Source organism: Pelophylax lessonae (assembly GCF_965119305.1).
Source record: "Pelophylax lessonae genome assembly, chromosome: 9".
In the NCBI taxonomy this organism is placed as follows: domain Eukaryota; kingdom Metazoa; phylum Chordata; class Amphibia; order Anura; family Ranidae; genus Pelophylax; species Pelophylax lessonae.
In genome coordinates this window covers 232,664,232-232,736,320 of record NC_138776.1, presented here as the reverse complement: position 1 = coordinate 232,736,320, position 72,089 = coordinate 232,664,232, and the positions used below count along the sequence as shown (strand labels likewise).

The window sequence follows — 72,089 nt, the reverse complement described above, 5'->3', positions numbered from 1 at the left end:
TGCCAGACCATTATTCTTGATCTTTAACCACTTCAATACCGGGCACTTTCACGCCCTTCCTGCCCAGGCCAATTTTCCCCTTTTAGCGCTGTTGCATTTTGAATGACAATTGCGCGGTCATGCAACACTGTACCTACACCAAATTTATGTCATTTTCCCCCCACAAATAGAGCTTTCTTTTGGTGGTATTTGATCACCTCTGGGTTTTTTTCTTTTTGCTAAACACATAAAAAAAGACCGAAAAGTTTGAAAAAAAAATGTTTTTGTTTATGTTATACAATTTTGTAAATAAATAAGTTTTCCTGCACTGATGAGTACTGATGAGACTGCACTGACAGGCATTGATGAGGAGGCACTGATGGGGTGGCACTGATGGGGTGGCATTGATAGGCGGCACTGATAGGCACTGATATGTGGCACTGATAGGTAGCACTGATTTGCAGCATTGGTGGGCACTGATAGGCGGCACTGCTGGGCACTGATAGGCGGCATTGATGGGCACTGATAGGCGGCACTGATGGGCACTGATAGGTGGCACTGATGGGCACTAATGGGCACTGATAGGCGGCACTGGTGGGCACTGATGGGCACTGATAGGCGGCACTTATCGGCACGGACGGGCAGCACTGATTGGCACTAATGGGCACTGATAGGCAGCACTGGTGGGCAATAATGGGCAGTGGTGGACGACACTGATAGATGGCATTGATGGGCACTGGTGGGCAGCACTGATAGAGAGGGCACTGGCGGGCAGCACTGATAGGGAGGGCACTGGCGGGCAGCACTGATGGGGAGGGTAATGGGGGGCTCCCTGAGCCCTGATTGCCATCCCTGGGATCATGGTGGGCATCCCTGGGGTCATGGGTGGGCATCACTGGTGGTTCTAGTGGCACCCCCCGAGGGTCTGCACTGGTAATCAATGATCTGATTACCAGTGCCGACCCCCCCCCTGTCAGGGGAGCCACCGATCGGCGCTCCTTTACTCGTGCCTGTCAGGCACGAACTAAGGAAAGCCGATCAATGGCTCTTCCTGTTTACTATGTGACCAGCCGTGATTGGACATGGCTGGTCACATGGTAAAGAGCCTATGTCAGATCGGATCTACCGAGATCGGAGATGCAGGGTGTCAGGCTGACACCTCGCATCACCGATCGCCGCTCTGCGCGACCCCGGGTATGGTGCCAGCTGATTGGAAAAAAGCCAATGTGGTACCAATATTTAAAAAAGTGCAGAGATATATCCCGGGTAACTATAGGCCAGTCAGCCTAACATCAGTAGTCTGCAAGATTTTGGATTTAAGTGACCATATACAAGACTTTACTAATGAAAACGTTATTATTAGTAGTAATCAGCATGGATTCATGAAAAATCGTTCTTGCCAAACCAATCTATTAACCTTCTATGATGAAGTGAGCTGCCACCTAGATAAAGGTAAGCCTGTGGATGTGGTGTATCTGGACTTTGCAAAGGCCTTTGACACCGTTCCCCACAAACGCTTACTGTTCAAACTAAGGTAGGTAGGTATGGACCATAAGGTGAGTACCTGGATAGAGAACTGGCTCCAGGGGAGAGTGCAAAGGGTGGTGATTAATGGGGAGTACTCGGATTGGGCGGGTGTGGAAAGTGGGGTCCCCCAGGGTTCTGTCCTGGGACAAATCCTGTTTATTTTATTCATAAATGATCTAGAGGAGGGGATATCTAGTACAATCTCAGTATTTGTGGATGATACTAAACTAAGCATGCCAATATCTTCTATGCAGGATCTGGAAACCTCACAAGCAGACCTGAACAAAATAATGGGGTGGGCAACTACATGGCAGATGAGGTTTAATGTTGAAAAATGTAAAGTAATGCACTTGGGTGCCAGAAACCAGAAAGCAAGCTACTCACTAGGGGGGAACCTCTGGGTGAGTCTAGGATGGAAAAGGACCTGGGGGTACTGGTAGACAACAGGCTTGGCAGTGGCATGCAATGCCAAGCCGCTGCAAGCAAAGCCAACAGAATACTGGGATGCATAAAAAAGGGGATTCACTCCAAAAATGAAGAGATTATTCTCCCTCTCTACAAGACTCTGGTCCGGCCACATCTAGAGTATGCTGTCCAGTTCTGGGCACCGGTCCTCAGAAAGGATGTGCTGGAACTGGAGAGTCCAGAGAAGGGCAACAAAAATAATTAGGGGAGGACATCAGCTATGAGGAAAGACTACAAGCACTGAACTTATTCTCTCTGGAGAAGAGACGATTGAGGGGGGATATGATATCAATGTACAAATACTGTACTGGCGACCCTAGCATAAGGAACAAACTATTCAGAGAAAGGGAATACAGTAAGACACGTGGCCACTCACTAAAACTAGAGGAAAGGCGGTTTACCCTTAAAGTACGTAGGGGGTTCTTCACTGTAAGAGCAGTAAGGATGTGGAATTCTCTTTCACAAGCAGTTGTATCAGTAGGGAGCATCTATAGTTTCAAAAAACTATTAGATGGGCACCTTAAAGACCACAACATACAGGGGTATACAATGTACGGTTAACAGCAAACACACACACACATCATAGGTTGAACTGGATGGACGGATGTCTTTTTTCAACCTCACTATGTAACTATGTAAAATACAATCTTAGAAAAGTATACTGTTAAATAACACCCCACTTCAGTATGTGATATTGGGTGGCCACAGTTTTATCACACCAGTTCTACAAATAATTGGCAAGTAACTGTTGTCACTGTGTGTAGCACAGTTAACACAGCAAAATAGGCCACATTTTGCAGGACTAAAATACACTCTTAGAAAACTATAATGTTAAATAACACCCCCACTTCAATATGTGGTATTGGGGGGCCACTGGTTTATCACACCAGTTGTTAAAAAAATTGGCCAGTGAGTTTGGCACTGTGTGTATCAGAATTAACACAGCAAAAGAGGCAATATTGTTGCAGGACACAAATACGCTTATGAAAGTATACTCAGATAACACCCCACTTCAATATGTGGTATTGGGGGGCCACTGGTCTATCACACCACTTGTTCAAAAAATTGGGCAGGGAGTTTGGCACTGTGTGTATCAGACTTAACACAGCAAAAGAGGCAATATTGTTGCAGGACACAAATACACTTGTAAAAGTATACTCAGATAACACCCCACTTCAATATGTGGTATTGGGGGGGCCATTGGTCTATCACACTAGCTATAATACATTAAAAGTGCTTTTGTCACTGTTTGCAGTATTGCTGTAGCAACGCTCAGTCACCACACCTGTCACAATGCTGCACAGTGCATAATAATACTACTAATCCACTATAATATGCTTTCTACAAAGTATATTATACCGTGGATTACCCCCCTCCCCCCAGAGCCGGTACAAGGGCGGGGCAGAAGGGACGGGTGCCCTGGGCGCTAACATTTATTGGAGAGAGGGGGGCGCCACTGCTGGACAACTTCTTTCACACACTGCTGACTGTGTGAGTGTAAATTATTGCTGGCCGCCAGCCGCTATCTGCCTGCAATGTGCCGAGTGTGCTCCTCCTGCACTCAGCACAGCCTGAATCCTTCTGTTCTACTTCTTCTTCTGTCAGGGGAGCGGAGAAAACACCCCCCCCCCCCCCCCCTGACAGGCGCTCAGTAGTCTGTCCCGGCTGTGACGTCAATGAGCACAGAGCGCTCTCCTCCTGCTTCAGCCACTACCTCGAGGAGCCGTGGAAGAGAGGAGAAAGTGAAAGTGAAAGTGAAAGCAGAAAAGCACATCCAGAGCCTGGCACTGTGTCTCTGCCTGTCTGCAGCAGCGTGAGTGAAGCCTGCCTGCCCTGGTGAAGAAGTGAACTATTCAGATGGAGGGAGGGGGGTCTGTCTGTCTGGCTGAGAGCAGGTAAGTGGGGGGCTGTCTCTCTGGCTCAGAGCAGGTAAACTCTTTAGATTAGTGGGGGGGGGGGGGGTCTGTCTGGCTGAGAACAGGTAAACTATTTAGATTAGTGGGGAGGGGGGAGTTCTGGCTGGGGGGGGGGGGGTCTGTCTGGCTGAGAGGAGGAGGTGAATAGGTGAACAATTTAGATTAGTGGGGGGGGGGGGGGGGGTGTTTGGCTGAGGGGGGGGGGTCTGTCTGGCTGAGAGCAGGTCAACTATTTTGATTAGTGGGGGGGGGTTCTGGCTGAGATGAGTTATCTAGTGGTGATGAGTCTCTGTTGTAATATGTAAAATCAACCTATATGGAGCAGGTGGTGGTGGTAAATTTCAAGATAAAGAGATATAAAGATAAAAATAGTAAATGTAAAATCTTATATGTGGCATATATACTACCAATATAAATGTAATGTACCTATGCTGCTGTGAAGCAGATGTGACCTAAGTGCAAAAAGTGCTAAGTGCAGCAGGTGTGGTCACCCAAAATATTTTTTGCAAAAAAGAGCACCTTAATATTTCCTTATGGACTTTGCACCACTCTAAGAGTTTTTGGACACTTTCTGCACTAATTTATGATTGCACGTTTCACCAATTGTTAGATTGGCATATATTTATGGTCGGATCTACATATATTTAGTTATATTTATTTTATATTGCTGTATTTGCTTATATTTATTTATACCGCTGGATTTACATATATTTATTGTTGGATTTGCATATATTTATTTATACTCACTTATATGCGGGGCATATATATTTTTATAACCCCGTACACAATTTGACACTCTATAGGTGGTACTGACATTCTGGACTCATATGTGCATCCGTACACTTTATAAACCATTTATTACTACGCATTGCACAATATCGCACTAGGCACTAATTATTACATTAATATATGTATTTTATAATTTTAGACTATTTTTGAGGCTGGCACTAAATTTATATACAACTACGGACACATATATACATTTTTTACTTTACAGATTTATTTTGGGTGATTACACCTGCTGCACTTAGCACTTTTTGCATTTTTTTACTTTAGACTCCGTTCACATGTCAGCGTATGGATCGCGGGCAGAACCGCCGCGGTTCCGCCCGCGATCCGGAGATTATTGCAAATCGCGGGACGCCTGTGCGTTGCCCGTTGATTTGCAATAGCCCCCCAAACGCTGAGCGATGTTGCCGCCATTTCCGCCTGCCGAATCGCGGTAACATCGCGCAAAAAAAATCGCGGGACGCAATACGCTCCAAAGAAGCTCTTGTACTTTTTTGGGCGTAATGCGTCCCGCGATTTTTTTTTGCGCGATGTTACCGCGATTCGGCAGGCGGAAATCGCGGCAACATCGCTCAGCGTTTGGGGGGGCTATTGCAAATCAACGGGCAACGCATAGGCGTCCCGCGGATTGCAATAATCTCCGGATCGCGGGCGGAACCGCGGTGGTTCTGCCCGCGATCCATACGCTGACATGTGAATGCAGCCTTACAGATTTATTTTGGGTGACCACACCTGCTGCACTTAGCACTTTTTGCACTTAGGTCACATCTGCTTCACAGTGGCATATGTACATAGGTACATTACATTTATATTGGTAGTATATATGCCACATTTAAGATTTTACATTTACTATTTTTATCTTTATATCTCTTTATCTTGAAATTTACCACCACCACCTGCTCCATATAGGTTGATTTTACATATTACAACAGAGACTCATCACCACTAGATAACTCATCTTATTTATTTGATCCACCTTCTATATCTGGCAGCGCCAATCACTTCCCCTTTTTTACAAATATATCTGATACATCCTTTTTTAGGGCTGTATTTTTTGAAGTGGGCTGCAGCCAAGTCTGTCTCTTAGTTTTATCCTAAGCGTGGATTTTTTGGGGTTTTTATTCTGTCTGAGATGAGGTCAGCTATTTAGATTAGGGTTGGAAGGGGGGGGGGGGGGCTCTGTCGGGCTGAGAGCAGGTCAACTATTATTTAGATTGGGGGGGGGGGGGTCTAGCTGAGAGGAGGAGGTTAACCAATTGTATTTAATTTGTATTGTTTTAAGTATTTTCTTGTTTTGAAACTACATTGATTCTTATATTACACCCACGACAGGGACGGGATTGGGGACTGGGGGGGCGCAGTTTGCCATCTTCGCCCTGGGCACCAAATGACCTTGTCCCAGCCCTGCCTCCCCCCCCCCCCCCATATAGTGCACTGCACAGCAATACCAAAAAAATTGCAGCCCTTTAAATGACGTTTGTGGACATTAACAGAGCGATTTGTGTCACTGCTGCCGATCTCTAACTGCCCCTAAAGCACCGACTGGATACCTGTCCCTAACCTGAAAAGATACTGTAGTAGACCTATACGGAAATACCAGCCCTGAAAAGGTCTTTTGTGGATCTTAACAGAGCTATTTATGTCTGCGAATCTCTCCCTCATGAGCACAGCAGACCTCTCCCTACACTGACAAAAAGCAGAAAGTGAAATGGCCGACAGCTCACGTCTATTTATAGGGTAGGGGGCATGTCCATGTGCTGAAATGTTTCAATTGGCTGTTCCGTTCCACCTGATGGCTGTGTCATGGGTCAAAGTTCTCCCCAATGTAAACTAATATGGCCGCCGCGAACAACGCCGTGTGTTCGCAAAATTGACGGGTAGCGAACAAGCAAAATTTGCCGCGAACCGACCGTTGGGCAAACCGCAAGGCCATCTCTATTGATCACATCTGAGTTTTTTATTTTTTTGCTATATAAACAAAAAAAGACCGACAATTTTGAAAAAAAAAAAAAAACAATATTTTTTTACTTTCTGCTATTAAACATATCTAAGAAAAAAAAATAAAATTTCTTCACAAATTAAGGCCACTATGTAATTTGCTACACACTTTTTTATTTAAAAAATCGCCCTAAGTATACAGTGTCTCACAAAAGTGAGAACACATTTTTGTAAATACTTTGTATTTTATTCTATCTTTTCATGTGACAACACTGAAGAAATTACACTTTGCTACAATGTAAAGTAGTGAATGTACAGCTTGTATAACAGTGTAAATTTGCTGTCCCCTCAAAATAACTCAGCACATAGTCATTAATGTCTAAACTGCTGGCAACAAAAGTGAGGACACCCTTAAGTGAAAATGTCCAAATTGGGCCCAATTAGCCATTTTCCCTCCCCAATGTCATGTGACCCATTAGTGTTACAAGATCTCTTTTCCCTCCCCAATGTCATGTGACCCATTAGTGTTAAATTTGGTGTTATCGCTCTCACTCTCTACTACTGGTCACTGGAAGTTCAACATGGCACCTCATGGCAAAGAACTCTCTGAGGATCTGAAAAAAAGAATTGTTGCTCTACATAAAGATGGTCTAGGCTCTAAAAAGATTGCCAAGACCCTGAAACTGAGCTGCAGCACGGTGACCAAGACCATACAGTGGTTTAACAGGATAGGTTCCACTCAGAACAGGCCTCGCCATGGTCGACCAAAGGAGTTGAGTGCACGTGTTCTGCGTCATATCCAGAGGTTGTCTTTGGGAAATAGACGTATGAGTGCTGCCAGCCTTGCTGCAGAGGTTGAATGGGTGAAGGGTCAGCCTGTCAGTGTTTAGACCATACGCCGCACACTGCATCAAATTGGTCTCTATGGCTGTCGTCCCCAGAAGGAAGCCTCATCTAAAGATGATGCACAAGAAAGCCTGCAAACAGTTTGCTGAAGACAAGCAGACTAAGGACATGGATTACTGGAACCATGTCCTGTGGTCTGATGAGACCAAGATAAACTTATTTGGTTCAGATGGCATCAAGCGTGTGTGGCGGCAACCAGGTGAGGAGTACAAAGAAAAATGTGTCTTGTCTACGGTCAAGAATAGTGGTGGGAGTGTCATGGTCTGAATTGCTGGCACTGGCGATCTACAGTTCATTGAGGGAACCATGAATGCCAACATGTACTGTGACACAGGGCTGTCTTTTCCAATGGGCATGCCCGGCGGTTGCCCGGGGGCCCCACTTGCCAAGGGACCCCACACACATGGTGGCAATTACTGTCAACAGGCCAGAATCCAGATTACTTAGTTTACCTGGTGGTCTAGGGCCCCCCCTCGTTGTCCACCGGGCCCTGCCACCCCCCGTTGTTGTCCGCCGGTGGCTCGAGTCTGCACCCCACACTGGTTGCTAAGGCCAGGCCGATTGGCATCTAGCAACCAGTGACGTCACGTTCTGAGAGCAGAGCAGACCCATGATGCACAGCGGAGGAGGATCCTCCTTGTCGGCTCGCCCTCCTCTACGCGCCTAGAAGACTGGCTCCGCCTCCACCCAACTTCTCCCTTCATGTGCAGCCGTTGTGAAAGGTAAGGCAGCCAGCCCAGCTGCCAGGCTGCTTGATTTTCCTTTTTTCTTTCACTCTCTCTCTCTCCATCGACACAAGAGACAACTACCTGGAGGATATACCGGAGGATATACCTTACTATATATTGGTCCCTGTAATATGTATATAGTAAGGTATATCCTCCAGGTAGTAGTTGTACTCTCTTGTAGTATATAGTGTTCCCTGTAATGTGTATATAGTCTATATACATATTACAGGGAACACTATATACTACAAGAGAGTACAACTACTACCTGGAGTATATACCTTACTATATACATATTACAGTTACCAATATATACTACAAGAGAGTAAAACTAACTACCTGGAGGATATATCTTACTATATACATATTACAGGGACCAATATATACTACAAGAGAGTAAAACTAACTACCTGGAGGATATATCTTACTATATACATATTACAGGGACCAATATATACTACAAGAGAGTAAAACTAACTACCTGGAGGATATATCTTACTATATACATATTACAGGGACCAATATATACTACAAGAGAGTACAACTACCTGGAGGATATACCTTACTATATACATATTACAGGGAACACTATATACTACAAGAGACTATATACTATAGATACTATATATATATATATATATATATAGATACTATATACTACAAGAGACCTTTGCGATCCTGGAAGTTCACCCACTGGTGTCAGTAGTTTTTATTTTTTGGTATTTTAATTGTATTATTTGTTATCATTTTATTTTATTTTTTTTTTACAATGTGACTGACTATGACTCTGTCCATTCAGAAAAGGAAGAAGCTGGTAAATTACATATTTACTGACCCCTTCCTGGTTCTGTATTGTGACACATCCCCTGCAGGAGAGGGGAGAGAGGAAGATGGCAGCACAGTGGGGGGAGCACACAGGGGCCCAGAGACAGCAGAACACAAGTGAACTGGATAGGAGGAGTGGCAGGGGCAGCATACAGAGGAACCAATCTCCTCCATTTTCCTCCTGCAGCTACAGGAGGAAAAAGGAGGATACTGATTTCTCTACATCTTGCCCCCGCCGTGCCCTCCTATCTAGGCCAGGTGTACAGGGGAGCCACACAGGCCCCCTGGAGCATGGGGCCCAGTTGCAATTGCAACCCCTGCAACCCCTGTAGTTACTCCCCTGCCGGTGTCACTAAAGGTCATTTTAAACACTAAATTTTAAGGTATTTTAGCTTTTAATTGTTTTTAATAAACAGTAATAAAGGATGTACTTGTGGGAACAGTGTACTCCCACAGGTTTAGTCATGTATTTCCCCCCCAATTAAGAATATATCGGTCCCGGCAGGATTGACAAGCTAGCGGAAAAAGAGACCATAAAGGATATTATTTCCCATGTGGAGATATAGTCCGCTCTATTTGCAATCCCGCTGTAGGTTCTGACATGTAATCTTAAAGCATTTGCATCTAATAAACTTTAACAAATGGGATCCATAAGAGTGGTTTCCGGAGTACTCTGTTGCTGACACCGGAAGTTGCGTGGTTTCCCTTTGCATAAAAGGACGGATGTGACGGCGTGCGAACAACTCCTATCTCTGAAGACATCCAATTGGAGGAAACGCGTCAGCAAGGAGGCGTGCCGTCACTACGTCGCTCGGAGTCCGAGCTGCAGCCGGACACGAGCATCACAGAAATTTCCTCACTGCTTAAATTGAATGTTTCATGCGATATCAAGCCATCCACATGTAAGTGCATTCGTATATAATAAATGCTTTAAAAAGGGTAATACACTATTAGTCATTATTGCCTTACATGTCCATGTTGGAGAGGATGATATAAACCCTGCTGAACCCTGTCAACTGACCGCATTGATTTATTTGGAAAGAGGCAGTTGGATCATCCCCATGATTTTGCAGAGTGCTGTTTATATACCGTTCTGGTAAGAGGCCATCTTGGCTATTGCATGCACGGTGAAGAGCACTATTACTTTTGTGTGGTCACAAGAAATCAGCTTTTTGAAACATTTCATAATTTGCACTTACTTCATATCCGTCCGGTAAGGAGGAATTTCACCAGGTGGAGGGATTTCAAAATCACTATTTGAACCTATCACCATTTGTCATCTTTATTTCGTATCACCTGAATATATAATTTGAAGAGTTTCATCACTTTGAATTTGGGACTTTATGATTATAATGATTTTGGCCACATTGATTTATGTACATTGATTTGTTCACATTTATTTGTATTTAGTGCACCACCCATATTTACACTATCCTTAAATACTTACCTGAGCCTCATCTCAGTCCAGCAATGTGTATGAGAGCAGTAGCTTTCTCTGTCCTTTTTGGACAGAGGCAGATGCTATTGGCTTCTGCTGCTGTCAATTACAGCCAGTGAGAAGAGAGCGGGGGTTGGAGCCAAGCCTTGGTCTGTCTTTTATGGGACACACAGAGCCAAGCACGCACAAATGCCCCCATAGCAAGGGATGGAGGCATTCAGCAGAAGTGTGGGGCCTAGAGCATCAGTGAGGGACTTAAAGCAGTAGTATCCCCTAAAAAAACAACAAAACTGCAGGACAATGGCATAATGTGCTAGTATGCATCGCATACTAGCACATTATGAAATACTTACCTTAGAACGAAGCCCCCACACGGTCGTCCGGACACCGCAGAGGGCGCTGTCATGTTCCCTTGGCGAGTCTTCCGGGTTTGGCGGCTCCGGCGCTGTGAGTGGCCGGAGCCACGATGAAGTCACTCCCGCGCATGCACGGAGCTAGCAAGGAGCTCTGAAGGTCCGCCGCTGGCTGCATACAGGGTGAAATCTCCTAACCGTGCAGGTTTAGGAGATAGTAATTTTACCTACAGGTAAGCCTTATTATAGGCTTACCTGTAGGTAAAAGTTAAAAAGCAGAGTATACTACCGCTTTAAGGATTGGGGCTACTCTGTGCAAAATCATTGCACAGAGCAGGTAAGTCTGACATGTTTGTTATTATTAAAAAAAGATTGCAGAGAGGCTTATTTACATGCAGCTAATTTCACATACAGTATATACGTATGGAGGAAAAAGTAGCAGTGCGTGCTATACGCCGATATAAAAAAAAAAGTCCAGGAAGCAGCGCCGAGAGGTAGAAGGGGGCGGGCAGCGCCGAGGAGAAGGGAGGATGCGCTGTCATCGGAAGTCCCGCCTCCTATGCCGACGTCAATCATAGGCGCCGGGACTTCCGATGACAGCGCGTCCCTCCTTCTCCTCGGCGCCACCCACCCCCTTCTACCTCTCGGCGCTGCTTTCTGGACAAGTGATTTGTATAGTGGCACTGGCGCTGGCGAGGCTGCAATTATGGGCGCTGGCAAGGCTGCAATTATGGGCACTGGCGAGGCTGCATGTATGGGCACTGGCGAGGCTGCATGTATGGGCACTGGCGCTAGCGAGGCTGCAATTATGGGCACTGGTGAGGCTGCAATTATGGGCTCTGGCGAGGCTGCATGTATGGGCACTGCACTGGTGAGGCTGCATGTATGGGCACTGCGCTGGTGAGGCTACATGTATGGGCACTGCGCTGGCGAGGCTGCAATTATGGGTACTGGCGCTGGCGAGGCTGCATGTATGGGCACTGGCGAGGCTGCATGAATGGGCACTGGGGAGGCTGCATGTATGGGCATTGGCGAGGCTGCATGAATGGGCACTGGGGAGGCTGCATGTATGGGCACTGCACTGGCGAGGCTGCATTTGAGGACACTGCACTGATGAGGCCACATTCATGGGCACTGGTAAGACTACATTTCATTTTTAAAAAGTTCAAAGCTGTTTATTTTAAATTTCAGCTTTTTTCCTGAAATTTCTGCCCTAAAATGTAGGTGCGTGTTATACGCCAGTAAATACGGTACTAAGAAAAAAATATATATCAAGCTTATATTTTTTATTAAAGAGGTTGTAAACCCTCTCTTGGAACTTGCACCTATAGGTAAGTCTTTAATAAGGCCTACCTATAGGTACTGTAAATATCTCCTAAACTTGCACCATTTAGGAGATATTTACTTCGAATGCAGCCGGTGACACCACCCGTGCCGTTCCTTTAGAGCCCTGTGGCGTGAACGGCGGGAGTGATGTAATCGCGCCTCTGGCCAATCCAGATTGCCGGAGGACGCGAACCAGGAAGCAGGGCGGCTGAACATGTCGCTGAGCGGGTGGCACTGCGGAGGCTTCGTTCTAAGGTATTTCATAATGAGCTACTATGCGATGCATACCAGCTCATTATGCCTTTGTCTTACAAGTTTTTTTTTTTTTTTTTTCATTTTTTTGGGGAGGGTTTACTTCCTCTTTAACCACTTGCCGTCTGCTCACTAGAGCGCTACTGCGGCAAAGTGGCTCTTGTAGGTCTGACGACGTAGACCTACGTCAGCAGACACTCCTCTGTGGCGCGCGCGCCGCCGGAGGCCCGCGCGCCGCCGGAGGCTCGCTCCTGCTGTATTCAGTCACAGCGGGAGTCGGGCCAGGGGAGGAGCAGCGGCGATCGCCGCTGCTCTTCCCCGATCGTTGGGGAATCGAGTCTGGAGATCCGCCCGCTTGTGTAAACAGAGCGGGCGGATCTCCTAAGTGACAGGCAGGGTCAGATTGCAGGGTTCAGCATAGCTGAACCTGCGATCTGTCCTTGTGTCACATAGTCACCTCCCCCCACACATGTCAGTAAGCACCAGGCATACATTAACCCCTCCCTCTCCAATATAATTAACCCCTTCCCTGCCAGTGTCATTTTTACAGTAATAGTGCATATTTATAGCACTGATTACTGTAGTAATGTCACTGGTACCCCCAAAAGTGTCAAAAATGTCAGTCAAGGGTCCGATCTGTCCGCCGCAATGTCGCAGTCCCGCCAAAAAAATCGCAGATCGCCGCCATTACTCGTTAAAAAAAAAACACCAAAAATGACAGAAATCTTTCCCTTAGTTAGCAATCGCAATAACTTTTGCGCAAACCAAAATACGCTTATTGCAATTTTTTTTTACCAAAAATATGTAGCAGAAAACAAATTGGCCTAAAATGATAAAAAATTTTGATTTTTACATTTTTTTGGGGGGAATTTCATATAAAAAATGTGAAAAATATTGTTATTTTTTTCAAAATTGTCGCTCTTTTTTTGTTTATAGCGCAAAAAGAAAAAATCGTACAGGTGATCAAATATCACCAAAAGAAAGCTCTGTTTGTGGGAAAAAAAAGGACGTAAATTTCGTTTGGGTACGGCGTTGCATGACCGCGCAATTGTCAGTTAACCACTTGCCGACCGCCGCACGACTATCTACGGCGGCGGTCAGCCCCTCACAGGCAAAGTGACGTAGGTCTACGTCGCTCGCCTGTGAGGGTTTAGGGAGCGAGCGCGCGCCGCCGGAGGCGCGCTCCCGCTCCCGCGTGGTCACGGACCCCCCCGCGCGTGTGACCGGCGGACCCGATCGCCGCCGGCCACTCTGCGATCGGCGGGGGAGAGGGAGAAAGTCAGGCGGCTTGTGTAAACAAGCTGCCTGTCATTCTCCTCTCTGTATGAGAGCTGATCACATGGATCTACTATGTAGATCCATTGATCACTCTGCATACAGTTGAAGCCACAGCCAATCACAGTTAGAATCACGCCCCTAGGGACACACACAGCCCCTCCCTCTCAAATAAAGTTAACCCCTTCACTACCAGTGTATTTTTACAGTAACAGTGCATATATATAGCACTGATTACTGTAGAAATGTCACTGGTAACCCCAAAAGTGTCAAAAATGTCAGTCAAGGGTCCGATCTTTCCGCCGCAATGTCGCAGTACCGCAAAAAAAATCGCAGATCGCCGCCATTACGCGTTAAAAAAAAAAACAACAAAAATGACAAAAATCTTTCCCTTTGTTAGTAAACGCAATAACTTTTGCGCAAACCAATCAAAATACGCTTTTTGCGATTTTTTTTACCAAACATAGGTAGCATAAAACAAATTGGCCGAAAATATTAAAAAATTTTGATTTTTACATTTTTTTTGGGGGGAATTTCATATAAAAAAAAGGGAAAAATATTGCTATTTTTGCAAAATTTACGCTCTTTTTTTGTTTATAGCGCGTGATCAAAAAATCGCACAGGTGATCAAATACCGACAAAAGAAAGCTCTGTTTGTGGGAAAAAAAGGACGCCAAATTCGTTTAGGTACAGCGTCGCACGACCGCGCAATTGTCCTTTAAAGTCACGCAGTGCCGAATCGCAAAATACCCTCTGGTCGTTTAGCAGCCAAATCCTCCGGGGCTTAAGTGGTTAAAGTCGCACAGCACCGAATCGCAAAAAGTGGCGCGGCCGTAAGACAGCAAAATCCTCCGGTGGTAAAGTGGTTAATAAACTCAAATTAGTGCATAACTGTCATCAGCTTGTAGATGAATAACAATGAGAACAAAAACAATGTATAACACATTTCATAGAGCCTGTGATGAATGTATTGTTGCCTGAGCTTGTACATTGTTTTACAAGATGTGAGACCAACATTGAAGTTTCTTCCCACCCTCCAGTGACATTGCACACACCTTCCTCCTCCTCCTCCTCCTCGATTACTGCTGCCTATGGGAGGATCTGGGTGTCAGCTAATGTGATCACGCCATCTGCTTTATAAGGAGGGTCTTGCTGTGCTGCCAGTACATTCACATTGTGACTGTGACCTTTTCCTTGCTGCAGACAGCCATACCTGCAAACAGTAAGTGCATGCTTAGCTGATCAATATATGCAAGCAATGAGTGATGATTGCATGTGTCTGTGCTTTATTGCTTGCACAAGCAGAAAAGGCAGGCCTTCTAATATTGTTGACGTTAGCAAAGTAATTTTACTGTGTGATGGCCTGTTACCTAAGAGATCCCTTTTGCTTCTGTATTATGCTAAAGTTATCTCTATGTGGTAGCATGTGTAGTGTTGTGTTTAGGGGCTTTTACTAAAACTTTACTGTATTTCCGAGGTGGGGAGTAGACCTGAACCTTAACTAAATGATATATGTGTGTATAAATTATTATTATTATTATTATTATTATTATTATTATTATTATTATTATTATTATTATAGTAGTAATTTTTGTCTATATGTATGTGCTGCAAATGCAATGCAATAATGGTTGTGTAACATGTGCAGCAATTAGAGAACCATGCCTCTAACTGTGTGCTGAATGTGGAACAGCTACTTGTAGACATTCAACAGGTCACACAATGGGGAATAATCCTATTAGCAAGGCATATTGCAACTGATCACAGGGCTGGACTGGGAATAAAATTCAGCCCTGGAAATAATTTCATAGCATGATTATACCAGCCCAACAGCATAATGTCATTTTCTTTTTCATAAAAGGGGGAAAACCATGCATTTTAAAGAACATTAAAAGTGTATTTTAGATCAGACCAATGTGGAAGCATATAGGGAGATATATAGCAAATTCTGGTTAAAAGTACAGGAGGTGGGCATGGGCTGTGAGTATGGTGCGGGGGCTGCAGGTATGGTGCAGGGGGCTGCGGGGGCTGCAGGTATGGTGCAGGGGGCTGCGGGGGCTGCAGGTATGGTGCAGGGGGCTGCGGGTATGGGTGCAGGTATGGTGCAGGGGGCTGCGGGTATGGGTGCAGGAGAGGCAGGGGGCTGCGGGTATGGGTGCAGGAGAGGCAGGGGGATGCAGGTATGGGTGCAGGAGAGGTAGGGGCAGGGCTGCCATCGGGGGGGACAGCCCATGCACTTGTAGGAGGGCCAGGCATCCTGAGGGGCCCAGCCGCCCAGGCCCAACCAACGAGATTGAGTTGTTGCTGCTGTAGTAACTAGAAATTGCTAAAACAGGACGGCCGCAGAGTAAGCCGATGCAGCTGAAGGGATGTCTCTTTGCTGGATTGTGCTGTCTCTTTGCTGAATATATAGGGCCATCTCTTTGTTGGGATGGGATGTATTTTTGCTGGATTGGGCTGTCTCTTTGCTGAATATATGGAGATGTCTCTTTGCTGGATTGGATTCATTTCATATATTAAGTTGTAAGAATGTTAAAATAAAAGTGGGCGCACTGAAGGATTGGGTGGGATGGCTAGTGGGTGGATTTGGTGGGACGGCCCTAGGGAATGTTGGTTGTCAGGCCTGGAGGGGCCCAGGCCTAAAGCTGTGTAAGGGGCCCCAAAGTATCTGATGGCTGCCCTGGGTAGGGGACTGCGGGTATGGGTGCAGGAGAGGCAGGGGACTGCGGGTATGGGTGCAGGAGAGGCAGGGGACTGCGGGTATGGGTGCAGGGGGCTGCGGGTATGGGTGCAGGAGAGGCAGGGGGCTGCAGAAGGGTCCCACTTAACCTTTGGTGAGGCGCCCTCCATTTAAAAATGGCACCATCATGCCACCATGTATGCGCTATCTGCTCGAGAATAGCCAAGCATGTACTGGCTTTTCCGAGCGGCGCATGCGCAGTGTACATGTTGGGCTGGCCACAGTCCTTTTTTATTTTTATTTTTTTAACAGGTGCCATTGATTTTCAGCCAGCCCCAGGGTAAGGGGACTTGCCGGCCTACTGGGAAATCTCCTGGTAACGCAGTAGGCCAGTTCGGCCCTGGTGCAATGCTCTGGCTTCTGCAGGTCTTTACAATAGTATGGACCTTTTTGGTTGCAGAGCTTGTGGAAGTGCAGTGATGTTGCTACACTTGTGATCCCTCAAGGCTTTCTGCGGTGGTGGAGCTATGCCAAATTCAAATCCTAGCAAGAGCCAGTAAGGAAATGCACCCTTTGTTGAATGGGGGGGGAGCGCTTGCAACGTGATGGTGGGGAGTTGCATTCTGTGACCAGGTTTTTGTGTTGCACCCTAAAAATAGTTTTACACTGGCCATGAAGACGGACTTGCCTTTTTAATGAAGGTGGAACTGCAACTGCAATCTGCTCACATATGTAATAAAAACATTTGTCATTCTGAAGCTTCTCTCCAACCACTATATCTCTCTTCTATCTCTATCTCTATCAACAGTGAGCAGCTAAACCTGCTGCCTGTTCGCTTTCTAGATACAACTGCACACATATACAGACACACACTCGCACCACTGCTTGCCTGCACATTTCTCCTCTCTTGATAAATACTCATGTATCTCTGCAGTGTCCTGTTATCTCTGCCCTCATCTAGCTCTGCAGCTGTCTTTTGGCTCTCTTATGACTCCCCCCCCCCCCCCCCCCCCTGCTGGCAAACTCTCACAAGCGTGAGAGCTGTACATGATGTCCTTAGCCTAGGCTAATTTCTGAACAAGAGGAAGTGGGCTATGTAAGGTATTTACTGGCAGAAAAAGTTTGCGATCCAAAGTTAAAATAAGGGCAGAAGATTTAATAGGTGGAAAGATGAAAAAATTACTCAAGGTCCGCTTTAAGTGGGAAAACTCAAATTTCCTATTAGGGAGACCTTTTAATGAATGAGCTCTGTATGTCTCTTCTGCAATAAGCTTCTTAACTTCCTGTTAGTGAGTCTCCAAAGATTGTACATCCAGCTACGCATGAAGATCAATGTACACTCCATCAATGCCTTGACGTTGTGATACAATAACTCCAGTGAGCATGTGTTTGGCTAAAGATGCTGAACCTGGAAGGAAATGTGGTGACCATGTTAATGGTGCTTGTGTATGTTGAGTTTTGGTTCGGCTTTTGAAGCCCAAACTTCAGGGATTTTATCTTTATTGTGCCAAGCTGGACCAATGGAAGCTTCCAATGTAAGTATACATATTCCATACTGAGGCTGAAAAATCACTGTAGTATTAGGTAGGGATGCACCGATCCGATGATTGGATATCGGCGCCGATATGGCAATTTTAGATTGATCGGGGGATCGGTAACATTGACCGATCCACTGGCCGATCCGGTTTTTGCTTGGTAACGGTTCAGCCATCCCTTATTTGGTGCAGTAGTAGTATGGGATGGGAGCCGCTACTTCCTGTATAGGTCCGGCTCACAGGCGGAGTGATATCAGATGCATTCCGCCTGTGAATGGAGGAGCCACACACATGAAGCAGCGGCTTTGCTCTGTACTGCAGCTGCTTGCTTTGTGTGTAGCTCTGGATCGGTTCCGGTATCAACGATTTCACAACGCCAGATATCGGTATCTGGTCCAAAAAAGTCAGATCGGTGCATCCCTAGTATTAGGCACTACTATAGTGACTGGCGCAGTCTTCAACTGCGCACTGCCTCCAGGGGGTCTTCATTCACATTGTTTTTTTTATCTGCAAAGCGTTCTTTGCTTAGACAACATGAACCGGAGGGGCCGTCGCATCACTCTCCACCTATCCAACCGCAGAATGCGTTTTTATTTATTCATTCATTGATTGAGGGGGGATATACTAGGCGTTCTGGAAATGGTGGTAGTGCCAGGCGTGTGCAGATGGAAGCTTCACACATGATCTGGACGACAACGCTGACTAACCTAGTGATTGTCCTTCCCCCTGGTGGCCCCTCTGGTATGAAAAATGTATGCCTATTGGTAAAAGCTGGACCAAAGTTAACTATGCAATAAAGATCCTACTTGGATTTCTTGAGAAATGTGACAGGTATGCAGATCCCTAAACTCGGTGACGTCAGAGTATAACCATATTGCATTGTTTATACATCTGCTGGTGTCACCATATTGAAGCCAGAATGGCTGAGGTATAACTAAATAAATAAATAAATATATATATATATATATATATATATATATATATATATATATATATATATATATATATATATATATATATATATATATATATATATATATATATATATATATATATATATATATATATATATATATATATATATATATATATATATATATATATATATATATATATAGTTTTCTGTAGCAGAGGAGCTATGACAGAGCAACACCTCAGGCACCAGGCTCACTATGCGTTTTATTGAGTTATAAAAGTATTCCCTTTTTGCTTTCTTGCCAAGTTTAAAAGATTTAGCCATTAGTTAAAGCCGCTTATACACTTTTTTTTTTTTTTTTTTTTTCTCGTTTTACATCGCACGTTGAACTAAAACGACCCAATTCCCCCCCCCCCCCAAACTAAACATTTGATGTTGGTGGGGGAATCTTTCCCACTAAGTTATTGTATTCTGACAGCGGGTAGCTTTCCCTGCTGTCAGAATACACTAATCGGTGCTGCTAGCTTTAGCTATTGGCGCTTCTCAACCTGGGAAAAACCCATTCAGCCGTACAGAAATCAATCAGTACAACCATCCTGCCCATACATGGATCAAAAGTCATAAAGGTCTGAGTTTTGTTCCATGTATGCCTGGCTTAACACTGATAGACAAATCTTTAAAACACAAGCCAGTGTCGGTGGCTTGTAATCCCCATCATGCCAGAACAGCATACCAATATAACAAACGCAACTGGAAAAACTGGTAGATCAAAGGCCCTTGTGTTTTTTTTTTTTTTTTTTTTTTTTTCACTTTTACTGTGAAATAAACTTTAACTTCCTGGTACCAAACTACCAAACATGAGCACTGTTAACCATTAATGGAACTTGCTTTGTTGTAAACACTCAAGCAGCAATCTAGTTATCATCTAACTCTGAGTTTACGTACCACTGTCCGCACCCAACCACCACAGGGGTGATGTTACCCAATAAAGCAGTCGCATCACTCTCCACCTATCCAACCGCAGAATGTGTTTTAGTCATTCATTGATTGGGGGGGGGGGGAGAAATACTAGGCGTTCTGGAAATGGGTGTTAGTGCCAGGCGTGGTGTGATCAACTTTAAGAGGTTGAGATCATATGATTTTTTTTTTTTTTCCATCCCTTTGATATCTAGGGACTTGCTGGTCACACCACAAGGCTGATGCCAGAGTCATGAAAGCAGAAAATCTGGTACTGCGGGCTGATTTGCTCAACTAGATTTAGGTCTGGCTCTTCTCAATGCTGTTCTTGCTATCTGCTCTGATTTCTGGCCAGTGTAAATACTGTAGTATGCATGGTGGTGCCCAGGGGTCAGTAGGATATAGGGTGGTGTCTAGGGGTCAGTAGGACACAGTGAGCAACTCGGGTGTCAGCAGGATCTTATCAATCGGATCTTAAAGAGGACCTGTCCTTTTCTACTGCAGCGTGGGAACGCTCTTTGGTGGAAGCCCTGATTGTTTCAGTAAGGGAAACTTTTTTTTTTTTTTTTTTTTTTTTTTTTTTTTTTTTTTTTTTGGGCAGATGAGCCCACACCGGCAGGGAAACGGGTGTCCTTTGGCTCCCGCAAAACCCAAAAATCGGGCAAGGTTTTCCCTTGTCCCGAGAATTTTCATGATATTGTTAATGAACAATAGCAGCACATCAAGCTTGTGCTAGTAGGGCCTAAGTGCTTTAAATGCAGTTATCCCTTTGCTGGGACGGTTTCGAACTGTTGGACGGTACCGCCTAAGGTGGATCATCCTGTATCCAGGTTGAACAAATCTACTATAGTGCCTGTGGAAGATTCCCCAGTGTTTACTGACCCAGTGGACAGGAGGGTGGAATCCTTTTCCCGCCACCTTCATGTGTTGGCGGGTTCAATCCTGAAACCAATTTTTGTGTCTGTTTTTTGGTATCGTAGACGGTTACGGAATGGGTAGGTTTTTAAGGGGAACCTAGATGCTGACTTAGTTTCCCCGGAGCTGATGGAACTTATGGACCAGATGGCCCAGGCCCTGGTGTTCCTGTGTGATGCGTCCTTAGATGTGGCTCCCCTGGTGGCCAGAGTGTCGGCTGTGGGAATTGCCATAAGACGCATGGTGTGGCTGAAAAGCTGGTCGGCAGACCAGGCTTCCAAGAAGGCCTTAACAGATCTCCCTTTCCTGGGCGAGCAATTTGGTGGCTCGCTGGATGAGTTGACCAAGGGTCTAACTGGTGGGAAGAGTACTCTTCCTAAAACCTCCAAAGGTAAGGTACCCCATAGTAAGCGGGGGGCCTTCTTTCATCGCTCATAGCTGGTTTTTCCCAAATCGTCTTTCAGGACAGCACCTGGAGAGAGCATAGCTCCACCAAACTTCCCAGGAAACACTGCAGTCACCACTTTAAAATCCAGCCCCTTCCACCATGGCCTCAGTTTGTAGTGTTTCCTCTGCCATGGTGGAAGTGTTGCAGGGGACAAGGGGTATGCTACACTCTCTCCAGGTGGGGAGAAGGTAATGGGCTTACCTGTATGCGTTTGTGTATGTTAAGAGCCAGCCAAACACCCACCCTGATGGTTGGGGGTTGTTCCGGTTCCTCTTCCACTTCTTCTAGCCTGGAGAGGGCTGAGGCTGCTGGCGGTTCTGCTTCAGAATACCAAGCAATGTGGAGCCTGGAGGTTTTCACTTGTGCTGGCTGGTGTGTGGCTTCCGGTTCCGACCGCTGGAACGCAAGAGGAATAGGCGGCCCCTGCTTGTGTATTTCCTGTCCTTGCAGCTGCAAGAGGGCTGGACACTCGCTGACACTCTGCAGCAATGGATACACGGGAACCAGCGGTGGTGGCAGGAGCCACGAATGCCAGCCAGAGCCCAGTATACAAGGCAGTGGCCTGACAATTACCCTGTGTCTAGGTTAGTTTTTCCCTCTCCTTACTTCTCTAGGGAGGGGGCCTACATCACACTCCAGTGTAGTCTAGGGAGAGTGATTTTAAGATGGTATAGTCTAGAGTGATTTAAGATAGTGTTGTGTGGACATGGAATTGTTTTCACAATCTTGTTCTAGGGTGGAGACCCTTCCTCCTCCATGGTTGTTTAAATGTCTTTCAGGCTAAAGCCGAAGAGAAAAAAAACAAAACCTACCCCCCCCCCCTCCAAAAATAAGTGTCCCTCTTGTAAAAGTACACTTGGGGACTCTTGGACCAAGCCTTTGTGTAAGGCCTGTATTGTGGATTTGGGCAAAGGGGAAACTTCCTCTGACTCTTTCTTCTACCCTGCCTAGGGAGCTTCCTGCTTCTTTTAGAATGAAACGTGTCCGCTAGTTCTATCTATCAGGTCCTTTTTGGATAAGTGTCCAGTAGCCTTAATGGGTGTTAATTCACCAGCTAGTCCTTGTCCCTCCTCTGCTCTGAGACAGTGATTCAGAGGAGTGGGGGGGGGGGGGGGGGTTGAAGGTAAGTGTCCCAGGGATCAGACTAGGGGGAGGAGAAAGAAGGGTCCTTGGATGTGGATGACCTTTTGAACTCAATGCTGCTTTCTCCCAGAGACAGGATACTGGAGACCATGGAGGTCTCAAAGCGGTAGAGGCAGAGCAGGTGTTCTGTTCTGACGATAATCAAACTGCCCCCCCCCCCCCCAAGACTCAATGATGGTTTTCCAACCATGGGAGGAAGGCTTCAAGCCTTTTTTCCAGTTTGTCCTTCTGGTGATCTTACAGGGCTACAGACTGGAATTATCATAAATCCTGACAAATTGTTTGTCACACAGGTTTCCAGAGATCAGGAGAAATCTCTCTGGCAATGACTTCCCTCCTACAAGAGCTTCATCAGCATGAGGTCCTCATTCCGGTTCCCGGAGGGGTGTTAGGACTGGGGTTCTATTCATACGTTTTCCTAGTCAGGAAACCTTCAGGAAAATTTTAGATTTTTGAATCTGAAGATATTTATACAGATCAGTTCGGTACAAGTTCCGAATGGATACAATTTTTTTTTTTTTTTTTTTTTTTTTCAGGGAGACTTCTGTCCTCAGGGTGCTTTGTTCCTGTAGCGCCAGCTTCACAAAAGTTCTTGAGGTTGGCGATCAGGGTAGGGGAGTGGGTGTCTCGCCTCCAATTCAGAGCCCTGCCTTCAGGCTATCCTCCCCCCCCCCCCAAGGATCTTCACAAAAATTATGCAGAAGCTTTCGCACCTCTGGACGATCTCCTATTTGCCAGCACAAAAGGGCTTTTGTGGAGGGCTCTTAAGAGGGCAGAGCCACCTGGAGGGTCTGGGTTGGCTTCTAAACAGAGAAGTCAAACCTGGTCCCTGCCCAGGTGATCACATTTTTGGGTTACGCCATCGACTCGGTTCCGGGAAATGTTTTTTTTTTTTTTTTCTCTCCCAGACGAGGATAGAAAAAAAATCCAGAATGCGGTGAAGAATGTTCAAACTCCCCGGTTTCGATCGGAGCGGCAATGTCTAGGCCTTCTCACGGCCTCAATCCCTGCAGTCCAATGGGCCTGCCTCTGTTCAAGGTGTCTCCAGCAGTCAATTTTGCAGAATTGGCACTATGGAGAGTCACTGGAAAAACAGATCTTAATCCTTGCCTGGGTCAAGAGAAAGTTATGGTGGCGAGAGGCAGAAAATCTGAACAGGGGGTCTGTTCTGGTCCTTTCCAACTGCAAAGAGATTGGCAACAGATGCAAGCTCACTTCGAAGGCCGGTTTGCTCAAGGGTCATGGACGAGCAGGGAAGCCAAGAGATCCTCCAATTGGAGGGAGCTGAGGGCTATCCTCTGGCTTTTAGCTTTCAGGAGGGTGATCCAGGGGCATTACATTCAGGTGTTGTCCAACAATTCCACAGCTGTGGCCTATGTTTCAAAACAAGGAGCAAGATTCTCCTGTCCTTAGCACTACAGATCCTGTCTTGGGCAGAAGTCAATTTGGTTTCCTGAACAGCTCTACACCTCAAGGGAAGCTTAAATCGGGTAGCAGACTTCCTAAGCAGAAGGCAAGTGATAGTCATAGTGGTGTTGGAATGCGGAGATCTTCCAGATGTTAGTGAACAGATGGGGAAAGCCGCAGGTGGAGCTATTTTTTTCTTCTCAGGCGAATGCAAAGGTATTGTGTTTTTTTTTTTTTTTTTTTTTTTTTTTTGTTCTCTAAACATTCGGGATCAAGCGGAGGGTCTGGATGCATTGCCCCAGCCCTGGACCTTCCGCTTGTGGTATGTTCCCCCCCCCCCCCTTTCCAGATGATCCCTCTGGTACTAAAGAAATTGCAGGAAGAGACCACAAAGCTGATTCTGGTGGCCCCCTCCTGGCCCAAGAGGACTTGGTTCTCGACCCTGCTGAATTTAGCGGCAGAGCCACATTGGTTGCTGCCCCTTCGAGAGGATCTGCTGAGCCAGGGTCCTCTATTTCATCCCAATATAGGTCCGCTCAGATTAGCAGCCTGGCTACTGAGGAGCAGATCCTGAAAAAAGGTTTATCAGACAGTTTAGTTTCCACTCTGCTACAGAGCAGGAAGAAAATCACTAGGGCGATTTATTAAATGCTTCAATTCCTGGTGCAGCTTAAAAAAAAAAAAAATTGTATCCCACGCAAGGTGTTTCCGTCCTTGACTTTCTCCATGAAGGAATGGAGATGGGGTTAGCAGCCAGTACCTTGAAGGTCCCGGTAGCTGCTTTATCTGTGTTTCTAGAGAGGCATTTCTCAGGAACATTCAATCGTTGGATTTGTCAGGGCGTTGGCCAGGCCCATATTTAAAACATTTCCCAAATGGGATTTGTCTGTGGTTCTTTAAGCACTGACTAAAACCTTTCGAACCTCCAGAAGAGGCTACAATTAGGGATTGGACATTAAATTATATAATCCTTGTATGTGCTGCACTCAAAATGTAAAGTCAGATTCCTCCCACTTATAAATTAAAGTGTAAGCACTTGAAAAAGTGCTGAGTGAATATACTGTAAACATCAAACGAATGTGATATGTATCATTCATCGCATAATGGGAAACCTAGATCTCCCAATGCATAAAAACTTGTACTATTCCTGAACAGGAAGTCATCCTTTTACATTTAAAGATGCTAGGTTAGTAAACAGAATAGAAAAGTGCATACTGTGCAAAAAAATATTAATGTGCAAGTCATCAAGGAGCTGAGTATCAATGTCCTATCCAATGTGGGGGTCACTGTACCTCTCAGTGAGTCTTGACCACCTCCACAATTTGGAGACGGCTCACACAAAAACAGTATAAATATTCCACCAAAATTAAAAACTTATATTAAGGTGCCATTGTAAAGTCCACTTAGTGAAGAAAAGGTGTCCAAAGAGTGGGAATGTTAATCTAGTGCGGCCGTCACTAAATGGCGGCCCGCGGTCCATTGGCGGCCCGCACGATGCTTTCACCCGGACCGCGAGGCCGCCTCCTTTATTCATTCAATGGTTTGCTGGGACTGCGGGTGTCCCAGCAACCAGTGACATACTGTGTGTGTGCTGCGGTTCCCGGCCGGTGTCCTGTCGGGGCGTGACGTCACGCGCACGACCCGCCCCCCGCTCCTGACTGCGGCTCCCATTCAGCCAGGCAGCGAGTTGGGGCGTGACATTATGTGCGCGCCCCGTCCCCCTGCTCGTGGCTTCTGGCTCGGCTCGGCTCCTGGCTCCAGGTATGTGGAGCACAAGGGGAGAAAGGAATGTGGTCATAGCTGCACTTAAAGCTGATGGGAGGTTTTTAAAGTGTGCAGATTGATGGGCATATTTTGTAGTGCTCATTAGAGTGCCCCATAAATAAAAATGTGCCCATCAGAGTGCCCCCAACATAAAATGTGCCCATCAGCATGCCCCTTATTTTATGTTAAGGGGCACTCTAATGGGCATATTTAATGTTAAGGGGCACTCTAATGGGCATATTTTATGTTAAGTGCAACGCTGATTTACACGTTTTTTGCCCATCAGAGTGCCCCCTAACATAAAATGTGCCCATCAGAGTGCCCCCTAACATAAAATGTGCCCATCAGAGTGCCCCTTATTTTATGTTACGGGTTACGCTGATGGGCCTATTTTATGCTAAGGGGCACTCTGATGGGCACATTTTCTGTTAGGGGGCACTCTGATGGGCACATTTTATGTTAGGGGGCACTCTGATGGGCACATTTTATGTTAGGGGCACTCTGATGGGCACATTTTATGTTAGGGGGCACTCTGATGGGCACATTTTATGCTACGGGGCACTCTGATGGGCATATTTTATGCTAAGGGGCACGCTGAGGGGCATATTTTATGTTAAGGGGCACTCTAATGGCCATATTTTATGTTAAGAGCAACGCTGATTTACACATTTTGTTTTGCCCATCTGAGTGCCCCCTAACATAAAATGTGTCCATCTGAGTGCCCCCTAACATAAAATGTGTCCATCTGAGTGCCCCATAACATAAAATGTGCCCATCAGCGTGTCCCTTATTTTGTTAAGGGTCACGCTGATGAGCAAATTTTATGCTAAGGGCACATTTTATGTTGGGGGGTACTCTGATGGGCACATTTTATGTTGGGGGGTACTCTGATGGGCACATTTTATGTTAGGGGGCACTCTGATGGGCACATTTTATGCTACGGGGCACTCTGATGGGCATATTTTATGCTAAGGGGCACGCTGAGGGGCATATTTTATGTTAAGGGGCACTCTAATGGCCATATTTTATGTTAAGAGCAACGCTGATTTACACATTTTGTTTTGCCCATCTGAGTGCCCCCTAACATAAAATGTGTCCATCTGAGTGCCCCCTAACATAAAATGTGTCCATCTGAGTGCCCCCTAACATAAAATGTGTCCATCTGAGTGCCCCATAACATAAAATGTGCCCATCAGCGTGTCCCTTATTTTATGTTAAGGGTCACGCTGATGAGCAAATTTTATGCTAAGGGCACATTTTATGTTGGGGGGTACTCTGATGGGCACATTTTATGTTGGGGGGTACTCTGATGGGCACATTTTATGTTAGGGGGTACTCTGATGGGCACATTTTATGTTAGGGGGCACTCTGATGGGCATATTTTATGTTAAGGGCAACGCTGATGGACACGTTTTTGTTTTGCCCATCTTTCTGAGTCATAGCAAAGACTTCAGATTCGGACCTCGGCCCAAAGAAAATTTTAGCAACCGGACCTCCTTGAATTTTAATTCATTACCCCTGATCTAGTGGATGTCCACCAAATACACCACTTGTAATACTGAAAGAGCAGGTAAATCTCCACCAGTGTAGCTGCCACCACAATACACAGGAGCGCTTGACGGAACATGTGGACTCCTTTGACACAGTCATGCAAGCAATAGGTTAAAGGTCTCGTAGAAAACGACCATCACAGATAACCTTCTCCTCTGGCAGACTTAATTTACTCAGATATGTGTCTGTTTTCCAGGACCCAGGTACTCGGAAAATAAGAGCTTCCACATGGTGTAATAACGCATGGATAAGTATATTTATTAAAAGTAGAAAACTTAGTGTAGAAGATGAATAAACGGCAATGCATAGTGATCACAATCAGTTGGTACAAGCGTCTCGAAAGACTTCAGGCCAGAAGTCTTTGGAGACGAAACATACGTCGGGTTAAGGGTTAGTGAACCTACCACCTTATTGCGCTTGTACCAGCATAAATAGGTGAAATCAATACATGTAATTCAACCAACAAATTCATATGCGATTTAAATAAAGTCCAAAATAATCCCTAAATCGGTTAGATTGCAAAAGCAGAATTAAGTTTACTTTTTTGGAGGGGGAACTAAAATAAAAATGTGTGTAATTGGTGGTGCGCTATATCTGAAATATGTGCAAAAATGCAAACGAATAATGTGCAACCTCGAATATATACAATTAAGGTGCAAAACTGTAACATATAAATATATATGAGAAGAAGTCCCAAGACACTAATGTGTCTATATTGAAACGATTTTCGGTGATGTGGTTGGTGATGGATGGTGTTCAAAAGCAATACGTGACTTGAATTCCCTCCACCTGTTAGAATTCCTCCTTACCGGACGGAATGAAATAAGTGCTCTCCTTAAAGGAAACAAACAATCCCTGGTGCTCCAAAATCAAAAGGTGCTCCCCACCGTGCGTATAAAATAGCCTGCTGGGCTTCTTACCAGATGGATATAGATAACATGCGTAATTGCATCCCTCTTGGACGGGTCTGTCTCTGTATCCAATTGGTCCTTATCAGCCTCTGGTGGATATGGACACCGAATACTATTGCGCTGCTCACAGGCAGATTGGTCCTATATTCCGGTGACACTGGTAGCCGCTTACAGTAAGCGGTGGGAAGGATCGTATCGTTCCAGCCTCTCCCGGGCGGCGGTTCCTCCTGTCAGCTGACAGCTGACAGGAGGAACCGCCGCCCGGGAGAGGCTGGAACGATACGATCCTTCCCACCGCTTACTGTAAGCGGCTACCAGTGTCACCGGAATATAGGACCAATCTGCCTGTGAGCAGCGCAATAGTATTCGGTGTCCATATCCACCAGAGGCTGATAAGGACCAATTGGATACAGAGACAGACCCGTCCAAGAGGGATGCAATTACGCATGTTATCTATATCCATCTGGTAAGAAGCCCAGCAGGCTATTTTATACGCACGGTGGGGAGCACCTTTTGATTTTGGAGCACCAGGGATTGTTTGTTTCCTTTAAGGAGAGCACTTATTTCATTCCGTCCGGTAAGGAGGAATTCTAACAGGTGGAGGGAATTCAAGTCACGTATTGCTTTTGAACACCATCCATCACCAACCACATCACCGAAAATCGTTTCAATATAGACACATTAGTGTCTTGGGACTTCTTCTCATATATATTTATATGTTACAGTTTTGCACCTTAATTGTATATATTCGAGGTTGCACATTATTCGTTTGCATTTTTGCACATATTTCAGATATAGCGCACCACCAATTACACGCATTTATTTATTTTTATCTGGGAGCAGCATATCACGGATCAGCGCACTTTTTCTTTTTCACATAAAATAAAAATGTACTAATGATGGAGACACGTATAAAACCTTGCCGGGTGACCCTACCAATAAATTAAAAGCAAAATTAAATAGATGGATCAAAAAAGATCAGGCAAAGGATTATTAGACGAGAAAAAGCAAATCCATATTAAAGCTCCACAGATCCCTGTAATATACCACATACCTAAGATTCATAAAAATAAGGAGAAAGGCCTATTAGCGGGATTTATTCCCTATTTGCTAGATTTAAGATATTTTTATTTTTTTTTTTTTTTTGGATGTATTACAACCAGTGGCCACTGGAGGAAGATTTTTAATAAAAGATAGTAAAGACACCATTCTATCATTGCAGGGAATATAAATAAATGCATCCACCATATTGGCAACGGTTGACGTGGAATCCTTGTATACGAACATTAGACAGGAGGATGCCATGCAGTTTGGTGAAACCTTCCAAAGCCCATCTTTCCCTAGTTCTCATCCAGGAAGGTCACAGGAGAGATGGCTCCTCCTCCTACAGGAAACACAAGCACAGTGAAGTTTATAAAGGCCGCCCATCTGGCTGCCCCTCAGTTTCTTGTGTTTCCTGTCCTGCTTACACAAGCATGGTCTTTCATCCCCTGTTTGTTTTTTTTCCCCTTGTCCTGGGCAGGCGTCACAGGACACCTCCTCCCTCCACCTGTGCACAGCCGGTGAGGATATCGGCCGGCAGGTACCAAAAAGTTGTGAGGGAGGAGGACTTCCTGGGGGGGGGGGGGTTGAGGTCGCTCAGGTGGGGACCCCCCTCCTTTAGCAGGGCAAGCACTGGCTACACCTAGCTCTTAGGGGTAAGCTGGCTACATGGTGTCAGCAGGCATCTCGCAGCCCTGCTAGCTTGCCTCACTCCTACATACAGAGGTGTGTGGGGAAGCTGATCATGGAGGGATCCTTGCGGCCAGCTGGAGGCCGCACTGAGCCGCACGCCAACCCCCCTCCAGGTGGTTCAGACACGCGGGGCTCCCAGGGTGGTTTTTCGAGCGTGGGTTGCAGCAGCCAGTGATGCCGCTGGCTCAGCGGAAGTGAAGTCACCAAGATGGCGCCGCCAACGGAAGTAGGGCGGCGACCATCTTGGAAGGGGGTAACACCATTCAAAATGATAGAAATCATTAAACAGCTGGTTTTTGGCAGAAATTTTGAATATATAAAGCGCCCCAGCTCACTCGCAAGTGGGCTTTTCTTGGCTACTGACGGCTGCTGCATATACCTTCCCTCCAGGCAGTCCTTATGGCAGGGGACCTGGCTCCTATACCAGAGCTCGGCCCCAGCCTGACTATGGTAAGTGGAGGGAAGCGGGGGTGTGCCCCCCTCGCCCCTGGGGGTTCGGGGGAAAAATGGGGGGGGGGGGGGGGGGGGTTTCATTCCTTACATTCCCTTTTGACTTAAAGGGGGGGGGGGGAGAGACGCATCAGGGCAAGACCATGCGCCTCCCCGATACTGACGGAAACATTCCTTGTTTTTTTTTTTTTTTTTTTTTTTTCCCTCTCTGCTCATAGCCCAAGTCCGCAGAGGTAACTGATCCATCGGTCAAACCGAAAAAGAAATACTGTCGCACCTGCGGGACAAAATTGCAGACTGATTCGGACAAATTACTGTGCTACAAATGCATCAAAAAAAAATCGTCAACGAGGAATCTAAACCCCTAGGTAAAGACTTCCTGGAGTTCAAAACGGAAGTCGCTTCTACACTGAAGTCACTGCAAACTTCCATCGCAGAGATGAAAAGCACAGATCAGCCTTCGTCTACAGCAGCACGCATGGACACCACACGAAAATAATCAAACAGCAGATGGTCGCCGAACTACGGGTAGACTTCAGATTGAGTCCCAGGATGAGGAAGGGGAAGTCCTATTCAGGGACAGTTCAGATTCAGAGGACCAAGACAGGGGGGTACTGAAGAAAATAACGAAACATTTTTTTCCCGACAGAAGAACTGCAGGCGAACTACGTTGCGGAGGATCTGCAAGAGAATGAAGCTCCAAAATCAGTAAGACTGGTTGTACAGAGGTTTACAGGTACCCAAAACCCAAACCTTCCCGGTCCATCAATCCCTGAAGGGAATCGTCAACAAAGAATGGAAGTGCCCAGAGAACAAACTTTTTTTTCCAAAGGCACTAAAGAGATTTCCCTTTGGACAGGATGCCCTCCGATTCCTCAAATGTCCCAAGCTAGATGCGTCACTGGCCAAGAAGTCGAAGAAATCAGACTTGTCTTTCGAGAACATTTGGCAACTAAAGGACCCATGGACAAAGATAGCTGTGACGCTCAGGAGTGCATATGAAGCAGGGGCAGCATCATTCCAGCCAAACATTGCAACACCTGTGTGGCCAGGAATGTGTCATTCTGGTTGGAGCAGCTAAGGGGGCAGTTGGAGAAGGTTCCAGGCACAGAAGAGGTGCAGGATTCCCTCCTCCTGATTGAAAAAGGGGTCGCTTACATGGCCGATGCGGCCCCAGAAGCGGTACTGATCTCAGCCCGAACCACCTGCCTAAAACTCGGCTAGAAGAGCCATCTGGCTCAAAACCTGGGATGGAGACTATGCTTCCAGGATCAAGGTTTGCAGCATTCCTTTTGACGGAAACCTATTCAGCCCTGAATTGGATAGTCCTAGAGAGGTCGGCGGACAAATCAAGGTATTCCCTTCCAAAAGGAGATTGAGTCGCTGGACGGACTAATCTCGATCCCGCCAGCCATAAAGAAATCGCTGACTTGGTGGTTAAGAGAAGACTCTCTCTCCCAGGGAAGACTATGTTGTTCTGACCTGGAAGGGAGGCATCCAGACGCAAGCATCTTCTGCTGGGGGGCGCACATAGGACACCAAGTAAGGCAAGACATTTGGTGCCAATCTGGGGAGGAGATATCCTCGAACATGAGAGAACTAGCGGCCGTCAGAGAAGCCCTGAAAGGGTTTCAGGGAGAAACCATAAGGAAACTCGTCCAGGTTCTTTCAGACAATATCACAACGTTTTCCTACATCAACCATCAGGGTGGCACGCGCTCAAAACACTTGATGAGTATAGCGCACAACATTCTGGCAGGGGCAGAAGCAAATTTACTATCCCTCTTGGCCATACACCTAAAGGGGTCGACAAACAAACATACTGGCGGATCTCCTGAGCTGGAAACGTCTGGATCCAACAGAATGGGAACTGAACCATCAAGTCTTCGACGTGTTAGTGCAGAAGTGGGGGGCTCCAGAGGTAAACCTCTTTGCCACTGAAAACAACAAAAAAAGACATTCTTCTCGCTACACAGAATGCACTGGGCATAGACACCCTGGGGTTCCCCTGGAGGTTCAACCTGGCATATGCCTTCCCACCTATTCAATTGATCCCCAGAACGATCAGGAAAATCCGTCTGGAAAGGGCAAGGGTGATCTAATGGCACCCTTTTGGCTGAAACGGGCATGATTCACCCCACTAAGGAAAATGGTGGTGGAAGATCCCTGGATCCTGCTGGATCAGAGCGACCATCTGGCGCAAGCAGGAGCACGTCACCCTCATAGCCAGACTCTAAATTTAGCAGCCTGGGTCTTGAACGGAGCCTTCTAAACAAGGGACTCTCCGTCAGGGTCACGGACGTATGCTGCAAAGCAGAAAACCTGTGACCAGAAAAATCTATAACCAAGTATGGAAAACATTCAGATCAAAAATGGAACCCAAAAACAGGACTCTTGAGTGACATCAGCACTGTTTTGGACTTTTTACTAGATGGCGCAGACAAAGGGCTGACAGGAAGTACAGGCAGCCACCCTGTCAATTTTTTGGAAAGGCCAATCGGTGAAGATTCTCTGGTGAAGCGACTCTTCAGATCTATTGAAAGTTCCCAGCCCAACAAAAACCTCAGCTTGGCCCCCTGGGATCTAGCACTAGTGTTACAGGCGCGCACCAAAGACCCGAGTCTTTAACGGACTGTAACCTGAAGAACCTTACCTTGAAAACCGCATTCCTGGTGGCAATGGCCTCCGCTAGGAGGGTGAGCGATCTACAGGCCCTTTTTCTGACGATCTTCCCAGACAAGGTAATCCTCAAGACAGAACCTCTCTTCCTCCCGAAAGTATCCTCGGCATTTCATTGCTCACAGGAAGTGATTCTTCCATCGTTCTGCCAAAACCCACCCTCCTGCGGGGAGGAAGCCTTAGAAGTCAGCATAAAAGTTGGAAGTCATCCAGCCTATTTGTCCTTTTTGGAGGCACTGAGGGGTAAAGCCACCTCCATAGCTAGATGGATCAGAATGGCCATTTGTGCAGCCTACACTGCCCAAAACCAGAGTTTACTGGCAGGCATCAAGGCACACTCCACTCGAGCCATATCCACATCTTGGGCAGAAAAGGCTGGGGCCTCAGCAGATCAAATCTGCAAAGCAGCCTCTTGGTCCAGCGAGTTGACGTTCGCTAAACACTACAGGGTCGATCTGGATCAGTCCAGGATCTATCCTTTAGTCGCAAAGTTCTCCAAGCAGTAGTCCACCCTAGGTACGCATCGTTGGGGTCTTGTGACCACCCTGGAGGATGACTTGGGAAAGTCTGAGTTATTGCCTGATAACTCCCTTTCCAGGAATCCTCCAGGACGGTGGACCCCCACCCTATTGGTTGGTTTGACAATGAAACAATATGGCGAGCTATTCGCCTAAGCTGTCCAGTTAATCTTTTTACAACTGAGGGGCAGCCAGATGGGCAGCCTTTTTAACTTGACTGTGCTTGTTTCCTGTAGGAGAAGCCATCTCTCGTGACCTTCCTGGAAAGGGAGTTATCAGGTAATAACTCAGACTTTCTTAAACCAATTCTTAAACCAATACAAATAGAATTTCTCCATGAAGGCCTAGAGATGGACATTTCTAACCTTATTTTTGGTATGGTGGAATTTTTCTTTTTCTTTTTTCAACAGATTAAGGGGGTGGCAATGGGGGCACGTTACGCCCCAGTGTTGCTAACATTTTTCTGGCTAAATGGGAGGAAGAGCAGATTTTTTGCAAATCAATCGTCGGAGCTCAAAATATTACAGAAGATGACCTTTTAAATAGTATGGGAGGGTCACCAACAGCCACTCATTGAATTTTTAGAATTTATGAATCCGAACCAGTATGGGATAAAACTTACAGGGAATATGGATGTCAATACCATACAATTACCGGATCTTAAAATTTATCGGAACAATGGTACACTTAGTACTAGAACTTCTATTTAAAGCAGTATATTGTAACCGGTATATATCTACTAAAGGGCAATTTTTTGGTCGTATTAGGAGGAACTGTACCAACAACCAGGATTACCTGTTCCAAACTGACAAATCTATTCAAAGATTTAAGGAAAAGGGTTACAAAGAATTGATGGATACTAGGAATAAAGTGTTCTTAATGGACAGAGAAGCGTTTACTAAACCTAAAGTTAATACAAAATATGATCTGGCATTTATTACAGGATTTAATTTATAGTATAGAGAAGTGGAAAAATGCAGTAAGAATTGGCATATACTTTTAAGATACAAAACTTTAAGATACTTCCCAGCTGCCCTAAATTCCTTTTTATAAATGAGCTCCTGGTTTGAGGAACATGATTGCAAAAAAGTACCAGACCCACCCAAGAGAAACAACTTTTTTTTTTCTAAAAAAAAAAAAAAAAAAAAAAAAAAAAAAAAAAAATGGTTTCTACAGATGCAGGAGGTGCAAGGCGTGTCAAACTAGTAAATTTAAAAAGAGAACCAAACTGAATTTTTCATCGGAAGGTAGAGAATTCACCATTTAACTTTTTTTTTTATTGCATGTGGGACCAGATTCGTGACATATGTATGTGTGTGTCTGCCCGTGTGGTCTTAAGTACATTGGTCGGACCACTCTTTGGCCACGCAGATGGGCGAGCAACTGATATTGGAAAGGGTTTCCGTCAGCATAGTGTTTCAAATCCTTTTAGGTTGTTCCATGACAGACCCTTCTGTTATGGTTTTGTGATGTATAGATAGGGTTTTCAAACACTGGAGAGGAACAGATATGAGCAAACGAATATTGCAGAATGAAACCCAATGGATCTACTGTCTCAACTGACTTGGTCCAGAAGGGTAAACCTTGACAATGTTTTGAATGCTTTAGTTTTTAAACTGTCCTTTTTTTTTTAATGCATAACTGTATATGCTCCATTTAGAAATAAACTTGATATCCATTGGGAGATATGTATGCATCTCCCTCTCCCCAGTAGTTCCAATTTAGAACCCATTGGATTCCTAATTGGCATTCATTTCATAAGATACATAGAGGAAGCATTTATTTTTATTAAAGGTTATACGTTTATCTGCGTCCATATTTGTCACCCGACTTATTTTTTATTTTTTTTTTTTTTATTGGAGAGGAGTTTGTCCTATATTTCATTATCTGTGAGTGTCGGAATTTACTTCTGGTAACCTTGAGGGGAGAGGACGTTGCCCATATGTTTAAAAATCTCAAGATCCTGAAGAGCATTCTAGGTCCTAGCGGCCTGCTGCAATTTGGTGAGCATTAGGTGTGGACTTGCTCACGAGGTGGATTCTGTTACCCCCCCCCCCCCAAGCACGGTGTTGGGTCAACTTCATAAGGATTATTTTGGACTTTTTTTATTTGAATCGCATATGAATTTGTTGGTTGAATTGCATGTATTGATTTTAGGGTTGCACCGAAATGAAAATTTTAAACCTGAAACCGAAAATGCAGGATGCCCTTGGCCGAAAATTACTTTTTCCCCAAATAATTTTAAATGGATAGAGGGGCATACACCAAAAGCAGGCAGCGACGTACACCTGTCGCTGCCACCCTGTCACAGTATATGTACTGTGATGGGTTGGCAAGTGGTTAATTACCAATGGTATTTCTATTAGGGGGTTAATGTATTGCCGCTGCTGGTCACTCATCTATTAGTGACCGACCAGTGGCAGTTAATTAACCCCTTTGTGCTGCATTAGTGCAACCAGTATCAGTGTTAATTAACACTGGTTGCACTAATGCAGCACAAAGGGGTTAATTAACTGCCACTTGTCGGTCACTAATGCATCAGTGACCAGCAGTGACAATACATTAACCCCCTCATGCTGCATAATACTAATACCATTGGTAAGCTGCCTCAGCGTCCCCCTCGGCAGTACACCCTCCCCATCCCAACGATTCAATCTCCTTAACTGTAGTGTCACTCTGCTGAGTGCTCCTCCGGTGCCCTTCATTCAAAAGATGCGCCTCTGGCCGGCCACCCGCCTCCCGGTGATGTCACTACTACTACGATCTGTGTATGAATGAAGTGGCATACCGGGCGAGTGACCGTGAATACGGTAGCTGTAACTATGTGAGCCTTCACTTCCCTGTCAGCGGGGGACGATGAGCATGAACTGACCTGACACCGGGTGGGAGGGCGAGGGGAGTGGCCGCTAATGGCTATAACTGTGAGCCTTCACTTCCCTGTCAGAGGAGATACCCGCATGACAAGGAAGTGAAGGCTCACATAGTTATAGCTATTAGCGGCCGCTCCCCTCGCCCAGTGTGTCAGTTCATTCATGCTCGTTCCCCGCTGACAGGGAAGTGAAGCGCTCACATAGTTACAGCTACCGTATTAGTGGCCGCCCGCCCGGTGTGTCACTTCATTCATGAACAGATCATAGTAGTAGGGACATCATTGAGGCGGGCAGCCGGCCAGAGGCGGGACTTTTTAAACCAGCACTGCGCCCTCCTCCTTTCTCACGGCAGCCATTAATTTCGGCATTTTTAACCATTATCGGCTGACATGGGATAGGCTCATTTTCGGCCGATTTCGGTGCATCCCTAATTGATTTCACCTATTTATGCACTGGAGCACTTTTTCAATAAGCTATTTGGTGCAAAAATATTTAATATATGCTAATGGAAGCGCTCAGCACTATAGTAGATGGGATCATTTGCATTGATTTCACATTTCCATGGTTATACTAATTTTATGCACTTTATGTTCCAGATATATTCCAGATATAATTTTACATATCACTTGGTAATCCTAAAGAATTGGGACAATTTACTTTAAGCACACACATCACGAACCAGCGCCCACTTTTTTTTTTTTTTTTTTTACAAAAAGGGGTTGAGCAGCGGTTGGCCTTGGGCACTATCAAGGGCTAAGTGTCAGCCTTGGATATTTACTTCCAATGTCCGTTGGCTGCTAATGCCTTTATTGACACTTTTATACAGGGGGTGTGTCATCTGGTTCACCCGAGAATGATCCCTGTTGCCTCTGTGGAATCTCAATCTGGTTTTGTCTGTTCTTCAATGACTCCTTTTTTGAGAACATTAGGGCGATTTCTCTGCTTTCCTTATCCCAGAAGGTTGCTTTTCTGGTGGCAATTACTTCTGCCAGCAGAGTGTCTGAGTTGGCGGTGCTGTCCTGTCCGCCTTATTTGGTGGTCCATAGAGATAAAGTGGTACAACTACCAAATCTGGCTTTTCTCCCTAAAGTGGTGTCTGATTTCCATCTAAAGGAAGACAATGTGTTGCCTTCACTATGTCCTAAGCCTGAGCACCCCAAGGAAATTGCTCTGCACTCTCTGGATGTGGTTAAGGCGGTCAGGGTTTACCTGACGCTCAATCTTTTAGGAAATCTGATGCTCTTTTTGTCCTTAAAGGGGGATCTTGTAAAGGTTTGGCTACGTCTGCTGCCACTATAGCCAGATGGGTTAGGCAGAATGTTGTTCAGGCTTAATCATTGAAGGGTCAGGTTCCTCCGTTCCCTGTAAAGGTGCATTCTACTAGAACGCTGAGTGTCTCTTGGGCTTTTCGCCATCAGGCCTCGGAGTGCAAGTTTGAAGGTGGCGACTTGGTCCTCTGTGCACACTTTTTCTAAACTCTACAAGGTAGATTTGTTGACATCTTTGGATGCATCCTTTGGCTGCAAGGTTTTGCAGGCTGCTGTTTACAAGAGACACTTTGTTTCTCTTTAGGGGGGTTTTTCTTTCATGGGTGAGCTCCTGTACCTGGTTGAGCTTAATGTTATCCAGTTGGCTGAGTTTAGCCTTTTGGATTTTAACTATTTGGTTTGGGTTCGGGTTTTGGGTGAAGCCACAAGTAGTGATAGACTACAACACCACAATGGGAAGTGTCGACAGACCCGACCAAGCAATGGCATTCTAGCCAGCTATGAGGAAGCAGCAAAAATGCTATAAGATTTTCAGACATCTTGAGCAATGCTTGTGGAATTCATACATTCTGGTCAAAAAGTGACAGGCCTGTGATTCATGTGAATTTTATTTGGAAAGTTGCTGAACAAATCTTGAGTCACCAAACACAATCAATGGCTGTGAACATATCTGGACGTCGTGCTGTTGGTGTTGTCAAACCCAGAACACCTGACTGGTCGTCACTTCATGGACTACATCCCATCAACTGAGAGTCAATACCTACAAGGATGTGTGTGGTTTGTTGCTCAAAGAGAGTTGACAGTGGAAGGAAAATTAAGAAAAACAATACTTTTGTGGCGTCGACTTTGTGCAGTCCCAGGTTTCAAAATATTTCATACCCAAGATGTTTACTAAACCTTTATTACAGTGACTGGTAATATTGCACCCCTTGTTTGTACACATTTCAGTGTGCTGTGTTTTTTATTCCATTAAAAAAAAAAAAATTATATTCTGATTTTCCATGTCTCAAACTTTCATACCCAGGATGTCTACTAGACTTGTTTGGACAGATTAAGTGAGGTATTCCTAAGAATTCCAGGCCTAAAATATAAACTTATTTCCATGCAAAACAATGTACCGCTTTTAGCATAAATTCTAACATAATCAGACCGCCAGGTAGGTTAAAGACTCTAGCAGGGAAGATCAGCATCTGAAATCAAAAGGTGGAGGCAACACAAAGCATTACATTTAAAGAAACTTTTTCTCTTTTGTTCACTGCTCCAGAATCTTCTTAACCATTGAGTTATGCTGCTCCCTACAGGAGTAGGACACTAGGCAGGAAAACTTTACCACGTCTATGGGTCAGTCCCAGGGGATATACTCCCACACTCTGCTATAGGTATTCATTTTTTTGCCTTTTTTTTTTTAAGTGATTTTTAAGATTAGTAACAAAAAAAAGTGAGTAGTGAAACATTAATTTACAGCATTTTGTTCCGTCTAAGGTGAAAGAGAAACATTTCAAACTGTGGTAACAGTGTTGGTGGGCAGGGAGCGGGAGCACCAGCAGTGAATGTTGAGTGAAGTATACAGTCTACTTGAAGGTTTCATACTAGTACAGTACATTTTTGGTGCTGTAGCCATTGGGACCATGTGGTAAAAACTTCGTGTTTATTATATATTTTTTATTTTTTTGCTACTATTCTATCTCGCACTGGTAATGGGGTCAGCAATAGTGTTTGAATGGAGGGAGTTACTGAGGTTTTCCATAGTCTTGTAATGTGGGGTTTGGCAGCTAATAGTAGATGGATAATAACGTAGCGAGATTGAGGTGGGAATTTTTATATGCCTACATGTAATAGTGCAAGTGTTGTGGATAAAGGCGTGGGTATTCCAGAGATGGGAGGATATTAGGGCAAATGGTGGTTTCCAGAATGAAGTAAGGGACTTGCAGAACTATAGGGTATGGGATAATGAACCCGTACTGCCACAGTTCCTCCAGCTCGTAGGTGAATGGCCTGGGTAAATTTTAAGATAGTCGGTAGGGCATTAAGTATCGTCTCTATGAATGGCTTTTTTGGTAAGACTCCCAGTGGTTACTGCAGTGGGATGCTTTAGAAGTTAGTTGACATGCACGTAGCCATTGGTCCTGTGTGATTGGAGTGTTCAGTTCTTCACTCGATTTGTTTAACGTGTTTGGGAGAGAGGTCGATTTTTGCATACGTTTGAGTACTTTAAAGATATGCCCTTTTTAGGATATTGTGTGAAGTGTAGAAATTGGGGCTGTGGATGGAAGTTTTGCAGAATTGAGGTGGGAGATTCTTGTGTATGTGTAGGCTTCTAGGTTTTTGGTAATTTGTATTCATCATCCTGAATGGATTTGAAGGTTTTTTGATTTTTTTTTTTTTATATACCAATTGTATACCATCGCGATAAGTTCTGGAACACAGGCAGTAAGCGCCCGAAGTAGGGTTAGCGTGGGGGTGTGTGTGGCCTGGATTTTCTTCCAGGCTTGGAGGGAGGCTGTGTGCATGACTAGAGTTTTTCAGGGTCGGATAATGGCCTAATGCTGCTAATAAAAGGTAGTTGGTCAGTCACAGGATGGAAGGGTGAGGTCTCAAGGGTTGACCAGAGCTTTTCTGGTGAAGGATGCCTCCAATAAGAGTTGATCAAGAGTGGAAGCAAGGTGGTATTTTGTTACGTTAGGTAGGCCCACTCACTTTTTTTTTTTTTTTTTTTTGGGGGGGGGTCTGGTTAGTATATAGTTGGCACATCTTGGGGGTTTGGAGTCCCGACAAATTTGGTAAATTGGCATTGGATCGCGGTTAATGATTGAGGGTTAGGGACTGTTTGGTGTCCGGAATAAGTAGAGGAGCTTAGGTAGTACAATCATTGTAAGGGTAGCAACTCATCCTACTTTAGAAAGATTTGTGCATGTGCAGCGGAGGGCTGGCAGGTTGCGTAGGAAGGCCTGGTATTTAAGATGCTTTGGTTGGCGGTGATTTGGATTCCAAGGTACGGAATTGATGTAATCATCAATGTAAATGGATAGCTAGATTTTAGTTGGGGAAATGAGCTGGGGTGGAATTTGTATGGGGAGAGCCTGGGATTTTTTTGCTATTGAGTTTTGTAGTAGGATACTGTGCTGAAGTCATGGTGTATCTAGTACTGGTTGCAGGGATTGGAAGTGTATATTAAAAAAGAATAGCGCGCAAATGCAAAAGAAATTACTACCAAATCTGAAGAGAGTCCATAAATAAAAATGGGGGTTTGGTCCCACCATATGGCCATATCGTGCTCAAGCTCACTACTGCGTCAAAGTACCCCATTATCAGTGGGTCCTACACTATCCATGAAAAAGAGATGAATCCAACCTTTCTAACCCTTGGAGATAAAACTCCTTGCTGGGAAAAATGTGCAAATGCACTACAGGGGACTCCTCCTATATCCAATTGATGGTGGACACTGATTGAGTACAGGTGTATGTGGGGGGTGGGGAGGGCTGCTCAACCTCGATAGTCTGGTCAGACCGAATACATAATAAACAGGCAAAAAATTTGGGGGAGCATACCCATGTATTTCCAAAGCTGCTGCAGCTATGAACCAAAAGACATGTATATTAAAAAAGAATAGCGCGCAAATGCAAAAGAAATTACTACCAAATCTGAAGAGAGTCCATAAATAAAAATGGGGGTTTGGTCCCACCATATGGCCATATCGTGCTCAAGCCCACTACTGCGTCAAAGTACCCCATTATCAGTGGGTAGTAGTGCATTTGCACATTTTTCCCAGCAAGGAGTTTTATCTCCAAGGGTTAGAAAGGTTGGATTCATCTCTTTTTCATGGATAGTGTAGGACCCACTGATAATGGGGTACTTTGACGCAGTAGTGGGCTTGAGCACGATATGGCCATATGGTGGGACCAAACCCCCATTTTTATTTATGGACTCTCTTCAGATTTGGTAGTAATTTCTTTTGCATTTGCGCGCTATTCTTTTTTAATATACATGTCTTTTGGTTCATAGCTGCAGCAGCTTTGGAAATACATGGGTATGCTCCCCCAAATTTTTTGCCTGTTTATTAGGGATTGGAAGTGGGTTGATCATTAATATCACATCAGCAAAAAGACTGATTTTATGATTTGTGCCATTGCACGATAAGCCTGAAATTTGTGGGTCTGCTCTAAGTTTAGAGGTTAATGGTTCCATCAGTAGGGCAAAAATATTTGGAGTGTGGACATCCTTGCCTCATTCCATTTGTAATTTTGAACGGATTGGATATAGTTCCTCCTGTGAGGACTCTAGCGACGGGTTAGTATAGGAATAGGATTGTTTGGAGAAACCAGCCCTTTATGCCAGATTTCATTAGCACAGCGTGAAGAAATTTCCAATAGACTGTCAAATGCCTTCTCTGCATTCAGTGATGGAGCAGGCATTTGGGTACGTGCGGGCAAGTCAATGGAGGCTAGGAATTCTTGAATGCTTTGATCAGTGGGTTGAGGAGTGGACAGGTCCTATTTGAGGGTGCATCATAATCGCTAAAAGCGTTGGCAATTTCATGGGGGTTAGTTATTTTTTCGGTTATGGGGTTAATCAGGGAGGTTTGGTTCTTTGGGCTTTTACCTGCTTGGCTAAGTTTCTGTTTTCTTGCCCAAAGAGTAGAAATAGGCTTTAGTTTTAAGCTACATATGTTCAAATTTATGTAGTAAAAGGATCTGAGTTTTTGAATCCATACGAGGAGTTCCGAGGATTGATTTTTGAGGTAGTTGTTTTGTTTAGTTTTTCTAACTTGGGTTATTTGATTTAGAAATTCGTCTTTGCATGTGTCCTAAAAAAAAAAAGATTGTATTCCCATTTTTATGACGATGCCTTGTATGTGGACCACAGAATAAATTGTTTTGTCCTGTTGGTCATTGAGTTTGAAAGGCCTGGTGTTTGTTTAGGATCTCTTAGTGGACATTTGTGTGCTAGCGAGTCTAGTTTCCAGAGTCTTGGTGTTAGTGGTGTAGTTTGTAGTTCTGACAGCATAATCGTGATAGGAGCATGGTCTGACCATGAGATCAGGACTATGTCCACTTGGAACAATGTTTTGAAGAGTCCATTGGTCGACTAGGAAAGCATCAATACTTGAATAGGACAGCTGGGAGTGAGAAGTACGTATAGTCACGTTCCGATCCATGATGCAGTCTCCATACGTCAAATGGGTCAAATTCCTGGAGTAAGGGGTTCAGTTTGGAGAAAGTATCCATGACTGTCATTAATTATGTTCAGATCTCCACCGACAATTGGGTTGCCCATTTTTTTTAGAGCATCAATTTTCTTGAGGCGATGGAAAAATTGGAGTTTTCTAGTGTTGGGTCCATATACGTTGACTAGTGTGAAAGTGACTTGTTCAGTAGTACAGATCAGTATCAAGTATCAGCCCAAAGGGTCAGCATAGGTGGGGTGATGATAAAATTGGGAGAGTGTCTCGGACTGCTGTTAGGACTCCAATTTTTTCTGTCCAGATGATAAGGTATTATAGCCCTTGAGTTTAAAGAATGGTTTTTGCTTTTGGCAAGTGTGTGGTGTTTTTTTTTTTTTTTTTATTTTTTTTTATTTTTTTCCCTTCTTGAAATGAAGGGGATGTCTACATTTTGTCTGGGTAATTCCTTCTGAGGTTGGCTTTTTTGGGGACTAGTTAGTCCCTTTGCATTCAAGGATAAGTTTCAGAGGCATATTGGCGCATTGAATTTTTTAGAAGTGGTGGTAGTTCCCAAAGTGAGAGTTATACACAAAGGTTGCTGAGGCTCGCAGATAAGTTTCATTCGGTACTTGATGCAGGGTGGGAGGTCAAGTTGGTACAGAGCAGGGGGTAAGATGGAGAGCCCTGTAAGGATAAGGGTTCAATGTGCAGAGTAACTGCAAAAGGTTCTAGAGGGGGAATTTACTCAATGTTCTGGACTAGAGCACGTGGGGTAGAAACTGGGTCTTGTCAAGATGAGGCCTGCTTTGGCCCGACAGCTGGTATTAGCAGGTAGGCCCTTGGATGAGAATAGCTTAAGTGTTCTGTAGAGACCAGTCGGCTTCCATCCATTGAGAGGGAGTAGATGGTGGTCTCGAGTTTTCTTGAGGGAGTATCTTCCATGCTCTCAGCAGCTGGAGGCCAGCTGGAAGTGTGCGCACAGCGTAGTTGGTTCCTTGGTAAGTGACTATACTTAGTAGGGTATCCCCATTTGTAGGGTATGCGTTTGTTTTGAAGGGCCTTCATAATGCTGGATAATTGCCGTCCGTTTTGGAAAGGTCTGTGTAGAGGGCAATGGTTGTATATGGTTCTGGCAGGATTTTGATGCGCTTTTGCAGCATAAATCACTTTTTTATAGCACAAAAAAAGATGTGTGAGGACAACACGTGGGTTCTCTGCTGATAAATAGGGGGAGGGGGGGGGTTTCAGTATGTGATGTGCTCGATCAATTTGATCCCTGTTTGCAAGGTCAGGGACTAACGTGCACATTTATGGACTGTGTGAATTTCACCAGTTCAGGTTGTTGCACTGATTCTGGTAGGTTTCAGAATATTTGTTGCGTTATGACCAGTCTTCACGGTCTGCTAGTTTAAGACCCGGTTCACACTGATGCGAGTGCCGGGTTCGCATGTAATGTCGGAGCGCACTGCTCCGACATTACATGCGATCAGCTGTGCGGTGCGAGTTTAGCCATACAGTTTGTATGGCTAAATTCGCATCGCACCCGGTGCAAACACGCACAGGAGGCATTTTTGCAGCCGCATCAGGATCGGATCGCACAGCGGTTCACACTTGTGCGATCCCATCCTGTGCGAACTGCACGATCGCACTGCGATATGCGATCAAACTGGGGGTGTCGTTAAGATTACATTGACACCCCCAGCGTATCGCATATGGCAGTGTGAACTGCCGGGGGTGCGTGTGCGATGCGGGAAAAGGCTGCGAATTCGCAGCCTTCCCGCATCGCAATAGTGTGACCCGAGCCTTAGTTGATCATTTTGTAGTTCCATGTTCTGTACATGTATCTATTTCATTATGGGCAATGAGATCAGAAATCTTGTGCTCAATGTGATGAATACGTTGGTCTTGTTGCACTACATTAGTCAGGGAAGAACCCGTTGTGGAGAGATCCAGGTATAGGGTTTGCTTTAAGGAGATCTGCATGTTTTTCATGGTTTCAGCATTTTTGGCACCTGAAGCTCAAAGTACATGAGCTTGTTTGGCAGATTACAAGCGTTTTTGTTATATGTCAATGCCTGCCTCAACAGATCCAATATGTGTTGCGCTAAATCATAAATATACACGTTATACAATAAAAATTGAGTACCCTCAATTTGGATTAAACGTTGAAAACAGAGTACTAGATTTTGTCAGATTTTTGTCCCCCTTTACACCTGCTGTATGGAGGTATGAGTATGATCCTGGACTCTCCTGTAAACATCGCTTTGCTGACCATATATTACCCCTGCAGGGGACTGCTGTGTCTGACCCTGGGTGATTCCTGGGTCAGATATTGAGGTGCGAGGCTTGCATTTTTGGTGGTGGATTTCTATAGTCAGGTGTTTTGGAATCCATTGATTACAGCACATTTTTCCACACGTGGACTTAGTTTATTTCCTTACACGTGGACTTTGTTTAGGATTTATCAATATTTTTACTAATTTGGATCACATGGATGTTTTTCACATCTTTTATGTTTAGTTTTATTGTATCACGTGTATGTGATATTTATGATTTAGCGCAACACATATATTGGATTTGTGTAGTGGGATCAAATCTAGTGTTTGCAGCTTTATCACAGTTCACAATTATTAGCTTTGCATTATTGCGCTGATTTTCACCTATGGTGCCTGCCTCCAAACACCTAAAAATGATATGCTCAGGTGTGAATGGAGCCCTTGAACTTGCCTTACTTGCGCTCCTTTGCAGCGCCTAGCTGCTCTACAGCAGGTGCTGAAATTGGCTCTGTCAGTGACGATGGGGGAGTGGTTGCAGAATTTGTAAAGTTGAAGGACAGTTCCATCCTGTTCAACCAAGTGGTGGTGGTGCTGGTGGTGTTTTTTTTTTTTTTTTTTTTTTTTTCCCCCTTAATGATTGGCTGCTAGGCAGGAGTACCATCATAGGGGAGCAATTCGTATTCCACATTACCCAAAAATGCCAGGTATTCTCTACAGCTGTGGAAGAGCAAAGAGCTACAAGGAACCTCATTGGGAGGGGTTGGTTGTGACGACAGTCAAGAGAAGATCTAGGAGGGCTAATAGACTCCAGGAGGGAGAGCTTGTAGAATAGCTCTGGATTAACAGAGGTGTGTGTGTGTGTGGGGTGTGTGTTTCTGATCATAAAAATGTTCAAGAACTATCACTGATACTTTGAAGCAATATTGTTTACTGTGCTTGTAACATGATAACCTGTTTGTTTTTCAGTGCCTGGATACGCAATCGTATATTTCAATGTCCGAGGTAAGTAGAAATGTATCTTTGTTCATGGACTTTATTCTGAAACGGTCTCCTTCTCACTAGTAGTAACTTTCTAAAGGAAGGTTATAAAATTTGTTGCCTAGATGGAACAAAATATTGGCCACTGCAAGTACCGGCTCGGCTCTACTCGGCCGAGCTTGGCCCGGGTTGCTTTTCCACTGCTGGTACTGCATGGTATGGTGTTGAAACGGTTCGGTACGGTTTGCTTTTCCACTGTTTATAGTACTGATAAGTAGTGGGCAGGATTACTCTGTGGTTGCACCGCCTCTACTGCTGCATAAACAATGACAGTGATGATTATTGACCAATCATTGCCTTGTAGTGAGGACCAATCAGGCTGCATGGGAGGGGTTGTGGAATTTAGTACCGGTACAGTACACTTGGAACCACAATCGAGTAGGTACTGGTTTTTTTTTTTTTTTTTTTGAGCCGTACCGTTCGGTTCCATGCAGTGGAAAAGCGCCACCGTACCGTTCATACACCGTACCATGCGGTACCAGCAGTGGAAAAGCAAAAAAGCGAGCCGTACCATTCGGTTCCATGCAGTGGAAAAGCGCCATATATCTCCTCCTGTTCTGGAACTATGATTAGCCATGTGGACATGTCTTATAATTCAATTTTCCCTCTGAAGGTATTTAAATCTTTAGACATGCTTGGCTTGGGCACGTTTTTTACAGTATTGGTTGGCTAGCACAGAACATCAGCTTGCTAGTATCGCCAAGGGAGTACTGCAGTTGTGTCCACTATTTCCCACATTTTCAAAGGTTTGAAGTCCTAAAATGGATACCAAGATAATGCACAAGTATTTAATGTCAAAGATCCTTCCCACTGTACATGACCGAGTAGTCAAGTGACCAATGAATACCCCCCCCCCCCCCCCCCCCCCCCCCCAGACATGAAGACTAGAAATGGGGCAAGGCCACAGCTTTTTTAAGCTTTCTGAATGTTGCTATCCTAACAGGCACGGTGATGCTATGCTTCCAGCAGTAAAGGTTTACTTTCCCTAAATGGGTTCAGGGGGCCCTGCTCCTTTTTGGGCAACAAGCTTTGTGCATTGCCATTTGCTATGATATATGCCCAATAATTTGTGATGCATACTAGCTTTTTTTTTTTTTTTTTTTTTTGTCTTGCATGTTGGTGTGCGGTTTACAACCTCTGGTTCACGTTTTATGTGCATTTATTTTTGCTAAACAGCCTCTAAAGCATTGCACCTGCAATCGATGCATGGCCAAATTTGGTTCAGTGGTCATGAATAGCTAAATCATGGGTAAATTGACCTGCAGAAGAGGTATCCTTTTTTTTTCTGTTAGCTGAGATTGTGAATGGCTTAATGCAAGTATTGGTAAAGGGCGGAATAAAACTATTACACATGCTCTAATAGAAGTTGTACAATATATTGCCTTACTCATACAGTGTGGATTCCCAAACCCCATCTCCACTCCAGACAAATGGAAGAACTGTTGGGTTTGGATGTCCTCCATCCTCATTGTTGGCTGTTTTTTATTATGACTTCGTGTTACTAAACCCACTACAGTAAAATCAGTCTATATGCAGTAAAGCATGCTTGTTATGCTCACTGGCTTCTAAGGGGTTAATCCTCCACACTGTAAAATGGCTGCTCGATTCTCTTTTCTGATCCCCCTCATTCCTTGTATGTATTTATTTTTTTTTTCTGTCCCCCAATCCATCTGATAGTACAGAGCCTTGGAGGCACTCTCCGCGTGCTCAGGCCAAGGCTGGTCAGGGGTCATGCAGCCTCATAGGACAGTCAGAGGAGAATGAAAAATCCTTCTATAATCTGAAACCAAACACTTATAATAAGACTGCTATATGCTGCTGAGAAGGTATTTAGCAGTTTATATTTTTACTAAAATAATTGCATGTTCTTTGTACTGTCGGAGACCAGATATTGTGAATGCAGCCCTCCAAGTCCACCCTGTCAGTAGCCACATGGGTGGTAAGCGGTCATCACCCACGCAGCTTGGGATTTAAATCCCACTCCTCCCTAATTTCCCACCCTAATCCTTTTCCTCCCCTAAAAGGAATTGGAACCAAGTTGGATCCTCCCCTGCATGGTGAGCAACCTGGAGTATGCCAAAACCTCTTCCCCCCCCCCCCCTCCTCCCCCTTTCTTAATAGGGCCACATCTCCTCCTGTCCAGCGCCCATGCCTGGCATCCTGTACACAAGTGTAATTTGATGCTGTAAAAATTGGCATTATGTAGGTGCTGACTAAATTTTGGGCAAATGTATTTTCAGCAAATCCTTAATGTCGCTTTGTCTTAGGTCGCTGTGAAGCCATGCGTATGCTATTGGCTGACCAGGGTCTGGATTGGAAAGAAGAGGTGGTGACATTTGATACCTGGACGAAAGGAAGCCTCAAAAAAGAAGCTGTAAGTTTATTAAAAGGATTCCTATTTTCATTGAGAGACCGTTTTCGGAAAAGGGGTTCGGCACAAAATGGTGTTTTTGCAGGTAGACCTAATGAAGGAGCATGTGCTTGTTTGTCAGTCATTTAGGGGACATGCATATATACATATTCTTGGACAGGTGAGTAAGTAGCCCTTGAGTGTTGGGGTATGATGTACATAATGTATAAGGTTTTGGTTGTTCAAGATTGTAGATGGCTTTCTGGAGCAAACTGAACGCCTTCACACTCCACGCAGATTAAAGCTGTATTTTTACCATTATATCAGCTCAGTGTACAGCAGTTAAAGGTGTACGATTCTTGCCGATAGGTGTTGGAGATGCCCAGAGAGGATTGCTTGGGGGGGGGGGGGGGGGGGGCAATGCAGTGAGGAATGAGGACCAAGAATGGGGTTTTATTTCCAATTCCATTTACAATATAGAGAAGTAGAATCATGTGCTCCCTAAGTATCCGAAATTCATTTATGGTAAAGCCACTAGCTTTAGGGATAGAGGGGTTAAAGTGTTGGATCCACCCAGGAGACCCCAAATGTTCTGGGACAAAGTTTCTTTGCCTGCAAGTGCAAAGCATGCCGACAAGTTTAAGTTTCCAGGACGGTCAGAGGTCTACATCTAGTCATAAAAATTTCAAATAAAGGGAGTTCATTTTGTGCAATACAACCCACGTAGTCTATGCCTTCGAATGTCCTTGCACCTTAATGTACATTGGGCGTACGAAGAGACCCTTAAAGTGCATTGCAGATCCTATTCACAATATTAAAATTGGTTTTAAAGATCATAGTGTCTCTTTGCACTTTAAACAATGCCATAGCCACGATCCATCAGGTTTAAGATTTTGGGGATCTGAGTCCATCTCTTTTGAAGAGGTACAAATAGGGTCAGGGAATTATCAAAATGTGAAACCAAATAAATTTACCTAACCGATACTGTATCACGAGAGTAATGAATGTAGAACTTGATATAAATTGAGATAATACCAGAAAGAGGAAGGGTATGTTCAATAGAAAGGAAGCTTGTACATATATTTTGATATTTTGTAGCAGGGATCTTCCATTGTGATCAATTTGAAGGTGGGATTATCTTCCTCCTAAAATTGGTCTCTGTGTTTTTTTTTTTTTTTTTTTTTTCAGGGCCTAGAACGATATTTTGGTCACAACGTATCGGTATGGGCTGATATTTTGTACATTTAAAGTTTAAAAATTAAAGGCCCTTTTTTTTGACACCCATCTGGTACTTAATGGCTGGCGGGCACCCTGTGGTGGCTGTCCGCCCCCCCCAATTGGTGGGTGGCTGGTACAGGTCCTGTGGATGGGTGTATAGCTGTGATACACTCCCACAAGACAAGTCCCGACTCCAGGCAAGGCTGTCCAAGGTGAGGGAGGCAGCCTAAGAAGGCAGAATGACGTCACAAAAATTTCGGACAGTTCCTGGGCAGATACCGATATATCGGGGAAAGTACGTATCGGCCCCCAATATCGGTTTTGCTGATTGGTCTATCCCTAGTATACATTGAATTCAGATAAACTTGTGCAGGATTATTTTGCCAAATTGTTAGAGGGACATATATAAGACTGTTTTGGTTTTGACTAGAACATCTAATTGTAATGTCCGTTTGAATGGAGTAGAAGGTTATCTAAAGGCATTAAATTTTTTTTTTTTTTTTATTTACATATTTGTGTGTCTTAACTGGTCAGTATAACACATGTAGTGGTGTTTATGTCCAGTATGTAAATAAAACTTCTGAATTTGATGCCTCCAAGAATTTTAAACTGGGTAACGTGAATGGCATCAGATTCATAGTCTGGATGGATCACCACTGGTCCTAATTCTGTAGTCTTTCCTGGTGGTGATCACGGGAGAGGGCTGGAGTGCAGGCAGGTCAATGATGGGGCTAAACATTCTGGCAGCTAGATGATAAATTGTGGAGCGCCACACCCTCAGATGAAGTGGTAATGACGAAACGTGTCAGTACGGGTCCATGCAGCGACCGGAGTTGCTCAGAGCTGTATGGTGAGAAATTGTGCATGTATACCCTGCAGGCAGGATAGTTATCGAACTGCTACTAACATACTAAAATTGACTTGTTCTGATGTGCTTGTAAGTGATTTTATGAGTCCTGGTTAAACTGTTTTTAAGATCGTGATTCTCGGCGTAACAGCTTTCACTATTATTTATTAATAATATTATTATTATTATTCAAAAAAATTCAAGTGTATTTTTCCCCAAAAAATTGCATTTGAAAGACCGCTGTGCAAATGCAGTGTGACCTAAAATATTGCAACGATCGCCACTATTCTTTTGGGGTCTTTGCTAAAGTAAGTGCGTGTGTATGTTTTGGGGGTTGGAAGTAATTTTCCAGCAAAAAAGTACTGGTGATAACTTGTAAGCAACAAGTGTCAGAAATGGACCTGGTCCTTAAGTAGTAAATAAGAATAAAACTAGTGAAAAACTTTTTTCCTTGATACCCAGATGGTGCAATGGAAAATTAAGGTTTTTAGTAGGGGGTGTTTGGGTGTTTTTTTTTTTTTTTTTTTTTTTTTCACTGCACTAGTCCTTTCTTTAGAGGCCTAGCCAGACCTGCAAACTAGCTTTAAAAATACAGTGAACTGCCAATCCCTCTGCGTTTTTCTAGATGTGGGCTTCATGCTTGGAAATTAGGTCTTGCAGCTCAGAATGGACTCCTTATTTATTCCTATGCAGCATCCAGCAGCTGGCATTCATGGAATGTTTTAACAAAGGTTGATCACCTTGTGTTTTTTTTTTTTTTTTTTTGAGCCATCTGCTTAGTTACTGCACTAATTCGATTCCATGAGTTCAATTTAGAGTGACTTCACCATAGCTTAAGGTGTGTGTGTGTGTGTGTGTGTGTGTGTGTGTGTGTGTTTTTCCTCCTGGAAAGCATTGCACCAGCATTTAACAGACTCCTGCAGACTGCCAGTGTAAATCCTTGTACACACGCAACAAATTTCCGCCGACCGGTCGTCCGTCTTTTGTCCAGAGTGGTGTATGTTTGTTGCAATGTGCTCTAGACTGCACACGAATTTTCCCGTACGACCGAATTCCACTTCAGAAGTGATGTCATGTGCTGGATGTTTTTGTATGTGTTCTTTCATCTCTGAGCATGCCTAGTCTTGCTCATAAGATTTTTCCCCATCGAAATCTGTACTAATGAGATGAAAATCGGACGTGTTGACGGTCGACAAATTATATAGCCTGCACACAAGGATTTTTTTCGGTCGGAGTCGGTTGTCGGAAGCACCATACTAACAATCCAAAAATCGGTAGATCGGTCGTCGGATGAAATTTCCCGGCCAAATTTCTACTCGTGTGTGTGTGTACGGGGCTTAAGTGTCTGCCCTGTACATCACATGGACAGGCAGTATCGCACTTACAGAAAGAATCCATTAACTACCACCAGAGGGCTCAACAGCTCCATGGTAGGTCATTGAATGAAAACTACAAGTCTACAAGGGCAAAGGATGTCGGGAACTTGTAGTGGATACATTCACAGAATGTATGCGAAGCCCGCACAGCTGTGCTCTTTTCAAAGCGACAGCTGGTAAGGGATCTTCTCCCTGTACTGCTGTTGCACAGAGGGCTCAGGTCACGGAGCTGCTGCATGAGTGGGGACATGTTAGTAGTTCCACCCTAAAAAAAACGGTGTATATCTGTTCCCGAAGGTGACCTTATCCTTTAAGCAAGCAATAAGGACTGCAGTGTTGGCGAAAAGTAAATCCGTTGACAGGCTGTACAGAATTACAAATTCTTTGGTAAAATGTTAAACTTGTCGCATCTAACTTTTTTCTTATAGCTCTTTGATCTAGTGTCTTGGGTGACTTGACTCAGACTAGTGTTGAGTACAAGCACGCTGGTAAGATTGATTGTCCTTGATTGTGATTGTCCTTGATTGTGAATACCCTTACAGAACTTAAATCTTGGCTCTATACCACTCCAGACCAGTTTTGAATTCTGCTTGGTCAGGTCCTAAAATATTGAAGAGCCAAATGCCAGTTTTAGATGGCATTCTGTGTCTCTAGTCGGAACATTTCCCCCCCCCCCCTCCCTTCCATTTGGAGTGGATTTTATGGAGACTTTAAGCTGACCATACACTATATGCAAATTTAGGCAATTCTTTAGGAAATTCCCTCTAACATTCGCTACTTAAATGTCAGCCCCTTCCTTTACTTTATCCTTTGAAGGGGCTGAACAGCAGCTGCATCCAGTCGGATACGGTTACTGTTCTAAGTATTCTGATAGCAACCAAAGGCATCTGTCAGAATTATAGTAGGCAAGGCAGGATATTTGTCCATCTGAGCTGTAAAGCATTGGAGAAGTTAAGGCTCTCTGCTCCTCCCCATGCTCACTGGAGCACTGGGTTGTGGAGGGTGCTGGGAGTGGCTGGCTCAGGCTCTCAGCGAACCTCAGAGGCTGTGTCCGTCCCGGTATGTGGGCAGATTCTGACTTCATTATTGTGATCTGGCCTGCGCCTAGACCGGCTCTGTGGCTTCAGCCCGCTGTCTGCTGAAAAATCAGAACATACTGCACTCCTGTGATCCACAGGATCAAACAAGCTTTGGCTGTACTTCTCCTCCTTTTTTAAAGCCACTGGATCAGCAGAAGTCTACCAGCCAACAATTTCAGGTCATCGGGTGCAAACTAAAGAGTCTCAGTATAGGGTTTTTAGCTACTTTCCTCTAGATGTGCGCCTTTCTGAATGTTTTTGCTTTGCTTGTCAGGTGTTTGGCCAACTTCCAGCATTCAAGGATGGAGACTTCACTATGTATCAGTCAAATGCGATTCTCCGTCACCTTGGTAGGAGTCATGGTAAGTGGGTTTTTTTTTTTTTTTTTTTTTTTTTTTTTTTTTTCCCCACAGCATTCAAGTCCTATATTTTGATGATAAGGTAGTGACTTGATGGTGCTGAAAACTTAAATGGATAAAGCATTCGTGTGTTGGTTATTACAGCTGTACTAATATTGACCCAATGGAGCAACAAAGTGAGAAGTAGGCTGCTTCCGTACACCAAGGAACTTTTGTATTCTGACGCCTTTCTGTTGGAACCAGAGTTACTTTTTTCAGCAATTTGAGCTTTTAGTAGCTCCTCTTATGGATGGGGCTACAAAGGCCAGCCTTTGTTACCCCACATGCCTTGGCTGCCCATCACTGGTTTTCCAGCCTTGGACCACTTTTTGTACATCCTAACCACTGAGAACCACAAGAGCTGCAGTTTAAAAGTTGCTCGGACCCACTCACTCATCTAGCCATTACAATTTTTCCAGTGCCACAGTCCCTCCAAATCCTTGTCCTTGTTTCTTTCAACACCAGTTTTAGGGGCAGCATGTTCTTTCGTTACCTAATATTCTCATGCTCACAGACTCAAACATTGCATTTTTAAATGAGCCTAAAACCCTCAAAGACTTGATATGCTCCTGTCATGCCACCTATGCCTCTCGTGCTCTCCTGGTAGAGCATGGCTTTCAGCAAATACTTTACAGCTGAAACTTCCAAGTGTCTTGATGCCTACCATCATGTACTGTGGTCTCCTCTGCCAGCCCCATGTCTGTGGCTGGAAGTAGTGAGCAGTGAGCCAACACACCAACCCCACCACATATTCCTTGCTCTTTCCCCTTACAGTTCTATATCCGGCACAACCTTTTACATCTAAAACATTGGTGTATCAGATGCCTAGTACTCTGCCACATGCTGTGGTTGCACTAGGTTTTAAATGCCAGCTGATGGTGGTTAGCCTAAACCTGTCACTGATTTCTCTCCTAGGTCTGTATGGAAAAACTCCAATTGATGCTGCAAATATAGACATGATAAATGATGGAGTGGAGGATTTCAGGTTGAAATATGTCCGTCTCATCTATCAAAACTATGTAAGTATGACTTGGTAGTACAGGTTTTCAACACAAATCTTCACTCTTTGTGTGGATATATCCATTTTATTTTTTCTTTCAGGAAAATGGAAAGGAAGATTACATAAAGGCTCTTGGCAATGATCTTTGTCATTTTGAGCGCATCCTTTCTAAAAATAAGGAAGGAAAGGGCTTTCTTGTGGGAGATCAGGTAAGAATCTGTGTGATTTCACTAGTATAACTTGTTGCTATAGCAGCAGGAAAACAAAATGTGGTGTGGAAAGTGGTCTTGAGACACTTAAACTTCAAGATCTATACTCTGAAATACATAAAGTACCCATATTTCAAGCTGTGTAATACGTCATACCTGTTCTGTAAACCAGCTATTCTGGTCCATTATGTGTTTGCATGTGTGTTACAAGCTAGACATGTATGTACCTTCTGTTCTAAAAAGGGCCTACTGGGCTTTGCACTGCTTTAATTAAGGGCCTCTGGTCCATTTAGCCACATCAGCAACTTTCAGTGCTGAAGGATTTCACCTTTGTTACAAGCCTCTGGCACGCTACATTATAAATCAAGAATCTAACCTTACTCATTATGATTATAGCAAATGGCATTTTTAGATTGGTTAGTTTCACTCGATGTAATCGTGTTTTTTTTTTTTTTTTTTTTTTTTTTGTTGTTGTTGTTGTTGTTGGTTTTTATTTTCTATGTAGCTGCCATGGGTGGAGCAAAGAATCTGTCACTTTAGTCATAGCTGTGAGTCAGCTGGGGATGGTGGCATCAAAGATGTGTTCTTAGGCCTTTGGGATATTATCTACATAAAGTAAATAAGCCTTTTTAAAAGTGCATAAACGATTAAAGATTAGGTTGTAAACGCATACTATTATATTTTTTTCCCAACCTGAAAGAGAAACACATAATGAGCTGGTATGCATCGCATACTAGCTCATTATGAAATACTTGCCTTAGAACGAGCCCCCGCCGTCTCGCCCACTTACCTGTATGACGGGCGACATGTTCAGTCGCCCGTCTTCCGGGATCGAGGCATCCGGCCATCTGATTGGCCGGGCCCGCGATAACGTCACTCGCGCATGCGCGCGGGAGCCGCCGTTCACGGCATAGGGCTCTGAAGGAACGGCACGGGTGGCCGTTCCTTCAGAGCGCATGCGCCGATATCGGCTGCATGCAATGTAAATATCTCCTAAACGGTACATGTTTAGGAGATAATTTACAGTACCTATGATAAGGCTTACCTATAGGTAAAAGTTGCAGAGGAGGGTTTACTTCCTCTTAAGTGAGGAGATGGGTTTCTATTGCCTTACTAGTGTTTGCCGAGAGCATTACTTGGCCTATAAAAACAGGGGTTACCCCCCCCAAACTTAAAACCTGAATACTGCTTGGAATTCCAGATGTGAGGGTGATTGAAGGGAGGAGAATCAGGAAAAGGCTGTTCGCCAATCTTCCCTCTGTATAGAAAAGTGCTTTGCTTTAAGCATTTCTATGTTGGCAGCTGTCAGATTCTGGCAGCCAGGAATGTAACAAATCAAATATTGCCATAACTGGAAGCAATGCAGGGGAGATATCAAGGGTCTAATAGACCCCTAATGTCTCCATAAAGAGGACCTGCCACTGCACAATAGGCTGATGTGGGGGGGCTTTTTAGGGGCCGTTGTGATAGAATGAATGTAAGTAAAAAACAAGGGGCCTTTTTAACCACTTTACCACCGGAGGATTTTGCTGTCTAAGTCAGTCCTGAATCGCAAAAAGTGGCCCAGTGCGACTTTAACTGACAATTGCGCGGTCATGCAACGCCGTCCCCAAACAAAATTTACATCCTTTTTTTTTTTTTCCCCCCACAAACAGAGCTTTCTTTTGGTGGTATTTGATCACCTGTGCGATTTTTACTTCTTGCGCTATAAACAAAAAAAGAGCGACAATTTTGAAAAAAAAATTTTTATATGAAATTCCCCCCCCCAAAAAATGTGAAAATCGTTTTTTTTTTTTTTTTTATCATTTTAGGCCAATTTGTTTTCTGCTACATATTTTTGGTAAAAAAAAAATCGCAATAAGCGTATTTTGATTGGTTTGCGCAAAAGTTATTGCGTTTACTAAGGGGAAAGATTTCTGTCGTTTTTGGTGGGTTTTTTTTTTCGGGACTGCGACATTGCAGCAGACAGATCGGACCCTTGACTGACATTTTTTTACACTTTTGGGGTTACCAATGAGGGGACTGTGTGACACAGGGACAGATCGCAGGTTCAGCTATGCTGAACCCTCCAATCTGACCCTGCCTGTCACTTAGGAGATCCGCCTGCTTTGTTTACACAAGCGGGTGGATCTCCAGACTCGATTCCCCGATCGGGGAAGAGCAGCGGCGATCGCTGCTGCTCCTCCCCTGGCCCGACTCCCACTGTGACTGAATACAGCGGGAGCGAGCCTCCGGCAGCGAGCGCCACCGAGAAGGGAGTGTCTGGCGACGTAGGTCTACGTCGTCAGACGTTATCGAGCCACTTTGCCGCAGTAGAGCTCTAGTGAGCAGCGGCAAAGTAGTTAAAGAATGAAGGCACCCACACCCGCCACCTTCATTTAAATAAAAACGTGTACTCCCAGGATGCATGTTTATGTAAACATTTGTGAACACATTGGTTTGCACCTCACAAGCTGGAGTAAGGTTAATAAGTCTAGGATTGATACCTCTAAACTGATCGGCTGTAAAGGTTTTAAAAATCCCTTATGGACAATTTGAATGCTATCATTTTTTCTCTTACGTCCTCCGACAGTCGCCGCCTCCTCTAAGTCCTCACTGATTGGTATTGTCTTCCTATCCGTAGGAATAGCTAGGCATATAGACTTAGTCCAAAGACAAAAGGCATTAGCATATACACACCCACGGGGCTGTCCCATCCGGTCAATACCCCCCTGCATTACTACTCCCAACTCAGTTTTAATTTGCCTAGCGTCAGGAATAGTCAGGCTACCTTGTGCTGGGGCTTCAGTCTCAGCCTTCCTGAATCTGTTATTTGATTTTCTTTTATACTGTCAATTTTTTCTCTCACTTTACTAGCTGTTTATTTTGTCAGCTTTAGTGTTATTCTTCGGATGAAGATGGATCATGCGGTGCTGGGATTCGGACTGGCCGCCCTGGTTCTCCAGGGCACAGAGGGTCAGATGGACCCCCAGCCCGCCATCGAGCGTTCAGCTATGGTTCGCCCTGGTATTAATAACGACCCATCCCTGTTCGCTGCAGGGATGCAGCCGTGAGGTGGCTACCTCACAGGACTTGTCTGCGGTGCTGCAGCGTCATGTCCCTGGCTCACGGCACTCCCTGTCAGATGAGGACAGAGGTTTATCAGTCGATGGAGGCTCCCCATGCCATCGGGTACAGGTAAGTACTTTTCTGTGTGGGGCCTCTGCCTGGGGTGGCAGTCTGTGTTGCTGTGTGTCCCCATGTCTGTGCCTGTGTGACTCCCTGTGCGATTCGCTTTGTGCAGATCTGTATGTTTGCCGGGGGTCCCTGTCCCTGTGTCACCTTAGGTGCATGTTTGGGGGTACAGACTTGTGTGTTGTGCGGCGACCGCTGCGGGGGTAAATTCGCGCGGTCCGCCATGTTTTTACTATGCACACGTGTATAGCCCCTCTGGGGCGAGTATACAGGTCATTTTGGCGCCATCCTGTGGGCGGTAGAACGATCGGTTCGGCCGCATGTCGGCGGCCATCTTGGTGTAGCCTCCTATGCATCCCTATGGGGCAGCCATTTTCCCTGGGGGACTGGCTTATAGCCAGCCCCCTCCAGCATTTCCTTTTCCTCTCAGGCAGCAAGGACACAGGTAGAAACGATCTGCGGGCTCTGCAGTTTATCTCTGTCTTCTTCTGTATACTGCTTCTGGCTCAGTTTCTTTCTCCTTTTGGGGGTCTTCATAGCTGTGACAGTAGCGGTGGGCTGCGCACTCCGCAGCGCTATTTAAGGGGACAGTACACTACTTTTTTTGCACTGTAGTTTTTTATTATCTTGAGCCATGGATTCTCAGGAAAGCAAGTTTCCTCCAGCTTTAGTGGGGGGGCCCCAGTTCTCCTGTGGCCCCGCTGCGACCTGATCTGGCTGCTGTAGTTGCGACTTTAGTGGCAAATATGGAAATGCTGATGTCTGAACGGGCTGCGAGAAAACGGCCCAGGCTGTCTCTCTTCTGATTCAGATGGGGATATGGCTGCTGCTGCTGCTGCGAGCGTGCCCTTTTCAGGGTCCTGCTCATCCTTAGACCCCGGGGTCTGAGGGGGAGGCTGAGGTGGAGGGTGTTGATACATCCTCCCCAGGGTCACCTGAACGGGCGACCATGGACGAGTTGATGATTTCGGTTAAGGATACCTTACATTTGGAGGACAAGCCCAGTCCTCCGGGCGTTGTGTCCTCTTTTGGGATGCACAGGGCCCGCAAGTCTGTGCAGGTTTTTCACTGCCCTGCTGAATTTCATTACACTGTTAATGAAATGTGGCGCACGTTAAAACGTCCATTCCTGGTACCTAGTCGGTTCAAATTGCTTTATCCTTTTGCGCCGGCTACAGAATCGCGATGGTGTGTGCCTCCACAGGTAGATCACACTGTGGCCGTGCTGAGCAAGGCTACCTTGGTTCCTACTGAGGATACCCCGGTTTTCCGGGATCCCACGGACCGATGGTTGGAGTCTCTAGCCTGCCATTCCTATACGGTGGCGGGTTCGTTGCTCAAACCAGTTTTCGCGTCCGTTATGGTGGCTCAGGCGGTGGCTGATTGGATTAAGGTGCTTAGAAGCAACCTAGTGTCTGATGACGTGCCGCCTGCACGACTGGAAATGGTGGACCAGATCCATCAAGGAGTCATGTATCTGTGTGATGCAGCCCTGAATGAGGCCCCCTCGGTGGCTCGCCTCGAGTGTCACGGTACTTAACCGGCGACTGATATGGCTGAAGAGCTGGTCGGCCGACCAGTCCTCGTGGAAAACTTTTGCTGATTTTTACCTATGCTGGCTCTCGCCTTTTTGGCGAGGTGTTGGATACCCTGGTAAAAGGCGCCACGGGGGGCAAGAGCACTGCTACCCCAGAACCCGAAGAACAAGTCTTTCCGTGGCAAGCGGGGTTCTGCGCCTAGATCAAATCAGGGGTCCTTTCGTGCCTTTCAGAACCAATCCAAGGGCAAGCCCTTCAAGGCCCAGGGCAACCAGAGGAAACCCTGGGCGGGTAAGCAGAAGACCGGCAATGCCGGCTCGGCGGGACACTCCGCCTCTGCCTGAAGGGGCGCCCTCACCCATTTCTGGGGTGGGGGGACGTTTGCGCGGTTTCCTCCAGCCTTGGCTGCTCCGGATCTCGGACAGGTGGGTCCAGGAAATCGTTCGATCAGGTTACAAGATCTAATTCCTTTCCAGGCCGGCGGACAGATTTCTTTCCCTCCAATCTCCATCTGCTTCCGGGGCGTTTGCAGGACTTGCATCAAGCGGTGCAGGACCTGCTTGCTCAGGGGGTGATTGTCCCGGTGCCTCATCGGGACAGGTTTCGGGGGTTCTGTTCGAATCTGTTCACTGTGCCCAGGAAGGAGGGCAAAGTGCGTCCTATTCTGGACCTGAAAGCTCTGAACCGCTTTGTGCGTGTTCGGAAGTTTCGAATGGAGTCTCTCCGTTCGGTAGTGGCCTCGAGTCCAGGAGAATTCCTAGCTTCGATAGATCTGAAGGATGCGTACCTGCACATCCCCATTTGAGGGTCATCAGCGGTACCTTCGGTTCGCTATCGCAGAGGACCACTACCAGTTTGTGGCGTTACCGTTCGGTCTCGCTTCGGCACCCAGGGTGTTTACCAAGGTGTTGGCGCCAGTTCTGGGCCTGCTGCGGGCCCAGGGCATTGCGGTCCTGGGGTACCTGGACGATCTGCTTCTGAGATCGCGTGCCAGTCAGGACCTTGTGCGCGCTCTGTCCATCACGGTACAGACGCTCCAGGAGTTCGGGTGGACCAACGTTCAAAAATCAGCGTTGTCTCCGTCACTTCGCCTTCCCTATCTGGGAATGGTTCTGGACTCTGCTCAGGCAAAGGTATTCTTGCCGGAGGACAAGCTCCGGACTTTGCGGGGCGAAATCCGGTCCCTCAGGGACAATCCGTCCTCGTCACTCAGGACCTGCATGCGGGGCCTGGGTTTGATGGTGTCGGCCTTCGAGGCAATTCCCTTTGCCCAGTTCTACGCGCAGGCTCTCCGGACGGAGATCCTGGCCAGGTGGGACAGACTTCCTCAGTCCTTGGATCTGGATGTCTCCTTGAGTCGCCAGACCAGATTGGCTCTTCTGTGGTGGATCCAGTCCCCGTCGGTGGCGGAAGGCAAGTCCTTCTGGACAGTGGTTACCACGGACGCCAGCCTGTCGGGCTGGGGTGGAGTCCTGGGCAACCAGTCTGCCCAGGGCACTTGGTCGGAGGAGGAATCCTCCCTCCCGATAAATGTGCTGGAACTACGAGCAATAAAACGGTCTCTTCCAGTGGTCGGACCGTCTCCAGGGCCTGCCTGTTTGCGTACAGACGGACAATGCTACCGCAGTGGCTTACATCAACCAGGGGGGCACCAGGAGTGCTCGAGCAGCCCAGGAGGTGACCGACATTCTGTCTTGGGCCGAGACTCATGTCCCGGCGATTTCGGCAGTTCTCATTCCGGGTGTGGAGAATTGGCAGGCAGACTATCTGAGCCGCCAGACACCCGGAGGTCTTTCAGATGCTGTGTGCGAAGTGGGGATCCCCAGACGTGGATCTGTTCGCATCCCGGCTAAATCGAAAGGTGGGAAGGTTCGTGGCAAGGACGCGCGATCCGTTGGCGGACGCCTCGGATGCGTTGGTGGCCCCTTGGCATCAGTATCATGTACGCCTTTCCTCCGATTCAGTTACTATCCCGGTTCCTTCACAGATTGGTCTCGGAACCGCACATGGTGATTCTGGTGGCGCCAGACTGGCCTCGCCGGTCCTGGTACGCCAACGTTGTTCACCTGGCAGTGGCGCCTCCGTGGCGTCTGCCGCTGCGGGAAGATCTCCTGTCTCAAGGTCCGATCTTCCATCCTGCTTCAGTCGCTGGCTTTAACGGCCTGGCTGTTGAGACCCAGGTCTTGAAGGACAAGGGTCTATCTCCTGAGGTTATTCCTACCCTGGTCAAGGCTAGAAAATCCTCCTCTGGTAAGATTTATTACCGTACCTGGAAAGCCTATTTCGTCTGGTGTGAGTCCAGGGGGTTCTCCCCTCGTTCTTACTCGGGTGTTGAGAATTTTGGCTTTCCTCCAGTCTGGAGTGGATCAGCGCCTGGCGCTAAAGGGCCAGGTGTCTGCACTGGCTGTTCTTTTCCAACGCCCTTTGGCGTCTCGTTCTTTGGTGCTCACCTTCATTCAAGGGGTGCGACATCTGGCTCCTCCCAGGAAGGAGCCTTTACCTTCATGGGACTTGAACTTGGTTCTGTCCGCGTTACAGCGTGCTCCCTTTGAAAACATCAGGGAGATATCGTTGCCTCTGCTGTCTAAGAAGGTTGCCCTTTTAGTGGCGATCACTTCGGCTCGCAGAGTGTCGGAGCTGGCGGCGTTGTCTTGCCGCTCCCCTTACTTGATCATTCACGAGGATAAGGTGGTTTTGCATCCACCCCCATCCTTCCTTCCCAAGGTGATCTGACTTTCACCTTTAATGAGGACATTGTCCTGCCTTCGCTTTGTACGAAGCCTAAGCATCCGAAGGAGATTGCTTTGCATTCCTTGGATGTTGTCAGGGCGATCAGGGTTTACCTGTCTATGAAATCCTTTCGGAAGACTGATTCCCTCTTTGTCCTTCCTGCAGGGACCTCGGAAGGGCATGGCTGCGTCCGCAATAACCATTGCCAAATGGATCAGACAGACCATTGAGCAGGCTTACGCCTTGAAGGAACGGGTTCCGCCCTTCCCTGTTAAGGCGCACTCTACCAGGTCTTTGAGTGCATCTTGGGCCTATTGGCATCGGGCCTCGTTGGCCCAGGTGTGCAAGGCGGCGACTTGGTCGTCGGTGCACACTTTTTCCAAGTTGTACAAAGTAGACGTTCTGGCATCAGCTGATGCTGCTTTTGGCCGCAAAGTTCTCAGTGCGGCAGTGCCATGATGGACCCTTGAATTTTTTTCTCTGGGTCCCTGGCTGTTGGCATTTGCTTTCCTGGGCTGTTGCTCCTGTTGAGCATTGTTTTTTTTTTTTTTTTCTGTTGCCCAGTTGGTTCTCTTACGGTGCATGTAAGATTCCTTTCTCTGATGTGGGTACTGCGTTTGCCTTTTCTACGGTTGCGTCTCCCACCCCTCATGTCTATACTGCTTTGGGACATCCCATCAGTGAGGACTTGGAGGAGGCGGCGACTATTGGAGGACGTAAGAAAACTGAATTTTTGTAAAATTCCTTTCTGAGTCCTCCGACAGTTCCTGCCCCCGCCCCTCTTTTGGGGTTCTTATTACCTACTGCTATGCTACCAAACTGAGTTGGGAGTGGTGATGCAGGGGGGGTATTGACCAGATGGGACAGCCCCCCCGTGGGTGTGTATATGCTAATGCCTTTTGTCTTTGGACTAAGTCTATATGCCTAGCTATTCCTACGGATAGGAAGACAATACCCATCAGTGAGGACTTAGAGGAGGCGGCGACTGTCGGAGGACTCGGAGAAAGGAATTTTACAGGTAAGATTTTACAAAAATTCTGTTTTTTCCACTTCACATGCAGAATTTTGTTTGTTTAATTTTTTTGTGAACCTAATGCTAAGGGTGTTTTTTAATGTAGCGTTGGCAGTGCAGAAATGTGCACATCCACATCACATATGGACGGGGAAGGATGTGGCCTGTTCTCGCCTCCAGAGGGCAAAAGGACATTACTAGAAGCACTTTTCTGGTGGTATTAACCTTTAGAGTGGCCTGTGCCAGATTCATCAATCCCTCTGCCAGTTTTCAATCGCTTTAAATGGGCTAAAGATTCAGGTGGTTCCTAAAAGCACAAAGTAACACTATGGCGGCATGAAAAAGATTTGCCTCCAGTTCATATAGGACAAAACTGGATGTAGAGAGACTATGCCTGTGGTGTACAGTTTGTGAAGGACGCTGTTGGCTTCACAGGCTCCTAGCAACCACTAATGCTGGCTATACACATGAAGATTTTTGGATGAGAATGTTCTTACGAAATTTTTTTGCACATTCGCTGAATGGCCAAATGTTGTCTGAAAATTTGTCTGTCTTTTTAAAATCCATGTCATTTCGGAGCGATAACCACATACACTGCCTGAAAATTCATCGCATTTTCCCGTCATTGCAGTCAAACCTAGATTTGACCCCACTAACAATTAGAAAATAAAAATTTCTCTTTAAAGAGCAAAAATCTATACTTTGCAAACACCCTGCTTGGGAAGCTGAGGTACTAGTTCCCCTCCTCCAGGTCTAATCTCCTCCTTGTGATTGACAGCGGGCATTGATTGTATAGCCAATAGCGGGTGGCTTGTCTTATGGGCACTGCCATTGGACTTGTTTTTTTTTTTTTTTCTGGTCCCAGGATACATAATTGCATTTTTGCTTGATCTAGGTGTGTGTCTAGCTAGAATTTTTTTATATATATATATATATATATATATATATATATATATATATATATATATATATATATATATATATATATATATATATATATATATATATATATATATATATATATATATATAATAATTATAAAATTATTCACTCATCCCAATATTGGCACATTCATTAACTTGTAGCCATAATATAATATACTGTTTTGTTTTTTCTTCTTTGTCTAGATTTCCTTTGCAGACTATAACCTTGTGGACCTGCTCAGGAACCACCAGGTGTTGGCTCCAGACTGCCTTTCAGGGTTCCCTCTCCTGTCTGCCTATGTCACCCGCATCAGTAGCCGTCCTAAGCTTGAAGCCTTCCTTTCCAGTGATGCCCACAAGAACAGACCCATCAATGGCAATGGCAAGCAGTGAAATGTCCTTTTGCAATCAGTGCTGTTTCTACAACAAGCAAAGAAAACAAAACCGCAATATTTTGATTTCTGATGTCATTTAAACATCTGTTGCTAGTTAATATTGTAATAAAAAAGATGCACCGTAAAGCTTGTCCTAATTTTTTTTTTTTTTTTTTTTTTTTTTTTTTTTTTGTAAATTGGTTCGGTGTTTAAATCATGTGCTTAAGGGTGTGTGTTTGTCTTTTACAAAAAAGTCTGTGGTTGAAGATTCCTCCAGTGACATGGGTTTCCTTCCTCTCCTCCCTGGCTCTTAATGGCTGTAAGGTTCCCTTAGGCCGCTGGGGTCATTGATGCGCTGTTTTGGGGGGGGGGCCCCCCCATCTTCAACCCCCCCCCTTTATAGTGGGGGGAGTATGAGACAAGCCAGGTGCAAGCAGCAGAAGCCAGGTAAGGGGAGAGGATCCAGGGTTGGTGGGTAGCATGAAATGTATGGTATGCAGGTTTCAAGAATCTCTTCCTTGTTTGAAGAAATTGTATCGGTCTTGTGCCGTTCCTCTTCCAAAGACCAGCAACACTATCTATAAAGGGGAGGGTCAGGTAAGTAGGTATTGGGTCCATTAACCACTTGCCGACCGCCGCACGACTATATACTGCGGCAGTTTGGCGCTCCTGGGCACAGCGACTTACCGGTACGTCACTCGCCCACGAACCTCTAGGGGGCAAGCGTGCACCGCCGGAGGCCTGCTCCCTCCCCCGCTCGTTCCCTGACATCCCCGTGCGAGTGACCGGCAGCTCCAATGTCCGCTGGCCACTCACGATCTCCTGCTGGAGAGGGAGAAAGGCAGGCGGTTAATGTAAACAAAGCCGCCTGTCATTCTCCCTGGTGTAACTGCAGAGACTATCGTATGTCTCTGTTTTTACATCACAAGCCATGCCCCTTGACAGTTGGAATCACGCCCCTTGGGACACACTTAACCCCTTGATCACTAATAAAGTTAACCCCTTCTTTGCCAGTGTAATTTTTACAGTAACAGTGCATATTTATAGCACTGATTACTGTAGTAATGTCTCTGGTACCCCCAAAAGTGTCAAATGTCAGTCAGGGGTCCAATCTGTCCGCTGCAATGTCGCAGTCCCGCAAAAAAAAATTGCAGATCGCCGCCATTACTAGTTAAAAAAAAAAAAAATAAAAATGACATCTTTCCTGTAGTTAGTAAACACAATAACTTTTGCGCAAACCAATCAAAATCCGCTTGCTGCGATTTTTTTTTTTTTTTTTTTTTTTTTTTTTTTTGAGAATTTCATATAAAATAAAAAAAAATAAAGTTTTTTAAAATTGTTTTGTTTTTTTTTTTGTTTAGCTCAAAGTAAGAATCGCACAGGTGATCAAATACCACCAAAAGAAAGCTCTGTTTGTGGGAAAAAAGGACGTCCATTTCATTTAGGTACAGCGTCGCACGACCGCACAATTGTCCGTTAAAGTCACGCAGTGCCGAATCGCAAAATAGGCCCTGGTCTTAAGCCAAATCCTCCGGGGCTTAAGTGGTTAAAAGAATGCATGGCTAATGAAATGTAAATCTTTCTAGCCCTCACCGCCGGCAATGTTCCTCAAGACATGCAGACAGAAGCCCTTTTATGGCTGTAAGCCATTCAAAAGCCTGCCAAGAAGGCCAGCAAGCAACGTTGGAGACACAAGCTTAGGAAGGGGCGGCAGGTCAATGTTTGGGCTGTGGCCTAAAGGCATTACCTAGGAAGTTATGTCGATCTTTTCTGCTAAAAGCAGAAACCGATAAGGAAGCGGAAAAAGCAGATATGATCTCCCTAAATTAAACAAACTGTTAAAGAAATGGCGGTCAAAACCAGCCAACTATAGACAGCAGGGGCAAGCCCCCTATTGGCTCAGAAGCTCCTTAAGTGAACCGTCACCAGTGTGGTGCTCGTGTGAGGAGTCCCCCGTAGAAGAGGAGTTGTTTGCCGGATTCGACTTTACCTTAGTGCAACTCCTGGTTAGCGCAATCAACAAAGCTTTTGCATAGGAGGAGGAAATATCACAACCCGCAAAAACTGTAAAATATTAGCCACAATAAAAGGTTGGTACTCATTTCTGTTGATGGAGAAGGAGGTGAAGGATAATCTATGATGAATGGAAGAAGATTGACCTGAAACCATCCTTATCCAACAGGTTTGAGAAGATGTATCCCTTCAAGGAGGAAGAAGTCCATGCACTGGAGGTGCCCTCACTAGTGGATGCAACTGTCATTAGATTGGCCAGACATGTCACATTATCTATGGATGATGCAGTTTCAGAAAAAGATGGAGCTAAAGAAAATGTATGCATTGGCAGGAAGTGCCTGCAAGCCTATATTGACACTGGCATCAGTTGCCAAGGCAATAACATTGCAGGGTTATCCCCAGAGACCGGAAGTGCCTCAATACTGAAAGATCAAACTGGCGGGTGATTTTGTAGGTGAAGCAGCGATTGACACACTGCCGTTTTCAGCCACAGTAATGGTATCATCAGTGATGGTGAGAAGAGCATTATGGCTCAAGCATGGACTGCAGACAGATTGTCAAAATCCAACTGGTGCCCTATCCCCTTTGACGGAGCAGCAAATTGGAAACCGCTATTTCAAAGATGACAAGGGGGCAAGTCTGGGATGATTCCTCAAACTTTGGGACCCAGCGCCAGCCAGAAATGACCATTTTATGAGTAAGATATGGGACACAAGATCCTTTAGAACAAAGATACCAAGAGGGTGGAAGAACCGGCTGACATTGGTGGCCCGGTTGAACAAATCAAGACAGAAACCCTTTTGAAGGTCCCTCCGTCCAGTTGGTACCTGACTGCCAATTTGCGCTAGTCTGGGCGGTGCGAATCAGGGACCCTTGGGCCACAAAGGGAATCTGGGAGTGTGGTGCCCCTGGAAGTGCCCCATTTTACCCGCACTGTGTCAACAGAAGATACAGAATCTTTGAATGTCAAATCAAGAACCAGTCCCTATGCAGAGAAAAACATCAGGGATTCTATTCTTCTCTAAATGTATTTGTTCCAACTTCCGAAGGTCTAAGATTTCAATGGAGTCGCTGCAGTCTGTCATAAAAACCATTTAGACAGACGGGGAGTGGATTTCATCCTTGGATTTGCAGGAGTCCTACTTGCATGTCCCAATACATCAACCATGTCACAAATATTTACGCTTTGCGATAATGGAATACCATTTTTCAATTCATTTGCCTACGGTTTCGTCTGTCAACGTCACTGAGGATATTCTACAAGGGGCTACTTCCGGTCATAGCCATGTTGCGCAGACCAGGTCTACAAGTGTTCCACTATTGGACGATGTCCTCCTAGCAGCCCGAACCCCACAAACAGAACATCGGGAGATTCTGGTCCAAACCCTACTGAGCCTAGGATGGATGGATAATCAACTGGCAAGAGTCAACCAGTGCCTACGCAGAGAATGCGGTTTATGGGGGCAATCCTAGATACCGACAGGAACACAGTAGAACTCCATTCAGAGAAGGCAATGGTGCTTGTCTCAACTAGAAAAGCTATCGGGACACTCATACCTCACTGCTTCCCAATGTCTCAGGCTGTTGGGATTCGTAGCGGCTACAATACCCATAGTAAAGTGGACCCACTGGCTGGTGAGAACCTTCCAGGTGGAATTCCTAATGCAATGGAAGAGCCGCTCCACGCGTCAACAGGTCTAACTGTTACCAGCGATGAAGTGTTCCCTTGATGGTGGCAGAAAGCAGTCAAATTACCACCAACTCAACCCACCGACACCAGTAGTGACAACATCAGATGCATCAGTGGTAGGCAGGGGAGCGCATTGCAATGGACATCTAGCCCAGGGCCAGTGGAGAAGCAGATGAAAGGAAGGCAGCCTTTCAAGCTCTAAAAGCATTTCAAAACCAAGTCAGAGGGACCAGTGTAATATTCCAGATGGACAACAGGGCAGCAGTCTCCTATGAACACTGCCAAGGAGGAACGAGGAGTCATGCACTTCTAACGGAGGTCCTGCCCATTATGAACTGTGCTCAACAGAATGTGTCAAGTCTTATCAGCCACTTGCATCCCAGCTCAAAAGAATTACTTGGCGGTTGCACTGAGCGGAAAACATTGGACAACAACGAATGGGCACTGAACCAGTCAGTCTTCCAGTGGATTTGCAGTCAGTGGGGTCATCCAGACCTCGCCTTAATGGCATCCCCGAACAACCAAATGCAGACGTTTTAACGAGGGTGAAATTCCAACAGGTGGAAGCAGTGGATGTGTTCAGCTCCAAGGTGGCTCTGTACCCTAGCATACGTATTCCCACCAACAACTATGAACCTATAATTCCTAGGTTACTGTACAGAATACGCAAACACCCAGGGGTGGTGATGGCAATCATTCCTTGTTGGCCCTGCCTGCCTTAGTTCCCACTACTAACAGGCTTTGGTGTTTGGAACCCCCAATCCCAACGCAGATCTACTTCCAGCAAGGTCAGCTGTGTCATGCAAATCTTACCAGCCTTCATCTCGCGACATGGAGATTGAGAGGAGAAGGCTACAGGAGGCAGGTTGCGTGGCCTCCATTATCGAAACCTTGCTGAAAGCAAGAGTGGCAACGACTAACAGTAGGATATGGGAAAGTTGCCACCTTCGCTAAGTCCATACGATTCGACCCATTAGTGCCACTGGAATTGCAGGTGCTAGAATTCCTTCAAACAGGCCTTGAAATAGGCCCACAGGCAAATACACGCAGAGTCCAAGTCTCAGCCCTTTTTTGGCTTTGTCAGGGATATGGTGGGCTACCTACCAGTTCGTACGAAAATTCCTGAAAGCTTGAAGTAGAGTTTGTTCTCCAATAAGATCGTTTGTTCCTCCATGGGATTTGCAGATGTTGTCCCAACCTCCTTATTCGGGTGACCAAGCAACCTTGTTGTGGAATATAACGATGTAATGGCAGTATGGAAAACTGCTTTCATCAGGAAGAATAATATCAGATATTCAGGCCTTAAGATACCAACACAAACCTCCTTATTGCCACTTCAAGGATGGAGTGATATTAAGAGCGCTGCCACAACATCTGCTGAAGGTAACAAACTATTTAATCAGAAACATGGCATCGTTCTCCCAACAATGTAGAGACCTTTCTAATCAGACGCATGAGTTGGAGGTCGTGTTTATCTTGTAAGTACAGAGAACAGCCTCTTTCAGAAGAATGGAAGACCTGTTCGTTATCCTAGGTGGGACAAAAAGGCTAGCAGCATTTTCCGATACACTGGCATTGTGGCTGGTCGAGACAATCAAGAGGGCTTATGAGGGGGGGCGTGGCTTGTGTGCAAGCTGAATGGCTGCCTGAGCTGAGAGCTCTCTGTAGCTGGCTGGAGAATCCACCAGCATCGGGAAAGCAAGCACCGATCCAGCACCACCGATTGTCCCTACTACCTGCCAGGAGCAAAGAGATGTCTTCCCGCAAAAGAAAGGGAGGGGCTGTACTAAGCTCACAGCCTTCTTTACTAGGCCGGCCTCACAGGCAGGAAGAAGCCAAGATGGCGCCGCACCTGCAGATCGTTGCGACGCCGCGGCCTACACAGACCTGCCAGATGCGGCGCCCATCGCATTAGAGGGGATGTTACCTACCTCCCTGCTGGATTCCTCCCCCGCAGCGCCGATCTCCAGCAGCCCTGCAAAGGCGAGAATGCGGATGGACTCATCGGAGCAGGCGGACCCCGCTGTAAGTACCCCTTCACACTTAATGCATGCCATGTCAGCTTTACAGTACTCTATTGCAGCCTTCCCCACCACTGGTCAACCTGTGCTTGACACCACCATGAAAAACATGCTGATAACCTTTCAATCCTCCTTAATGGTGAACCTCTCTTCTATCATTCAAAAATTCTCATGTGACATGAAACAAATGGGGAATAGAGTATCGTACATAGAAAATAAAATGGAGGGATGCACAGATACAGTGAATGATTTAGTGGATGCTAATACTGATCAGAGGGAAGACACCATGTGGATAAACATAAGTTAGCCGATCTTGAAGATAATAACAATAACGTTAAAATAAGGGGCATTCCAGAATCTATTCAGCCTGCTGAATTACAGCAGTATGCAACCATTATGTTTTCAGCCTTGGTGCCAGAATTGACCCCTATGGAACTGACCATAGACAGGATCCACAGGCTTCCTAAGCTGTGACATTTGGAGGACTCCGTCCCTAGGGATGTGCTGCCCCGTATACACTTCTACCCAACAATGGAAAAACTCCTACAAATGTACAGAAAATTAGGTACACTGCCTGCTCTGTATGCAGATATACAGCTATTCACTGACTTGTCCCAGCACACATTACAACAAAGGAGGCAACTGAAATCCTTAACCAAGGCTCTTTCAAACCACAAAATTATTTACAAATGGTGTCACCCTGCAACCCTGCTAGTCACGTACAACTGGATCCCTCACACAATATTGTCCATTGAGGGTGGTATGAAGCTTCTCCACTCCTGGGGCATTATCCTGGATCCTCCCAGGGGATTCCAAGATACTACTCGGCTATCTCCATCCCCCCCGCTCCAGGCAACAGCAAGGACCCTCAAGACAAAAATGTAATCCATGATCTGAACCACTTCCCCCACTGAGCATACAATGGTCCGGCCGGACTACTACCCCATGACCAATCTTATACTGCTATCCTCTATCCACTCAAGGTGGAATACCCCCCACTCCCTCATCAGCAAGCCTAGAACAGGATTCATCCTGCTGATTGTTCTACACAGATTGGTGTCCTTGTTCATCGCCATACCGAAAAGTTAAAGCTCTTTTGTGTCTTCTACACAGTTTTCCTATTGTTTGGTTATTTTTCTGTTTTGTTTCCTTTTTTATTTGTTTCATCGCTCCTGAGGACCGCCACAGCAGACCCTTTGGACTGTGAACCCCTGGTGACCACCGGAGAAATGTCATCTCTACAACCACCACAGCCTTGACATCGGTAACTTCCACCTCCTCTTATGGGCCATACACACTATAAGATTTTCTGAAGACTTTTTCCTTTAGATTTACCAAAACCAGATAATGAGGTCAAACCTAAACACTTTCAATTTGTATGCAATCTGGCAGGTCCTTGCACTACATAGAAAAGGTAAATCTGAAGGAAAAAGTCTTCAGAAAATCTTAGTGTGTATGGCCATACATGTTCAACTTTTGTTGTACAATTTTCTGTTAGATTTACCACAAACCACATAATGAGGTCAAAGCTAAACAACACTTTCACTTGTATCTAATTAGGCAGGCCTTTGTACTACATAGTTGAAGGTAAATTTCAAGAAAATTGTTCAGAAAATTGTATTGTGTATGGCCAGCCTTTGTGCGGACATTCTCATCAGGCATCAACCCACCTAACAAGGTAACCAATAATCTCCCTTACGCACTCCCGATCCCTAGAAGATCACATCTCATTGAGGAGAAGTTACCCCGCTACCACTCTACCGTGTAAGAACTTTTCTCATTTCACACCACTTACAAGCCACTATAGGGCCATACACACTATAAGATTTTCTGAAGACTTTTTCCTTCAGGTTTACCTTTTCTATGTAGTGCAAGGGCCTGCCACATTGCATACAAATTGAAAGTGTTTAGGTTTGACCTCATATTATATGGTTTTGGTAAGTCTAAAGGAAAAAGTCTTCAGAAAATCTTATAGTGTGTATGGACCATATGTCTTTTAAACTCATATTGCTAAATGCTAGGGGGCTGAACCACCCAGCTAAACGCGCTTCCTTATGGGCCACCGCTAACACTCTCCAGGGAGATATCTGCGTGCAGGAAACACTTCCCACACTGCACCCCCAAAGTGCAGCCACAAGCACTTCCCCACTAGCTATCAGGCATCGGGGGAAAAGGAAGTGCAAAGGAGTTCTCATGGTTATT

The 72,089-nt window shown here is 45.5% G+C and overlaps 1 protein-coding gene across 1 annotated transcript; it reads left to right on the top strand.

Annotated features, from left to right (window-relative positions):
• Positions 1–45,858: 45,858 nt before the first annotated feature.
• On the top strand, positions 45,859–64,207 carry GSTP1 (glutathione S-transferase pi 1). Its single transcript, XM_082269354.1, has 6 exons — positions 45,859–45,899; positions 48,203–48,309; positions 53,080–53,167; positions 54,119–54,222; positions 54,305–54,412; positions 63,994–64,207. Exons 2-6 carry the CDS (start codon positions 48,217–48,219, stop codon positions 64,180–64,182), a joined length of 582 nt encoding a protein of 193 aa, XP_082125480.1. The 5' UTR covers positions 45,859–45,899; positions 48,203–48,216; the 3' UTR covers positions 64,183–64,207.
• The last annotated feature ends 7,882 nt before the right edge of the window (positions 64,208–72,089 follow it).

Excerpts from the sequence above, each read along its gene's own strand:
- GSTP1 (XM_082269354.1), top strand. The coding sequence starts at position 48,217 with ATGCGTATGCTATTGGCTGACCAGGGTCTGGATTGGAAAGAAGAGGTG. Across the intron at positions 48,310-53,079 it reads GAAGCCTCAAAAAAGAAGCT|GTGTTTGGCCAACTTCCAGC; the intron begins GTAAGTTTATTA and ends TTTGCTTGTCAG. Across the intron at positions 54,413-63,993 it reads GCTTTCTTGTGGGAGATCAG|ATTTCCTTTGCAGACTATAA; the intron begins GTAAGAATCTGT and ends TTCTTTGTCTAG.